General features: G+C 40.5%; 1 protein-coding gene across 2 annotated transcripts; it reads right to left on the bottom strand.

The window, feature by feature from the left end:
• Nucleotides 1–22,151: 22,151 nt before the first annotated feature.
• SP3 (Sp3 transcription factor) lies at nt 22,152–53,179 on the bottom strand. Of its 2 annotated transcripts, XM_042822175.1 has the most exons (7): nt 53,140–53,179; nt 52,690–52,814; nt 52,398–52,511; nt 39,799–41,161; nt 30,842–31,034; nt 24,452–24,648; nt 22,152–23,939 (listed from the first exon to the last, which is right to left on the bottom strand). In XM_042822175.1, exons 1-7 carry the CDS (start codon nt 53,144–53,146, stop codon nt 23,623–23,625), a joined length of 2,316 nt encoding a protein of 771 aa, XP_042678109.1. In that variant the 5' UTR covers nt 53,147–53,179; the 3' UTR covers nt 22,152–23,622. The 2 variants fall into 2 exon arrangements, with proteins under 2 accessions (XP_042678109.1, XP_042678108.1); XM_042822174.1 differs by lacking the exons at nt 52,690–52,814; nt 53,140–53,179 and having other exon boundaries at nt 39,799–40,965; nt 41,071–41,161; nt 52,398–52,495.
• Nucleotides 53,180–72,089: the final 18,910 nt, after the last annotated feature.

Below are 72,089 nucleotides of genomic sequence, written 5' to 3'. Positions count from 1 at the left end.
GGGCTCAACCTTATTAACGATTACTTAAGCAGGTATATTCTACTGCATGAGCAGTTCCTTTAGAGATGGAAACAAACATTTACAAGATCACACCTCAAATTCCCTCCTGTTTTTCTGCTTCTGTTTTACATCTTCACCCACAGTGACTCAGTCACAGCACAGATGACTTAACAAGAAAAGGCATATAACCAAGAGGCTAATATACTACTGTTCCTCTGACAAAGGGCTCAATAAAAATGCTACAGATAAAAACTAGCTAGACTCAGGCTACATTTATTCCCAGTGTAATTTCCAGTCACCCTCAGCCATAAAACATGCCTTGATCTGCCTCTGTGGCAGCTGGACGCCTTGGCAGTTCCCCTCACAGCCCAGTGCTGCAAAATACAGTCAGTTCTTCGCAAGGCAAAACGAAGGAAATTCACGAGGTTAAAGGAAAAGTTTTGACTCCCTAATCCATAACATCACTCTCCAAAGAGTACGCATTTTTATACAATTTGTTTAAAAAAATAAGCAAGCCGTAACTAGATTGATAATGTGCTTTCTGTATGAGAGTAATAACCACATTTCACCAAAAATTGAATAAGTCTATCGTGTAAATGAAAGACTCCCTAAGCACACATTAGCAAGAGAGACTGTAGTAATCTATCATTTCAATGATCCCTGAACAACAGGATCTGTAAGTAACTTTGATAGAATAGACTGTGACAGCTTCATAGGAATTATTACAAGTTGCATAGGCAAAAAGCTACAGGAATCAAAATAGGCTGCAAGCTGCTGTGTCAATTCATGTATGATCAAGCAGTGAAAGTAGCCTTGCTAAAATCAGTGAGAGGATTCACTGGAACAAAAAGATAAAGTGCCAGTACAGGGGTGAATGAATTGACCCTTATGAGATAATCATAGTGAGAAAAACAAAGATTTTGTTGTTACATGAAAATATAACTAAAACAACTAAAACAACAACTAAAAGTCTTCACCCTCCAGAAAAAAAAGCAAAGCTGAGCACTACACTCCTCATTGCACAGCTACATTGTCAAACACAGCACACACATACATTCATGAACTTGAATAGGCCCTGTCAGCCTACTGGTCCTATGAGCTAGAAAGAGTAGGGAAGTCTGGATTTGTTTTTACGAGAATAAAGGCCCAAGTTATCAATGCACGGCATAGTCAGATATAGAAGGAAATAGGTGTGCTAGCATTATCTGGGGCATAAACCTTCATTATTTGGGGCATAAATCTTTTACCCCTTATCTCTTGCATTTGTCCTTGTATATCATCTTATGCTGAGATAATCAGAAGAAATATGCCAGGCAAGACAATGTTAGAAAACTGCATAAGTCTTCTCCTTGAGGAGGGATTCTGGGTTTAAGGAAATAATTCCCAATTTTACAGAACTCTCAATAATTCACTTGCAGTGAAATACTTCAAAGATAGTGACAGCAGACAGTAAAAGTCATCGTTCTCCCCTAGACTTCTCAGCAGAAGAGCTAAAAAGTTACCATCTGTGAAAGTGAATTAGTAGAATTAATCTGCCAGCCCCTACTCATGAATAGTTAGAGAGGAAATAATTTAGAAGAGTTTAGATATTCTTGTCTACAATAAAAAAAATTGGCCTTTCCTGTCAATACTTAATTTACTGTTAGCATTGGTGTATGCTATAATTAGAAAGCTATTTACATATTTGCAATTTTGAATGAGTGAAAAACAAAACCAGAAAGTTTAAAAGGAAGAGTCGAAAGGAAGAACAGTATGTCACTGCAAAAGGCCAATTTTTTACTTGCAGTATGCTGTCTAAATGTTGGCATCTTCATGTTAAATAAACAGTTCACTTAGATTCCCTGTCCTCTGCTTATAGATCATTCCACATGTGGCAAACAACAGCAATTCAGAATCACACAGATCATTTAATCAGAACCTCACTGTGCTTGACAAGAGCTATCAAACAAGCCTTCCTCTTCCTCCTCCTCCTAAGTTCAACAAGAGCTTTTCTACAAAGTCCATGGGAATTAAAGATATCCCAGTTTCCAGCACTGCCATAAGGTACAAGTACGGTTTACAACTCCAAGGTATTACTGGAGATCCAGGCCACAAGCTGCTAATCTGAATGTAAACTGAAACCCAGAGCACCTTGATAATGATAGATTTAAGTAAGCCGTGACAACTCTTTTCTACCTTTGTTTGAAATTTTGATCTTCCTTAGTGCTATTAGTTAACAATGTCAGACAACTTTCACATGTAAAGCAAACTGAAAATGAAGAAAGGCACGTGCCTTTGCAAAATACAATGTACTGATGTAACAGATCCCTCTGCAGAAAGAGCACTATGAAAATGTTAAAACATTTGTATTTACCAACCTGTTCTAATCCAGTCTGCTGTGCTTTCCTGAGTTTCCCTTCCCATTCCCATAACACTCATCACTCACACATTTATCCTCTAAAATGAGCATCCCCCCATCTTACACCCAAACTATTTTCTTAAACCAAGGTCAGTATCTGGTATTAAAAGCTTTAAGCAGCAGCAGAGAGTTTAAGGCAATGCTACATTATCCTCCTTCACCAATACAACGTTCTATTTTGGTGACTTCAAACCCTTTCATTGGCTTTGACCCACACAAACGAAATGGTATTCCATTCATGTGCCACTAAATCCACAAAATGCATCCCTCCTCCTAAAGGAATAGGTATACTTGCTTTAAAAAAAAAAAAAAAAAATGCAGATTGAGACAAATGCTGACTTAATATGGGCTAGCTACAAAATTTAGCCTTTGGTGTTATTTGTAAAATAGTATTAAGTGTTGGCAAACCTGCTCCTTGTACCTTCTACCATATAGGAACTGGGGGACTCAGTCAGGAATTTATAGGCATTTGAAGTCACATGTTTACCCACACCTGCCCCTTCAGAGAATGCTCTCTCTGAGAATCTTTCCCATCCCCTATAGTGGGGATGTTGGGGACACAGCTGTCCTCCTGTAACTTTTCCTCCCATTCAGTTTTCAGACCTCTAAACCAGCACGTCAGGTCTCACCTTCATTTCCCTAGTTTATGTGGTCCCCAATACATTTATAAAACAAATTGCAATTTACAAAAAAATAATTAAAAAAAAAGAAGAAAAAAATTAGAAGCTGAATACTGTTGAATGCAAATCTGTAACGCGGTGACTTAATCTCTCCAGAGAGAGAATTGCTGGCATCAGGTCACAAGCTCAGTGCAGCCACTGAAGTGAGACCACAGCAGTAGGGTCAGACTCAACAACTTAAGTCTTCATTCAAACACTTCCTATGAAAATCCAACTGTTTTGATTTCCAGATACAAGTTCTTCTGCAGTCTGCTTCAGGGCAGTCACATACAAGGTAGCTTTGGTCCAAAAACCCCATATTGTCACAGTATATATTAGCTCAGGAGAAAAGAAGCACTTAAACAGTCAGAGAGCTTTTAGACTGAAGTTGCTTTCTATCCAGAGCTCAGAGCAGAGCACAGAAGTTGCGTCTGTTAAAATCACCTTGCTCAGGCAGAAACAGCCTCTGTCACAGGCTTATAGTTGAATATTCATCTCTCCTGATAAGTTTGAAATCAATTTCAGTGCACTAAATCTAATTTTGCAGCAACAAAATGATTATAGGCACCTCAGTTAACCAAATTCCAACTGTTGGAAACAAGCCCTTGTCAAAAGTAAAGTCCAACTCTCCAACTACTGCTTATTACAGCCAAAAGACCCTTGCTTTCCTTGTCTCACACTAGCTTTCTGACAATTCATGCATCATAGACTCCACTGTGATCCTAAAGCACTAGTTTTTTAATATAAGATGTAAAATTTTATTTAGTTTTGTATACAATTTATACATCAGAATGATGACACCACTTCATGCAGAGCAGCCTTTAAAAAAAATCATTAAACTGTGAGAAAATGCCAGGAAACATCACAAAACTGCCCTGAGATGTATGTGCGTTAGTGTGACAGCCAGGCACATACTTAGTACTGTCAAGGAGATCTGTAGTAAAACAGACACATATACACACACACACACAAATTTGAAGCAGGAAGGGAAGCAGAAGCAGCGGCATTTGGGGCTCCGAGGAGGGTCTCTTGAATTAAAAAAATATGGGTTAGCATCAACCCTAAAGTATTTTGTTTCATGCTGAAGATTCTTTATCCTTCTTTTTTTTCCCCCCAAAAAATGAAAAAAGTCATACCAAAAACCCCAAACCTCAGAAATCTATTTGTTTGCTGAAAGTCTCAAAGACCATTTTTTCTTTTCCAAAAAAGAAAAGTTGCTAAATACTCAGTATCAGATGTTCCACTTCGTTTTTCAACTTGCCTTCATTTTTTCTGAGAAAATCATTTGCCAGCTTTCAGTCAAAGTTCAAGATGGTGTCAGTTGTTCAAAGATCCTTTTCCTGACGAGTACACTCTGAACACTAAAAAGCATTGTCCAGGTCAATGTAGCAAGTATTTACATTCTCATACTTTACTCCCCTGCATAATTATATGCTGCCATACTTGCACTGTCTTCATCTAAAGCCTCATTAACTCATTAGTAATTCTAAAACACACTGAGAAGCTCACTTCCAAGCATATCAGAAACAGCTTTTGCAAAGAGCATCAGAAACATTTTTAGAATCAAATCAAACGTTTCCAGAAGGTACAATTCAATTCATCCTCATTCCTTCTTAAACATTAGAAATAACAATACTGAAAGTTCTTAAATCAACAATAATGCACTGTTATCTACACTTAAGTGCAGCAAAGAGCATTTAGTAATGATTCTGTTTTTAACATCTTGTATATGTAATCTGGAAGCCACGCATCAGGATTGAATGAACCCAATCCTTACGAGACATCAGACAACTGAGGGTTAATATCTGCATCCCTGCTTCACTCCTGCTCTCCTGTGCCAAGGTGCAACAAAGAGGCCTAGCTCCAGGTGATTCTCTGTGCCATATGTGCTGCATTTCCTGCACACGCTAGGAGCTGAGAACAGCATTTCCAGGTTTACAGCTAGTTTGATTGTCCCACTTTTTATCAGTTTAAGCCTGCCCCCTCCTGTTGTTCAGACACTATATTTAGTTTGCGTCTTCCGATGTCTCTACCCCAAGAGCCATTAACAGCATGCCCCCAGAAAAGCACAGGAGGAACGGAAGCATTCTGTGAGAGACTTACAGCCAAATTCAGCCCTTTGGAGAATCTGTTCACGGAAGCATGAAATTTTCACAGATGTCTGCATAGTGCAAGGGTAGCACGGCCGACTGTTCTACTGCCCTTGGTATTCATGATTTTTTTTTTGCATGGCTCTGGGTTGGAGGGCAGAGGAAAGCTTCTCATTCACAGCATTTCAAAACATGAACCAGCATGGGCATGTTACATGAGGAAAATACTTACCACGCTGACCCCCGTACGCTGAGCCTCAGCTTCTCCCAGTGGCCCAGCTGATCCTGAAGTTCCTTCTTCTTTCATATATGAAAGGTAAGCATTTGATATGGCCTCAATTTTATGGCTTGATTTTAAGAGGCACAGCTGAGTTTCTCTGAAGCCACTCAGACTGATGAACCCATACTGAGCTCAGCTGTGGAAAGGCAACAACGAGCACAGGAGGAAGAGGGGCTGTGGGCCATGCTGCAGCCATGTTCCACAGAGCTTCAGCAGTGCTGATGCTTGCATGGGAAACAAAAGAACAGGGCAGCAAGATCAAGCTAAATTTCCATCAGGGATTCATTCCTAGATGATAGTTATTATTATAGCTACTGTTTACTATATCTTCTAGTGCAAGAACAGCCTGCACACAAAGAGTAGTTCCTCACGGAGCAGTCAGACTCATGGAACAAACAGTATTTACCATGGTTTGCAGAGGCAAAGATATGGCTCGCTGGCAGCCAACAGTCCTCCAGCCACAACTTGGGATTTGGCAGGATGATGGTCTGAGCAGTGCCATAAAAAAAAGAACAGTAAGATAAATCCAGTGCTGCAGGCTGATCTGTTCTCAGAGTAATTTGGAAACTCATAAAGACTAAGAGTCTACAGAAGCAACCGGCATCAGTAAATATTTTGTATTTTATTAGTATTGTGAACCACATTGCTGCCTCTCCAAAGATCTTTACCCAAATCTCCCAAATACACTTTTAACTAAATCCCATGCATAAGCCTATTTTTAGGAATCAAGTTATGCGTCTTCAAAAATGTGGCTCAATGTCAACAGTGCTAACTAAAAAGTACAGCTTCTCACAAAACAATATAGTTAACATCACAGAGCTGTTCTATTTCATTTCCACATTCTGGTCGATAAGACTATTTTCTGACCCCTTTTACGTTATTAGATAACACTGAAACTCTTTTAAAGCCTAATTCTCATTTCATAGGAATTCACGGCAAAGTTGTCAGCTGAAGTTTGGAACCTATCACACTCTATTTATATCTAACATGCTATAACACACTAAGACTTTTTATTTTTTATTTTTTTTTAACCACTGGAAAAACATCTGGCAATGTACATCTGTTTCACAGCAAAAACAAGATATTAATACTACACAGTAATTCAGCTGCTTCCCAGCCTTTGGGCAAACTTTGGTGCAATGAGCAGACCCCATTTTCACACTTGTAAATTCCCCAAGAGGAAGCTGGTAGAATTAACGTGAGAATGTGTTCGTTTTCATATAAGTTAGGCTGTGTGGATTTTTTTTCAAATACATTTCCAGAGTAATAAATATAATCTTGTAAAACTATACCCCACACTATGACTTAAGTGTTGAGTGTGTGTTCATTAAAGATAATGTAGTAACTGAATATTATAATGGCACAAAATGGAATCCAGATACAATTCCAGCAGGTTACACAGAATGCTGATCACTAGGGAAAAAATTGTTTCAGAGAGCATATTAGTACCTCACAGCAACACTGGGAAAAGTAATAAACTATAAATGGTTTTTTGTACTGAACATATATTGATATCCAAAAGAAGAGGAAGAACTTCCTTGTTACAGAAATTTACTCTGCTACAGGAAATTTACCTTCTGTTGAAATTGTCTGTTTCTCCTGGGAAAGCTCTTTAAATTGTCATGGTAGAGACTCGGTAGAAAGCTATTTAGCATACAAGTTTTATTGATCATTTCTGCTTTTGGAGTGAAATTGTCCTCAAGTGCCTTGATTTCAGCCACTCGTGGCTCCCCTTTAACTACTCCCCGACTGTTACTCCAGATATCAGCGCCAGGTCAGATGAACACAGGCTACAGGCACTGTTTCTGCTATTCGGAATGGGCTAAACAAATGTAACGCCTCTGTACTCCCAGAACACTGGAAAAGGGCTTTGTGAAATGCAGGTCTTGAAATTATAGCCTAGGGAAGACTTAGCACAGACTCTTTTGGTGTACCCTCCACGGGCATCCTCAAACTACAGCTGAACTCCAAACACCACTGTGCACAGGACTGAGCTAACCCTGCCTGAGAAGACAGTTGTTTCAAGCTTCTGGTCAAGAATTTGGAAGCAACTGACACAGCAACAGATCCTGGGAGCCAAAAATTCATTTGTTCAGTTGAGTGGATGAAAACCACTTCTTGCACCTAGGACCATATGTAACATAACACATTAATTGTTCTCCAATTCCCCCTGGAAAAGAGTAGTGTTCTTCCTTAAACACATGAGCACATACAACCGCAAACAAAAGGCAAAAGATTGTGTGCAAGATGTTCTGGGACACAAAGAGTTAATTCTTCAATAATAAATTCTATCACCGTCCAGAGATGATCTACATAGTTCAGGCTGTAATGTAACACGCTACTCTTAAAGGAAGTTGTCAGTGTCTGATGGGGTTTTATTACAATTGCTCACTATAAAACGCACTATTTAATTACTGGCATGAAAGTGATTCTAGCATAAAGTAAGAAGGGGAAACGAGACCTGTCCACCTTTTTAACAGTTAATGCACTTGTGCAATACAATGCTTTTTCATATGTATTTTTAATGATGTGCTGCATTTTCTTAGATCTATGGGATATATTTTCTATGTTGATCTCCTTAGATACGATGCTGTATCTGAACCAATATATGATCACAACACATAATTTAAATAAATCTAAAATTGTTGAGATATAGGTCAAGAAGAGATTAGTGATTTTGTGAGCAACTTAACAGCCCATTAAATGGCGCACAGCTAAGTGCTCAGCTTCTGAAATACATTATCTTTCCTAAGACATTTCAAGTTGAACTTCTAAGATAAGGCATCTATTTCTTAACTTAAACTAGCACTTCTGCAATGTCATGTATAATCCGGAACTTTATATTTTTTAACCAGTAAACCAGATTACAAAGCATCCATTCTGCAAGAGATACCATAATATAGTCAAAATAAACTAATACAGAACATAATGACAGGAAATACAAATATTTTTAGGAGTCAGCTTTTCAACAGAGCAGAATGCAAGTCAGAGTTTAACAGAATTTTGTTGGTGTGCATTTAGAACCCACAAACTGTACACATACATGGCTGCACAGTATTTGTATTCACTGCTAAAGAAAGAACTGAACACGATGTGGATCGTCTCAATCCTACTGAAACTGAAAACTGTTGTTCTGGGACAACTACATCTATAAGGAAAGCAGTATTGTTTGGAAAGGGGCCAGATCAGACAAATAGCACAGAAAAAGAGATCAGGGAAATGTTCAGTGGTGGGAAGTTTCAGTGGCAGTGTAACACTTAAAGGACAAAATAAGTGGTCAGTACCTTGAGCTTCTGATATTGCCAAAAAAAAAAAAAAAAGAAAAAAAAAAGTATGGACAAACAAAACATTTTCTACATTACACCCAATAAATACAATCATTTCTGTTTCTGAGAAAGAAATCTGAATTGTTTACGGCCAGTATAAAAATGCATGGTTCGTTTTAATATACAATCAGAAATATTTTACTGTGTTTTCCAAATGAGTATATTACGTATATTAAAAAAAACTTCTTACCTTCTTTATTACTATTATTTTTTTTTAATGAGAGTAATGTTATTCCTATTATTTTCATGAGCTTCCATAACTTTCATCTTTTTAACTGTGATAAAAATATGAAACAGATTCAGTGCAGGAGCACCATCAACAGACTATGCACTTCATATCATTCCTCCTTATTTCATGTAATGCTGCTCACAAAAATCTGAGATAAACAGACACTGTCTGATTTTTCATGCACCGAATTTATGGATGTTCAGTGAAACCCTCATGTAAAGATTTAATCAGATGCAATCAAGCTATCAAAAAGTGAGTCAAGCAAACCTGGTTTTGTTGCCAACAACACAAAAAATGCTGATGAGGCTCCATCGTCCAGCCACTTTGATTCCCAATTTGAGAGACTCAAGGAGATGGATGAATCTGAGAAAGAAGTTCTGTGACTCATCCATACTGCTCTGGGAGATGGGGGGCAGTCAGTCACGCAACAAGCATCTGCTGAGACATTAATGGGGACACAGCTGAACTACAGTGAAAGCAATTATCTTCTGCAGACACTCTGAACACATTAGGGGAAATATTTCATAGAATCATAGAATCACTCAGGTTGGAAAAGACCTTAAAGATCATTAAGTCCAACCACAACCTAACCATATTCATTAATAAAAGTTTTTGTCAACGCATGATGTGATCTCAAGACAGTTATGTCGTAAAAGCAACATTTCTTTGTACTGGAGATTTCTACATTTACTTGATCATAAATCAGTGCACATCCATACATGTGTTCAAACTCTTTTGTGGGGGAACCATCCAGCAGTAGAGGCTACGCAGAAGGATTATCTGCACTGCCTAAAGGCTAACATCCAGGAACACTGGATACTGATGTTGAAAAATGTGTATTATCACAGGAAGATCTGTGACTGAGTGGCATGAGGTGATCAGTATCACAGAATCACAGAATGGCCAGGGTTGGAAGGGACCTCAAGGATCACAAATCTCCAACCACCCTGCCACAGGCAGGGCCACCATCCTCCCCATTTAATACTAGACCAGGCTGCCCAGGGCCCCATGCAACCTGGCCTTGAACACCTCCGGGGACGGGGCATCCACAACCTCTCCAGGCAGCCTGTTCCAGCACCTCACCACTGTCTCTGTAAAGAACTTCCCCCTGACATCCAACCTAAATCTTTCCTCCCTCAAGTTAAAACCATTTCCCCTTGTCCTTCTATTATCTATCCTTTCAAAGAGTTGATTCCAGAGGTCCTTGCTATCAGGACTCCTGCAAATATTTCCATATTAAACCTAAATAATATGTACGTACATAAGTTCTGCACTGGATCCTCCCCAACTCAAATGCGTAATACGGATCAACATGCGTAATATGGATCCCCCAGTTATCATGCTACACAATTACTTTCATTTGTGCTTCCACAAATAAAGAACTTAAAACATTACCTCCAGTATGAAATCCATTTTCGTTGTTAAGAATATTTCCTTGTCCGGTGACAGAAGAACAGTAGGTATATCATTAGGTAGAAAAAACAACTACAAAGTTTCTCAGAACTAACTGTCAACTCAAAGAACAAAACTACTGCTGCATGGAGCCACCAACACATTTGTTTGTTTTACAACCAAATGCACCATCCTCATCAAAATGATAATTGGACACATATTTCTTTTGTGCACATCATGACAATTTATCCGTGTCACTGTTTATTATCTTACTGTCATGAAAACCCTGGTGTAGACTGCCAGGTCATTATCAGTACGTGAGTTTAAAGCAGTATTTTGCTTCATCAGAAGTGACAATAAACTTATCATTTTCTTATTTGCCAATATTATTTTATAATAGGCCAGCATTGCTTGTTGTTTGTTTTTTTTTTTTTTTCTTAGAAACCACTCTGTGCTGAAACTTTTCTTAAAACATTAAGCATCCAGTGCATCAACTGGATTAATAAGGCTTCACTACTGTTACACAGATGAAATGGATTGCATCCTGGTGGAAAAAAAAATGGGCTAGTAGTAACAAAAATAAATACCAATTCTTAACTGTATTTTCTATTACACAGTTTTCTAAGTTCTCAGATGGTCCTTTTATCCATTTACAAAAACAGAAATCTGTTTTTGAAATGTGTTTTTAATCTTAACAAACCAACTCAAACACTGAGTCTCAGCTCATCTGAACATACTACATCCTACTCTGGGCAACCAACAAAGACACAGCAAAATGTAACAGTGGGGAAACAGCTTCGCAACTCAAAGCACAAGACAAAGTTTTCCCACCCATTCTCAATGAGAAGTCTTCTTCAGGCTCTCATCATCTCTCAACTTGGTTATTCCAGTATGTTTCTTCCAATTTTGCTAAATACTACCTTGTGAGACAGTCAAATAGTTTTACTCTACACTTCATGCTTGGGAGGAATACCTGTTCAGTATTATCTTCCTTTGAACTCTCTTTTACCACTGTGCCAGTGAAAGGCTGAAAAAACTGCTGTCCTCCCAGATCCATGTTGACTCATGTCCTTCTGCTCACCCATCTGTATCCATCTGTCACCTCTCATCTTACACTACGCAAATTCTTAGGACCAGGGATGGCCTCTTGCACACCAACCAAAGTAAAGCCCTCCGAAAGCCTAGGACTCCTGAGAACAGAGAAAAGCACTGCAGATCACAGCAAAGCATGGCTGTGGTAAGAGCAGCTGTCTTTGTCAATGAAACTTCCCTTACTGGAGAAGGGAGAAAAACCCCAGCAGGCCTTTCTTCCCACACGTGCCTGCTTACATCCTCTCTTTTACAAAACAGTGTCAGCTTACTGTGGAGGCAGACATTCTAAGGTACACATCAGTGTCTCGCACAAAGCCCATCTGACACTCAACCATTTCTGTCCTTCTCATTGGAAAAATAACAAGGTAAAGCTTTAAGAGATCTTGCAAAAACAAACAAACAAACAAACAAACAAGCCAAAGAAAAAGAGTCAAAACAACCACTGAGCCAATCCAGAGCCTATTATATTTAAAAGAAATGCTAAATTTACTTTAATGAACTTTGATAAAGATCTGATGTTACAAAGAAAAACAGGCTTTTGCTGAAATCAGTCAAGTCACCACAGTAAGAGACAGAGCACTCCTCCAGTCCCACCACTGAGTTATTCTGCCATTCCCAGCCACCTGCTGGCAGTTCACACTCCCTCTCCCAGCTGCCTTCCTGGAAACCTAACATATTCCAGCTGTTCAGCTGTCCCAGGCCTTAACCCTTGTATTCCCATACAGAGCTAAAGTATCTTTTGCTGCACCTTCACTTTTCCCAAGTGTAACACTATAATACGAAGGGAAATGCAGCAATAGCAGCAGAGTAGCAAAGTCCCAGGCTGCAGCAACTGAGGACTTGCTCAGGCGCAAAAACCATAAGCACAGAAATAAAGGAAAAAAGCTGCTTACCTTCAGAAGGCCTCAGGGATCTCCAACAAGATCAAAAGTCAAGGAAAAGTCCTACAGTGTCTTTATGAAAATGAAAAAAAAAAAAACCACTCTGGTTTTGATTTCAGTAATCCAAAGGAAAGCACATCGTGAGAATTTCATATGCATCTTCTTGTCCACCAGTCTGTTCCCAAAAACTGAGGCCAGACACAATGAGTACTTAACCTTCAGCTCCACTCACAGACCAGGCAATGAGAAAAAGGGTAAATATGTTACTGCTTCACATATTCAACTCTTCAGGCTTCTATTTGCCCCTGAGGACATGAATGAGATACAGGATTTGATTTGGAATTCCTTTTAGATTAAGTATAAGTTAGTCCTTGTTTCTTTTTATCTTTTGCAATTTGGGACTTTTAGATCTTGCCTCTGAAACGCTGTTAAATTGAGAGGCGCTCTGAAACTTTTTGCTATGATATGATCATGCTGTGTAAGAAGAGTCTGTGTTGTCTGCCAGCCAAAATGCAACTGGCTTTCAAGACAGTTAAGATGGCAGTCACATGGAGTTTTGGGATATGCCTCAATTGAAAAACCTAATATTATTTTTTCTTCCATGGGAGAACTTGAGAAGTACTGATTTAAACCCGGAATTACAAACCTTTCCAATTTTTTGCTATTTGAAAAAAATTTCTATTTGTTCTGGCTCTATAGGAACATTGGAAACACGAATTTCCTCAATTTTACTCAGATTTTGTCCTCTTATGGAACTTAATATGCTCATAAAGTAATCTTTAAGTGACAGATTCATAAAATGGGTGCAAGTCCAAGGCATAGGGATACAGAACAAGAGACGTGACTATATCTGTTTACCCTTTTGAACAACTGGTGACCCTACAGCTAGCCAGGATTATGGTGATGCTTACATCCTTCTGATATGCTGTTCAATAATGAAGTTTAACAGAGTTGCTTTACCACATTCCTGAAAATCACCATCTCAATTTCCAAGAGCAGAATCCAGTCTATAAAAGGTGCTAAGTAAGGCATGAAGAGGTACTCAAAAGATCTGCTCTCTGAGCTAGCTGGCATTTTTCTGAAGATATTTTTCTCTTTTTTTTTTTTTCTTACTCAGATGGCTTCAAATGGTGATTTGGGCAGCTGGAACCTGGGGGCATATTTGCTTCATTACATATACTATTTAGTCAGCTGGAGCTGATTTTTTGTTAATATACAGATGGACACAGAAAACCTTCAAAGACCTTACAAATGTATTTTGTTTTAAATGAAAATACCACACTGGTATCATTAATAGCCAAACTAGCCTATTTCTCTTAGTGTTCTATGCCTGATATGCCAATAATCTCCAGGCTTTATTTTGCCTGATATAAATTTTCATTAAGCCTGAGGAGGGCTCTTTCTGTCTTTCCTGACTGATTCGGGTTTAATTGGCCTCTAAGGATAGTAAGCTGCTTGAGGGTTCTTTTAGAATCTGTGTTTGTCTGCTGCTTTGCCAAATATTTTTTATTATTATTATTTTACCCAGCAGTTTGTTTCCATCAGCTTTTTCCCATTTTCCCTGCCAGAGACAAAGCTGCTACATTTTTCTCTCATCGTATTTCATAAACACTCACCCATCAGTGTTTTCTGAAGACACTATTTTTCAGGTAGCTCCACCTTTTCTTTCCAAGTCTTTTATGCTCTAGAAAACATTTGGTTAAAAGATCTTTGCACACTGTCTCCATTCTAATCTACCTGAACATCCATAAGAGGTGTGTGGGCTGACCACACTATTTAACCTTTTTTCAGCAAGGCCAAGCTGAGTATAATGAAGTCAGAACACAACTGAATTTGATACAGAGACACCATGGGGGAAAAACAAAAACAAAACAAAACAAAACAAAACAAAAAAAAAAGAAACTCAAAATAAAGAATTTTGTCATAATTGTGCAATTTCCTGATTTTTTATTCTCTTCAGCGTGGGTACAGAAGCCTCTATTTCAGCAACATATTTCCATAAGCACTACTAAATCTATTATTTGCCTGCTGTATTTCTAATTGTGCTTTCATCATTTCAGAAACAGTGCCATTCTTCCACAGCAACTAGCAGTTTTTTAAGCTGCTAGCTCCCACTTTGCTTCATCAGGCTCTATTTGCAGCAAGTAGTCCTCAACACATCTTTTTTCTTTTCTGAAGTACATTTCCAACCATAAAGTTTGCAGCCATCTACTCAGAGATGATCAAAACATCCAAATCAATGGCCATTCCAATGGCTGAGTAGTCTGAGAGCCAAGCTTTGCCTAAGAGAGGTTCTGACCTGTTTCATATGATATTCAGGTTTTCAGTAGTGCAAACTACAGACTTTGAACCATGACATTCTCTAACAGGCTGTGGGCCGCTGTGATCATGTCATTATTTTTATGTTCAAGAGCCTTTAAAAATGGAAGACACAGCTCTTGTAGGATTTGGTGAAGTTCTGGATAACACTGGTAGAAACTATATTGGGAGGACTGGTGCAAAAGTCAGTAAATTACTACACACCATTTTCTATGCCAGAGAACTTAGGTATGTGCGGGAAGGATAAAAATATATTTAATCTGTACCTTCTGTAACAGAGACTGAAGACAGAAGAATGGATTCCAGGGAGATAAAAAGAGAAGGGACAGAGAGATAAAGTGCTAAGATGGACTGAGAGATAGCTGACAGAAGCTGTCTGCTTTGACTCAAATGTAGTAGATGTTTCCCATTAAAACAGCTGTCTCAAATTAACACCCTGAATGAAATGCTGTATCCACTGAACATCAATGAAGACAAAATTCCTTGGGAAAAAAAAAAAAAAAACAAAACTGTAAACTTTAAATTAAAACAAAATAACTGGATCGGTATTTAAGACTGCCATTGGAAGACTTTCTGTAGGCTTTCTTGAAATGGAGAAACACATCGAAGTGAGTAGCTAAATGTAAGTTTAACTATTTAATGCAAACATTTATGCTTAGCTGGCTGAGTAGAAGTAGAAGAGCACGGTCTCCTAGTTGGCACACCTATAACCAAACTTGGACCTTTTCACTACTCTTGTCTTCCTCAGAACACACAGTGTTCATGCTCCAAGAGGTGGGAATCCGTCATAATAAGGAGAAGTATTTCATGGTCTTGGTAGATTTACATATAAAGATAAATCAAAAGATACAAGATCTCTTTTATAAACTCAGTGAGCATCAATTACTGTACCTGTGTGTCAGACTGTTTCTGAAGTCTTGGCTTGATAGGAGCACAATTAGCTCTGCTATGCAGAGTCTTCTGCACACACTCAACTGACAGATTGCAAGCTGTGCTGCCAAACACAGAGCAAGAAAAGAGCAGAAAACTTTTGGCCTCAGTCATCTTTTCCAGCTGTCGTTGCTTCAAGTGCTCCTTAGATTAAGCACGGGTTAAATTATACTCAGAAGGAAATGTCATTTCAAATTGCAGGGATCACTAATATGTACTAACAATGCTCTAGAAAAACAAATCACATTATGCACACGTTCACCACTCTTTAAGCATTCAGCCTGCAAACTGTTTACATTCAATATGTCAAATGTGTGTGGGGTTTTTTGTTTGTTTTGTTTTTAAATTAAGTAACTTTATAATTATTTTTAAAAAGCATTGTAATGTTTTACAATTATTTACATGCTCTGAATCCAAAACTTATGATCCCTTCTTAACATATCTGGTGCTGAACTTCAAAACCAGCCTGTTTCTACGCCATAGAAAAGGTTGTGACCATCAGGACATAATTTAGAGCCTTGCTCAAAATAATGAAGATGTTTCATTTAACTTGTTCTGTAGTGTAACACTGAAGGGAGCTTTATAAGTAAATCCCTTACTACTGTCATAAATGTGGATGTGAGCCTAACTCAATGAAAACATAAAACTTGTTCGCAATCAATAAGTTATGAGTGCACATATTTAATTACACTTTTTAATGAAAATTATGGTTTGGCTTACTTGTGTAGGCCTTACAGTATGAAGTCACATACATTGGGTAATCTAACTTTGTGCCATTTTTAAAGCCTATGCTGTGACCGAATACAGCTATCCACAAATAGCTCTTCTACCTTATTTAACCTCACAGAAGTAAAGGCTGCTCACAGTGACACCAGACCGCAGCTAATTCCTGGCTCCCTTTTCAGTTTATTTTGCACACCGTGCCCCTTACACACAGACCAGAACAAAGTTTTGACCACTTTTACCACAAAGCTTTCTGTCTGCTGCAGATAAACGAGGCTGACAGACAGGAGGCACCTGTTGCTCTTACTCAAGAGGGCAGGAGGAGCCCAGAGGCTTCTCAGAAATTGGGAGAGCTGTGGGAGAGGCAGAGCAATGCTGAAAACGCAGGCAGTGAGAGGGCTAAAGCTGGGAGGTGACAGTTCATCCCTGTACCTGCTCCTGAAGCCAGAGTGAAGCCTCTGCACTGATGTCTGGTATCATGCACGGCTGAAAGGAAAAGCTGTAAAATATGCCAGGTCCTGCTATTTTAATCCTTCATGTAAATACCGAATGAGGGAGATCGTGCTTTTCTATTCTTTCTTTTTTTGTTTTTCTTTTTCCTTAAGGAACTATAAGAGAAGTCCTGAAATGACTTAAGTATTGATATCTTTATAAAAGATGTGTTATTTAGAGAAGAGACTTGAATAGCTCCTTTGGAAGCATTTCAAGCTGTTAAATAATTATGTATTTAGGACACACTATATTTAGAAAAAAACCATCTATGAATGTACACAGCAAAATTACTACTAAATCCTGTTATCTCAGGCAGTAGCTCTGGCATAAATAACCACAGAATTATAGGCCTTTTTTTTTTTTTTTTTCTTTTTTTCTTCCCACCCCCTCCCCTGGAGTTCAGCTAAGAAAGGAAGATTTGGGCCTGTGTGTGACAGTGCTCACATCTGCAGTGTCCCTCATGTGCCTCCAAAACTAAGCCACACACCCACATACCTGCAACTCCAGCCCTCGCTGCCCTCAGCCCCTGCTGTGCCCCCATCAGCCCTACACAGGAAAGCATGGAAGGAAAAAGCTCTTACACTAGGCTGTGGGTTTCCCCCACAGGGCCCAGACCCTTACCAAAAAGCAGGACCTGGTGCTTAATTTTCAGTCCACTTCCTAAACCCTGCTGTTCTTGTATTTTAAATGAAGTGATGGGATTCAGCTAAGGCATCTCTCAAGTAACAGGCCACAGTTCAATCATTAATGCATATCTAGCCTCCTACGTTGTAAAAGCCTTCAATAATACATGTTCTGCTAGATAAAAACTTATCACAAAGCTAAAAATCCTCAACCTATAATGCATTTATATGGCAAACCTCAGTCTAGCACACACTGTCTCAGTTTGCGGTACCATCTGAAGGGGCAACTGACCTGGCAGGAGAATCATAAAGGGGAAAAAACAGTACACAATGCAGCAAAGAACCAAAAGGGAGTAAGGAGTGCTTTGAAAGCATCGTGAATGCTGGAAAGCTTTACGTGGCATACAAACGTAGTGCTGAGATACAGCCCTGCTCCAGCCACACTAAAACAATAAATGCTTATTCATGTTAAGTCCATAGCAGAGGTCCCTGCTGTGATCCAAGGCTTACGCAGTAAGAGATGCAGGCAGTGCCAAGTCAGCTTATGCTGAACACCTCTGAAACAGATGGAGAACATGACCATAAAGAGTAGAGGCTCGGAGAAGTGGAAGGACTGGAGAAAAGCCTCAGTCGGTATTAGCCAAGCTAGCAATACAAGAAATGGCTTCTTACATTTCTGGAGCCATGCTTTGCAATGATAAGTCTCCCATTCGCATCATTTGTAGCTCTAGAACTACACTCTAGTAGTACTGGGGAAAAATAATGGTTTTAAGAACATGCAAAGTATCTCAAAAACCTACAAGGAGTAAAAGCAATAGAATTCTTTTGTATTCAGTTACCTTCCCTATGTACTGTTAATGATTTACACACTGGCCTAGACAGAGAGAACAGAAATGAGGAATTAATTTAACAAGTAAACGTAGATGTGTCCTATCAGAAACACCTTCATGATGCCTCACCATGGGGTGAACATATGCAATAGAATCCAAGGAACAGTTGCTTGCAGCTAAATGGATAGGCTGTTACTTCCAAGTGTGTGTCTGCCAAATCAAAACACAACCTGATAAGAGGAAAACATCCAGTTAGGAACATCTTTAAATAAACAGCTTTTGTGTGTATGTGTGTATACATTATTAATAAAATTCTATGAACAACTTGTAAAGAAGAGTAAGTTTGATAGAAGCAGAAGGAAGGACTTTGGAGTGTGAGAGGCTGAGTGGCCCGATGTATGGTACTGCTTTGGTTAACAGATTTGAACATTTTGTCCATGGCCAGATCAACCATCTGAGTGCTCTTTTCTTCTCATGGGAAAACTTTTCTTGAGAAAGATGTTGGATTATACAGTGCTACCTATCAAACAAATTATTTATGGTAGAATGTTACTTGCTGTGATCTAGCAGCCCATAGTCACTGCAAAACTATTCTCATTCAAGTACTTTTGTGGGAGAAAAGTCTTATATCTTTAGACATGCCACTAGTACATCTAAGATTTAAGCTGCCAGTCCTTTCAGGAAGAGATGAGAAAGCTGTAACACTGAGTCTTGCTTTGGAACTTTTCTTGGTGGTGTCCATCTCATGTTAAGTTCAAAATCGATGCCAAGTGGGCCTTTTCAACTGAAAAGGAAGTATAGTAGGGAGTAAAGGCTATTTCCTTGCAGACAACTTCCACAGCATTCTTCCACCCATTTGGTAACGTTTGGATTTGAGAATACATACCTCAACTTACCCTGACAGGCTCAGTCAAGTGCAAGGAGGCAACAATTCTATAATTCTGTGATAAAAGTGAGCTCTGGAATTACACAGAAACTCTGAGCCAGAAGTGTCTTTTCTGACTTTCAAGATGAAAAGTAGTGAACATAGGCAGAATCTCTTACATAAAATATTTCCTTTTGATACCACCGCCCTTCAGGAACTGGATCACAGAATAACCTGATGCAAACCAGCAGTACCTATGGGCGTGCAAAATGGATACAGTTCCTAGCAGAAACACCGAAGGTGGCACAGGGTCTTTGTCTGACAGGTGTTCAGAGAACAATAGCTGTGTATAATCAGTTTGCAGACTCTGTTTTGTGTTTTCATTGATTTCAAAACATGTAAACAGTGAACTTCTCTTGTACGGGCAATTTTAGGTCCCAAAGACCAATAAACTGCAGGACCCAGCATACATAATTTGCAGCTGCTATCACCGTGACAGATCAAAAATTACCACCCCAGTGAACTGTCAGCTACATTTCTGGCTTCTGGCTGAAAACAAAAACTCTTCAAATAACATTACTTTTCCAAATATGCATATACAGAAAACTGTAGCACAGTATATTTTGTACTTGATACCTTAAAGATAAATACAAATACTTTTGTTCCAAACACAAAAGCTGAGACACTGTGCAAAATAAATAATTAACAGCACAGTTCTAAGTAACTTCACATTTTTGTAATTTAACTGCTGGTCCCTTTTGGAACAATTTTTGGGACTGCACAGAGCACTTACACATCTAACTGTGATTCTAGCAGATGTCCCACAAACGTGGATCTTAGGAAAAATGTACCAGAATGTACTGCAGTAGTGATGAACAGCAATTCTAGAGCATCAAATGGTGGTAGTCTTTTTATAGAAAAGATAATCTGCCAGAGAAGATCTGAGTCAGCCACATCAGCCTCTTCCACGCTACTCATGAATGCACACCGTGCACTTCTGGTGGTGATGGCAGTGGTAAAAAGCTGGAGGAAAGAGAGTCACATCCCATTCACCTTTAAAGAAACTAACAGCGATTTAACAGGTGACTGTTTTGTCCATGTCCTCACTCACTAATACCATAACTTATTAGAAAACATACCAGTTTTCCTGAAGTCCCACCATGGCAGGGCTCACCATAAATGATTCCAGAATCTCAAAATACCTCAAACCGAAGCCTGATATTTCTTGTTCAGAGGAGCTGAAAGAAGAGCTCTTCTGAGTCTCTTCCGAGAGAAAAAAATCTGTATCTTAAAACCAGAAAATGTGCTCTTCACAACTGTGAAGACAACAATCCTGTTGCTTCTTGGCGCAGTAATTAGCAATGATTAAAACCTTTTCTTTTCTGCAAGAATTGGTTGTACTTCATAAATAACAAGGATCAAACCATTTCATTCAGGAATAAGCCCAGAAATTCTTAGATTACAGCAAATCTATGTCCAGACTTTGTACTTACTGAAAATGAATACCCTGCTCTTGAAATTGAAATCATAGGCCTTTCAAGCTCATGCTGTTGCAGAACCAGTTCTAAGGTGTTTTTAATAAGCAATCAAGCCTCAAGAGATAAAACATCCAGTGATCTTAAGATTACCATACCAAAAATCTATAACAAAAGCCTCCTATGTAAATAACTACACAAAATGGTATAGATTTTTACCAACAAGCAAGAAAAATGGCAAGCAAGCATCTTCAAGAACACATGAAGAACTGTGATTCACAGGTAAGCTCAGAAAGTCTTCTACAGACGGCACAGTTTTGCTGTGGTATCATATGACTGGCATCCTTGGTGCTAAGGATGAGCAGAGACCTTTCAAAAGTCATTACCATGCAACATGTGGAAACACAGCAGCATTCTTGAATATAAGCACCATGGCTGCAAGCCATTAGCCAGATGGCCCTTATACTGCAGGCTTTCCATCAGATTTTACAACACATTTCCAATTTCTTTCTTCCAAAACTTCTATCTTTCAAAGCTACGTAGCAACAAAACATTCCTTTAAACTGTCGCCACCTAAAATGCTCTGTGAACCAAACAGCTATTAGAAACCAAACCCACTCCACCTACCCGAAAGGAGATGGATTCAGAGAACATTGAAATATTCACAGCATCAGTGGAACGGTGCAAGTTTAAGCAGAACTCTCTCATCTCCTATGCCTGCCAATTCCCAACCAATTTCATTCTCTCATTTTATTAAACAGAAGATTAAACTGATGGTGAATTAACTCTCTTTTCCCTGTACCTGTCAAATCCTGTTTCTCTGAGTCTCAAAAGACTTGCATTTATTCTTTCTTCCATTTAACTGCAAATGCAGAAAATCTTCCTTTCATGATTTTTTCCAATTCTCCTCAGCTGAGCTCTACATGGCTTATCTTAAATTATCCTAGTCTGTTCTCTGGCAGTTTGATACTTCAAGACTTTAGACTTCTTCTGTCGCAAATACAAGCGTTACACCTTCATCCTAGCACCAAATGCAACAATTAGTATCTTTGTCTCAGTTCTCACTGGTCTTACTTTCTCCAACAAAAACTTTCACCTCAATCTTCCAGCCTCGTTTTTTAAGCTCGCAGGTTTTCCCCATGTACTTACTATTTCTTCCCATGCTTTAAGCAAAAGGCCACTGTAATTCTTATACAGTTCACCATGTAATTCTTATACAGTTCACCATGAAGTCTGTATGTATTGTATTTAAGCATCATGGGATCTAAAAACAACTTTCTATAGGATAGGGCCTGTATTTTCTTCATGCTCTACTCATCTCAATGACAAAGCACAGATCCTTCAGTACTGTACCTGAATGCCTGGGCACTCGTGTACTAGAAAGAGGTGGTATCTTACCATCTCTGCACCCGTGAGGAGAGGAAACACCATTTTTATTTCCCACCACCCATTTCCTACCATCTGAAAAAAGGAAATATCCCAGGCAATTAAGATACATTATGAAATTACATCTTATCCATTAAAGAAAGAAGTACAGTACACTCAAGTCAAAAGAAAAAAAAAATAGTGTTTTATTAACTACCACACTGTTATAATACACTTTAAACGTACAATAAGGTAGCCTTTAAATTTGAGGTGGTTTTTAGAATAACAAATGAACAGATTTCCAAATGTTTGTAAATAGGTGAACTGCAGTAATTATTGTTGTACATTTTTGGAAAATGGTATAGCACTTATAGACTGGCTATATAACTTCATTTTGTACATTTTCTATAATTGAAAATATAAACAGTAATTAAAAAAAGAAAATTCAGCATAATAAAAAACATATATGTTTATCAGTTAAATGTACTGGATACATACAATTTTTAAGGGAAGAAGCAAAAAAGGAAAGATGGCTGATATTTAAATGCAGATTGACTAACCAAAAACTAAACAACAAACAAATAAAAACCTCATAAAACCCCTAGTTCACTATGACTATATCCATATGTTTAGGAGTACTGTCAATATGGAAGTGATCTTTCCGTTGTACTTGCATATGTTATATTTTACTGGTAATTTACATGATGGCTTTTAAGGCCCTGGCAGACAGATGATTTTGGAAAAAGATTTGATAAAAATCACTGCTGAGACGCAATACACCTTATTTTTGGTCCTCCAATGTTCAAGAGAAGGGATATACTTCACTATAACATTTGCCTTACCACCCAAATGCCTCAACCTATACATACTTTTTTTTTTTTTTTTTAAACATTTTAAGTTTTTTTTTAACATTGGTTATATTGCCCACCTTGGTTATTGAAAGAATATTAACAAGACATCATTTTGGCAAATTAAATCTTAAACATGGCTTTTCAATAGGATTTAAAAGGTGACTATCCCTATAGTTCCATGTTAAAATGTAGTTTTCAAAATCTTACAAGAGTAATGCTTAAAATATTGTACATAGTTAACCTAATTAAAATAATTAGCTTCAAAATGACAAGTTGATGAGCTAAGTAAAGCCTACACTATGTAACATTTGCTTGGAAACTTGATTTGTCAGTTATGCATAATAAAAATTCCAGTCATCAAGAAAATTACAAAATTTCTTTTATCATAACATGATTTCTTTTCACTCATCAACTTCTTTTATCTTACAATAGATAAATACCAACATGTTCTCATTTTTTTTTAATTTTTTTTACACTAAACCACACAGGATTGATGCATTTGGTTAGACTACCATTTTACCATTTCCATCGTTAAATTCTTTTTTTTTTTTTTTAATATAACTTGGTAAAATTTCATCTCTTCTAGATTCCAAAAGTACCTACAAAACCCATGCAATTTTACCATTTTAATATACTATGGAATATCATACAAAGTAAGGCATTTCAGTGTCATGTATAACCAAGTTACTGTCAATCCAAAAATTTCTGCACATCAATAAAAAGATATCTAAGAACTTAGGAACAATATTCTTCTCACTACTGTATAAAAATAACCACAATTAATAGGTATCTTGTGTAATATTTACTCCATTGTCTCGTTTCCCGAAACTGTGACAAGCTGTAAAGGTATTTCAGTGTTGGTAAGAATATCTTGATTGCTGGTGCCAGATGTATTAACAGTTCCTATTCCTGAAACAGAACCTTGTTGAATATTTGCAAGGATAAGTGTTGTTCCTCCTGCAGTAATCAAAGTATCATCAGATGTTGCTTCTACTGATGCCAGCACTGTACTGCTGGAGTGAATACCTTTCTTATTCTGGTGTGTTTTAATGTGTTTGGCAAGGTGGTCACTTCTCATGAAGCGTTTTGAACATTCTGGACAGACAAATTTCTTCTCACCTGTTATACAAGACAAAAAAAGACAAAAGGAGAAACATGAACTCTGCGTTCCAGTGCTCTAACAAGGAGCTAGAAGATATGGAATGATGCACCATCAATGTGCTCTTCCTTCATTTCCTAAATTACACATAAATCCCCTGGACATCTAGCCTTCCATTTTCTTTTCTTTCTGCTTTAAAAAAGAAAAGAAAAAAACAAAACAAAACAAAACCACAACAGTTCTCATCCAGTTCAAACAAATGAAACTCATTGTTGAACCTGAATCAATGTATTTTGATTAAGGTAATTTAAATATCGTCAGTTCTGACTCAGTAATGTTGCTGTTTTTCCTCCTCAGAGCTACCGAAATGTACACCTAACCAAACCAAAAACATCCAATATTAGCTGATTTTAGAAGTACTGTACTATATAACAATCAATCCAAAGATCTGTTTTCCTCTTAAAACCTATTTATCCAAGCCCTCTCCATGACATTTCTGTAGTGAAAGGCTCCAGAATCAAAGATTGGAAACCTGTGTGTGTTCTTCGGTGTCGCTGAAGCTCATCGCTGCGGGTGAACCTTTTGCCACAGAACATCCAATTACAAACAAATGGACGCTCTCCAGAATGCCAGCGGAGATGAGCTCTCAAATGTGAAGTCTTCCCATACACTTTGCCACACCCTGGTATGTGACAAATGTGTTGCTTCTTTTTTCCCAAGTTGGAGCCTCTGTTAAAAAAAAATAATAATAAAAGTGAATTTATTCATTCTGATCTCCTAAACAGTGGCCATAAATGTAAGTGAGGTTAGATATACCAATGTCTGCAAACAAATCTGAGCAGATTCTTATTTTTGTTTCAAATAAAAAGTATGCTCCACAAGGTGGAACTAAATTCTATAGTGACATCCCACAAACTATAAATTCAACAGCACGTAAAGTTTGGGTAATAGAAATGTAATCTTGAATGAACATACATGTTTATAAAACCGGAAATGAAATCATTACAGCAGTTTGTACTACTTTCATGCTGAAGCGCTCATATTTTAAATTTATCCCAATTCCAGTTTTGACAAAAAAAAAAAAAACAAAAAAACCCCACACAACAAAAACAAATAACTGCAATTGCCAAAAGGGAAACTAGAGATTTTGCCAACTGGGAGCAGAACAGATGGGACTTTTGGCATCTTGGGGAAACTCAAGAAGCAGTTGAGGGTCACAGAATAAGCATCCTAACCTGTGTATTTCCACTACGAGGAGTGGCAGTGAAATTATTGATCTTGCTGATATTTACATTAATTCCTTGGTATTTCAGAAATAAAATTCTTAACAATGAACACATCATTAACAGGCAGTATAATCCAAACTCCTGAGCTTGATACCTATTTTAAGATGCTTTCTAACTGAAATACTAGGTGACTGATTAAGGATAAGCACCTAATACAAAAGATTTAAGATTTTACTTCAAATAAAGCCATCGCAGAGATAAGAGCTTACGAAGACCTAGAGAAAGAGAGCAGTCTAGCCAGTGATCTAGAACAGATCTGGCTGACAATGCAGATATATAAATGGTAAATGCTGGTACAAAGGAGGACTCTGAAAAATGCAGCCAAGCATCATGCCACCTTATTAATCACCAATGTTAACCTCTAACAGCCTAAGTGGATTCTAAAAATCACATTGGCACTCCTTCCTCCATTACTGCAGAAAGGATTTATAAAATTATAAAAATTATAGAATTTTTAGTGGCCTCTCCAGGACATTTGTTTTCCTCACATTATGATGCTCCACTTCCACTCAATTGTCTGGTACCTGATGGAACTGCCAAGCAACCATGAAATCCAGATTCTCATCAATGAATTCAGAGCATCTCTGTTTTACATCTAACGTTATCTAATGATGACATAAAAGATTCTAATCTCTTTTTTTGTTATCGCCCTTCATCCAAGGCCTTACAGAAAGTTCATGTGTCTTTTCCAGCTTGTTTATAAATTTCTTGCAAACAATGCTCTGACATCTGACCTAATATCTTAAGTTCTTCCATCATAATTACACTGATATTTGCTTGACAATGTATTTTTCTTTTTCTCTTCAAAAGCCCCAAGAGACTTTTCAAGAGTCCAAGAGACTTATTGGATGAAACATTGCCTTTTTTACATCTTCTACTCCAACTAAAATGTCCATTTTTGGTAACGTATGCTACTTCTAAACTGTCATGTTCATACTCCTTCCTGGGCTCCCCTCAACTCAAGACTGAAAGATAAAATCAGCTCTAATGTCAGACATTTAGCTTTGCATAGTGCCACCTACACAAAATCTCAATATTCATAAGCTGAGGATCAGCCAATCTCAAAGATATTTAATACAATGTCTTTAGATTGCCCCCTTTTCTAATTTCTCAGCTTCTGCATCACACAAAATTCAGCAGTTCCAGAAGAGTATATCCTGCAGCACAAATCCAGGAATCCCCCTGGACTCTCCAGACTCCAGGGGGAAAAAAAAAAATATGTAATTCTCCTTTTATCCCACTGCAACCAGATGGTCTGCTCTTGGGCTCATTTCTCATTCACCTCATGTTTAAGTTCTTGACAGTCCTTCTTCAGGTGTTCTTGTTTGGTAGCTCAAAACATCCAGTAACTGACCATCCAGTGTAACTGACTTCCGTGGCAACATAAGATAAGCACCCCTACATCTCTTCTCCATTCTAAGATCTTGGTAACTTGAAGATTTCCCCACAGAATCCCACTATCTTCTGCATACAGATTTTTTTTTTTTTTAAATATTTGGATATTCTATCCTTGCATGTTCTCTAAGTATGTTCTATTCTTCCCTTCCACAATTACAGAATCATTTGAGTTGGAAAGGACCCCTGAAGGCCATTTAGTCCAACCCTCCTGCAATGAAAGGGATGCTACAGCAACATAAGGTTGCTAGAGCCCTGTCCAGCCTGAGTTGAAGGTCTCCAAGGATGGGGCTTCCACCACATATCTGGGCAATCTGTTCCAGTGCCAGTTACTTGCACATTAACTTGTGCAAGTATTTTTTAAGCTTTATATAACATGGTATATAAATGTGGCACAACTCATATAGAATAACAACCAAAGTTTGTTAAAATAATTAAGAGTCCAAAGTCAATCGTTCAAAGTTGTTTAACTGAACCTTTAGTCTGGACTGAAGGAAATCAAGGTTTAGCTCACAGTCAGCTCAGGTGGTAGAGCATATGTAATTCTGAGCACGCCACCTAATGTCAGGGAATTCTAGAGCACACTCTGAAGTCCAAAGCAAAGTAAAGGTTCAGAACTCACAGAATGAAATGCACAAGACTACTATGAATGAGTCACTGAGTGTACTTGCACAGTTTCTGATAGGCATCTGCACGTTTGCTTCATGCGTGCTCTAACTAAAGCGACTGGGTATGAGCCAAATTATGTCTGGACGCTCTGCAGCTGTGACAGCGTGGCACCGTGCCCTAACATGGTCATACTAAGATGCCTTTCCTGCTGCACTGGCCAACAACCATCATCACCAAGTAAAAAGATATGACTCAGACCTACCCTTCAACCTGAATCTTCAAATCAGTTAACATCTAAGTATTTTCATGGCACATTTTAGCTTTATAAAGATCAGAAACCACAACTCCCGTAGCCGTACTTGAATGCAATGGTTTCAACAGGAGACACCTTCATCTACTTAAGAAACCAGACTTTTGTCCAGGAGTATTTCTAGGAGTAAAATTAAGTATTTCAAGTAAAACAAAGGCTTTTTAGTTCTTTTAAGAACATGTATTCTAGAGTTACATGCCTGAAATGGAACTCAGAAGCACTGTTCCTCTATAGATCCAGACAGTAGTAGTTACATCTCAATGTAATTCCAGATGGAATTAAGAGTGAAATTTTCACCTGACTTCCAAACTAACTGTAAGCTTGAAACAGTCCATTTGGGATCAGTCGTCCTCTGAGGCTTACCCCTCTCCCTGACCATCCCCTAGCTACTATATATAATCGAGGCTATAAGGTTTTAATTTACACATCCACTACACCACCTTCTTTATTTCCTATCTTCTCCTCTGCTAAATACACTAACAGCGGCTCTCTACTTCACCAAACTGGTACAAACAAAAATCCTCTGAAGACTGTAATGTGTTCTAATTCTTTACTGAGAGTAAAACAAACAAACAAAAACAAAAAACAAGAAAAACCCACAAAGAAAAACAACCCTCAATTCTCCTTTGCTCCCCCAAGAAGGCAAGAAATGCTAAAACTAGCTAAAACTGCAACTACACAAAAGATGAAATTATGATGAGGTCTGTACGTGTGAAGCCATGTAGTCTTTTCCTACTTCCTTCAGTGCACTGATGGACTTGAGGGACAGTACTCATCAAGCGAACCACCATTCAGCTCTTTCATGCTGATTTAATCCATTTTCCTCACCTTACCATTTACATATTATTTAAATATCACTTTAGAATTGTTTCCCATGTGCTTCTGTTGCAAATCATAATGCATATGCACAAGCAATTAATGTTTCAGAGTATCTTTGGCATTTGCCAACTTCCAACTTCTCGGTTTTGTAACTTTAACATCATTTTAACACCACTAAATGCTATCTCAAAAAATTATGAAAGCAAATGTTCTATTGCTTAGAACTCTAGAAATCATCATCAGAGAGACAAAACAGAACTTTACATTCCAGCACTAGAGATAACGAACAAACATAGGAGCTACAGAACACTACTGATGTATACCAAAGAGGGAAAAACACATTCCTCTGATGGGTTTTATTCCTTTTTGCTAGACTCTGAAGGAGTTCTGATGGGAAGTACATTCTGATGAGAAAGTTACTCCAGCAGCTGTAGGCATTTTCGCTCTTTTTCTGCTTCCCAACCACTGTCTCCTTCACTATCCATTTTCTATTACAGTCCTAATTCTTCTCAGATCCTGACTTCTTGTCCTACTTTTCTGCTTACTTTGGATGTTTAATGTGTCCCAGACCTTCCTTAAACAGTGATTATAGATTCTTATCTATCTCGCCTCTGCCCTAAATCTGGCTTCAACTCCTTCCCCAGTTCCAAAGTGAGTTTCAGTCAGACCTCTCCAGACTTTATCAGAAACATCTCTCAGTAAGATTTTTTCTCTGGAGCTTCAACTTTAAAATCTGGTGTCAAAGTAACTCCATTTAGGAGTAAGAGAATTTTGAAGTACAGATGCATCTAAATTAAAGCCACTCCAACCTGGAATAGAGCGTGAGAAAGCTGGGTGATGCAAAACCCCTACAGTTTATAGGAGTGTGGTCTTTGTATGTAACATTGTCAGTTTTCTCCTAGACTGAAGCAAATCTCAATCCAAGCTGTCCCTTGAGCAGATCTTCAGAGCAGAGCCAATCATCACCAAGAACTTAGGAATGTCTGTGCCAGGTTTCAATGGACTACATATAGGAATTCAACAAAAAAAGATGATGTACAAAGATTCTATGACTGTAACCACAGACACCACCAACAAATTCATTGGTGATGAAAACACGTGAAAGTGATTTTGTCATACCATAGAATCACAGAATCACCAACGCTGAAAAGACCTCCAAGATTATCTAGTCCAGTCATCCACCAACCACTAATATTTCCCCACTAAACCACATCCATCAGTACAACATCTAAACTACATTTCTTGAACACCTCCAGGGACGGTGACTCAACCATCTCACTGGGCAGCCCATTCTAGTCCTGACCACTCTCTTTCAGAAAAGAAATTCTTCCCAATATCCAACCTGAACCATGAAGTGTCTTAAAACAATTTTTACTCAACACGGCTGCCTAACATATTATCTTCCTATACTTGAAAAGTATCTACAACATATAGAAAAAAAATATAGAAAAAAAAACGACTAGACAATAGAAATATTTAGTGAGTACTTATTTTAAACTTTTAAAGCCATGGGCACACACAGGTTCTTGAAATAAAACTCAGTAATTTACAGTATAATTTCATTTGTAAACAACCTCTGAAGGCCAAACTCCCAGACTCAAAGCAGGGCCAATGAAATCACAACAAACATAGCCACATTTGCTCCAGCTCTTTCACAGTACTCACAAATCCAATTTCCATTTTATATAACAATGTATTATAAAAATGAACATATTTTAGTCTACTGCAAAGAAGTCTTTGCACAATTACATCAAACACAAAGTTAGGCTAAATATTTTCACTTGTAAATGCCACCTACTAGCCCCACGTCTCATATCCGTAATCAATATGTTTGAAATGAAGTTTTAAAATAAAATCTTGCTAAGAAAGAGGAGCTGAAAAATACTTTAATGATACACAGAATCATAAAACAGGCTCCTCGAGAGCCCTGTGGTCTTACGCTACTAAAAACTTAGTATTTGTATTTGCCCTACCTACAATAAATTTTACTGAAAACAATCAGTCAATTAAAAAAAGTTATTTAGATCTAATATACAATCCTGTTTTTTCCCTTAGGAAACTAAGAAGAAAACCTGGATAGCTGTTTTTACAGCACTCCAAAGCAATCAAACTGAAAAAAACGCTCAATCAGTGGGGAAATGCAGGAACATGTTGTTTAATCAAGCCCTTGACATATGATAGGAATCCAATCACAGATGTACATATTCCAAAATACTTCACTTTCGTATTATTTAGAGCTACATTCTACTTTCCTCACTTGTACTAGATGACATCTAAGTCCATATTTTTCCAGTTGATCTTAATAGAGCAACTCAGAGAGAATGGAATAATCTCTCCTTCCATCTACTAGCCCAGAAACAAACGTAGCAGTCCTTCAGTGCATAAACTCTTTTGCATAAACCCATAGTTTTCTCTTATTGTAGCCAACTGTTGGTAACTAACCCCTTTTTTTCCTATTTGTTCTCATCATTACATGCATTGTATCACACTGCAAGTTACATACCTTCCACCACCTTCTTTGCAGTTGGGACACGTGCAAGCTACTCGTCGCAGTCTTTTTCCCTCTTGATGTGGTTGGTCCCCTTCCTCATCTACCACCTGTACTCTCAAATGTGTTAGATCATTGGTATTCAATGTAGAATCACCACTGAGCTGCCACTCTTCTGGATCAGGCTCCTCTTCTTTAATCCTAATATCTGAAGAAAAGATGAAACACAGACTCGTAAGCAGCCCATTAACTAGAGAAAGAAACCATAATGATCAAATCTTTTTACTGTTAAGAATGTTATGTCAGTCAAATGTCAACATACTTTACTGCATACTGACACACTGCTTCTGTGCCCCTGTAACCTGCAAAATATTTTAAAAGTTTATCTTGCTATACATTTCAAAGTTGAAGACATGCTGTAACAAAGTATTAAACTTCAAATATGAACAATCCCTGGTACATAATGCTGTCACCTGGAGGATTCTGGTTGCCTGAAAGATAGGAAGACCTGAGGAACAAGAGGCTGAACCAAGGTTAAAAAAGTAAACGCATTAAAAAAGTAAATACATTTTTCAGTTGATCTTGAGTAGCTAGTTACATTTCTACAGGACTTCTCAGTTAACGTGACACACAGACACCCTTTATAGCTGATCTTTAAAATTTTTCAGTATGCACTGCAACAAGTAAAATAAAATCATAAATTAAATAAAAAGTTTTGATCTAAAAAAAGACTAAGATATCTAAGGAAAACAAACAAAGACAAATCACTCCTTTGTCCCTTTTTCCCCTTCTCATCTCAAATTTCAAGTAAAAGAATAAACTATTCACAGAGAAGAAAACATTCAGGGAAGAATGTTGTTCAGCATTAGAAAGAAGTAAACAAAGTACAAACTACTTTAAGGTTATTTTGAGCTAGTAGGTCAACAAAAGTCTTTGCACTTTCATGAATACAAAGGTCTCTCAAGTCTCAATTCAGAGGATGCATATTCACAAGCACATGAACTCTGCCTCTCCATCCCAAACAAGCATCTACATATTCCTAAAATAGTGCTTGCCTTAGGAAAAAAGAGAGTATTTTACAAGTTTTTCATTTCATCTCACCTAAAACATGAGTGGAAAAATCAAGTCCAAACCTAAACCCCATCAGGCAAAACTTACAAGTCCCATCTGAACGTTCAAAGCTCAGCGTATTTAATCCATCTAAAAAGTAGAAGACTACACTCACATCATTAAAACACAAAACTCCATGCTCTGTTTTCTACCATGACTACGACTGCACAGCTGAACATCACACAGCTTTTTAATTTGTAAGATAAAATAAACACAACAATCTCAAAGAGTAAGTGTTAAATATTGTATTTAATACCATCAACAGGTAACAAGCAGCCATCAGCTGTTGCTTGGAGCATTCTTTCTAAACAGCTACACACAGCTACAGAACATTTATTCCATCTAATTCAAGAACCAATTACAATACCACAGTATCCCCTGAGACGACTATTTCAACAAATTTACATTTTAATAGGAACATCTTTTCCCCTTCAGAAACTCCTCTGGGTTCCCAATGAGTACAAAGCCTAAATCTGTATTTATAAAAACAAATGAAAACAGTTTCTAAATGTCATTCTACGTAAAAAGTTGAACCCAGCCCTTTTTCAGCTCAGCACTGTAGTTTGGTTTAGTTTCGTTTTGTTTTTTGTTTTTTTTTTTTTTCTTTCTTTTTTTTCCCCCCAGTGAAAATGATCAGCCGTTGCCAAAGATTAGTACTAATGCAAGCCATGAAATGTTTGGGTCTGCTCTCTTTTTTTTTTTCCTCTTTTCCTTGAAGCTTCCATACATCTTTCAGGATGCATTTAGAGACTGATTACTCCGCAGAAGTGACTCTAGTAACAAACATGTAGGTTTTCATCCTTAACTCTAATTCCTCTCAAACTCTGAAGCCTTAACCGAGCACTGAGGCAATCCTAAACTCTTTCTGGAATCAGTGCCTCAGCTATCATCTCTATAATGAAGCCAAAGCTGAACAAATTGTATTATGAAACAACAAAAACTATGCTGGATCAGATCGTAACAGACATCCTGTCCCTGTAAAGATGAGAAAATAAATTTATGATGAAATGTAAAAAATAATAATTACCCAGCCTACCTTCCTAGTCACCTCCAGCACTTCTTTAGAAACAAAGGATGCAGCTACACAAAAAATGTGTTTGGTGCCAATAAGGCTTCAATCCACTCCTTCCTAACATCAGAGACTGTCTTGCTTTTAATTGCATGTATATAATAATTTGGAAAGAAATGCAAGGCTTTGAGCTTCGGGAATCCAAAAGCTAGCACTTACTTTTGCTGACTTTTTATGTGCGTAGTAACACCAGCAGAACTACTGCAGAAAGCATTTTCATTGTCCAAAGTCACCTGCACACTAACTGAGCTTCACCACTATACTAAGAAGCTCACCATTTCAGACTGCATCACAACTATCTTTTGTGTGAAAGGTACAAATCTAGCTCTTGAATCAACAGAGAAAAAGATGCTTATAAGTAACTCAGAAGTGGTATATTCTTAACAGGCACCAAGAATCAAAAAAAACAAAAACAAAAAACCAACATTATTAAACATACCAATAGATGGACTTAAGGCATCTTCAGGAAAAGGCAAAAGCCTCACTGATTCTTATACAACTGGACACATAACAGGAATTCAAATACACTGAGGTGGTAAGGCCGTCAGCAAATGGCCACTTCCAGCCTGCATGTGTGTGCCACCAAAACATTACCGGTCATTTCCACATAGTTTTTGGGGTCTAGATAATTGATCCCTAACATTATAACAAACTCATGCAAGCACTGGTAACATCAAGGCAACCTTTGAATTTTAACAGTTAAACCCAGGCAAAAATGAAGGTTACACCTGCGTTATTACAACTTATTTCTGTGCTTCCAAATTTCCACATGTCCGTGCTTTTTCATTAAGTTCCACACCTAGTCCTAAATAAGTATAAAGGGGAAATGAAGCCAAAATACTGTTTCAACTGAGTTCTTGGTATCTGAAGAAGCTAGACTTGTTTCAGCTTTTACTTTCCTCTGATGGATTGGGATTCTGGTATACGCTCTCACTATGAAGGGACTATTCCATAATCACAGAACAGGGAGCTGACTACAATATGGAACAAGTTTAAGTGCATCTGGTGAATAAAAATAACTACAAGATTCATTTTCAGCACTTCAGAGAAGATTAACTAAACCGATAGAGTGAAACTATGCAGGTGTAAATGCAGCTGTACTATTCTTGACTACATTTCAGCTTCTGTCATGCGGAAAAATTACCGCTGCCCACTGATACAGCCAGGTTGACAAAACTCAGTACAGAAACCAGGAACTGCAGAAATAGGTAAGGAAAGCAGGAGGACACAGAATTCTGGAACAATTATTCCTACATAAGAGTATTAGAAAACCATTAGGAACAAATGACAGAATTGTCAGCAACAATTCAGAAAGTCAGAACTATTTGGTAAATATTCTGTTCTGTTTATGTGAAAGACAAATAACTGTCCTACCACTATCTAAGAATTAGATGCTGATTTTTTGTCAGTGGGACACAAGATGCTTAAAAAAACAAAAAACCTACTACAGTAAATACTTAGTAATAGATCACCAGATTAGGATAATTTTCATTCAGTGATTTTAAAAGAAGGCTGAAGAGCTTTTTGCAGTTTTAATGCTGTAAGTCGGGAACCACGTGAGTGCTTCAGTAGCTTAGAAAAAAGGCTAGCACTGTGGTAACACTGTAAAAGGATAAACAAAGACTTAAGAAGCAGGGAAAGAATTAATGCCACTCCATATGGCATTATGGGAACTAAGAGGTGAGAAGTTATCGTTGTTGTTTTTAAATCAGTGATAACGCCTTTCTTGAAAAAACACACTTGAGACTTCTGCACAGCCAAGTGACTTATTAGGATAAAGTAAAAGATTTTGATTAAGCAAATTTAACTAAAAATTGTACATGGAATAGATGGATGACAAAGCAGCATGATGTTTAAATGCAAATTGAGAACTATCACTTCCGTATGACAAAGAATGAAGAGGACATATCACTGACAGTGCACATTTCTTCCTCCTTTCATCCTTAAAAATTACTACCTTTTGAGACAAAATGCCTTTTACAAACAGTATTCCCAGGCTGACAGCCCATCTACAACTCATCATCCAAACACTGATGCATCAAGAACCTCATCTTCATGAGGGCAATTGGAACTACAATCCTGGTAAGCACTCCTGGCATTATGAAAAGACTGACAGCGTCCTTGCTATAAACTTCATACACTTGTTTATGAGCCAAGGTAACTAACAAGTTACCTTGAGAGATGAGAACCAAAGTATGTAAATCCTGTGAGCAGGGTTGAAAGACAGGAAAACTGTACAGAACCTGAAGCGATGGACCTAAAGTCATGAGACTGCACTAAGACAAAAAAGAAGTCTGGGAACCCATTTTCTAAGTTAAAGCAGTAATAGAAATAAAGCCTCCGGCCTCTGGCTTCACAGTTACTTCCTATACATTCCCACAAGTTGAAGGGAGTTTTTCTCCTGTTTCATGATTAACTTGTCAAAAGGATATTTGAAAAATGAGCAAGGAATGAATATGTGAAGTTGAATAAGATTTTGTATGAACATCCTCAAATACAAATAGGATAACCCAAAACAGATGTTGTTAGATGAAAATATTTACTTAACATCACTGCTTCAATTTACCTGATGGACTTCGTAAGACTGTTTTAATAATCAGATTCAACCTCATGCTATCACCATGCCCTTCTCAGTAAAGCTTAGCAGAAAGTATGCTTTAGAAGTAAAAAAAAAACATAAAGTAAAATTTAAATAAAGTCATGAACCAAAGGACTGAAAAACAGCCAGAAGTTCTAGAGGCCCATACAAAGCTGTGCCTCAAGCAGCATTCTGCAGTATTTCACCAGAAGTATTAAAACAATGAAACAATAATCCCAGCCAGTAAAATTGTAAATACTCCATTTTTAACTACATTTGAGGATTTAGTGTTTAATCTAAGCAGCTGTTAGACCTCAGCCTCACAAGACACCAGCAGGTGAGAGAATGGTCATCTGTCACTTTAGCAACTATTCACATAGGCAACTATTTACCTAGAAAACTGCCTTTTTTTTTTTTCTCCTTTTTTTTTTTTTTCTTCCCAATTTATAATAGCTAAATTATTTTGCCATGGCTTCAGGTTCTGATAGGACTAGAATGAAGTCCCCACCACAAATAGCCAACTACTCCCACTCTCTATCAGTTGGTGTATGCTGATGAACAGGCATGGCTGTAAGCTTCACTGGCAGCAGGCAGATGAGTCCTTAAGCAACTACATATAAGCCTGCAATGTAAGAGCCAGGAAGAAAGACTTCTCACAAAAAAAAAAGTGAACTAACCTGTATCAGACCTGGTATAATTTAATTTTTTCAGGAAATATCCAATCAAAAAGTCATGAGTCAGTACATTAGTAACTTAGACAATCACAAATAGATTTTTATTAACACTGTTAATTCTCCTCGTTCTTGACCAAATTATTTCAAATTGCTAAAACTTACAGGATCAGAAACATGCAAACTAAGAGAGTACATCTTAGAACCCTGTATTTTTCTGAAAGGAATGTTATTTCACATAAAATGTTATAAATATAGCATAAAAACAAATACTTTCCTTGGACAGGTATGTTGCTAAAGAGTAACACAAACTGTGCTCCTAATGTCTCCTTTAGTTGCAGACAATGCAGTATTTTGTTATAAAATGCCAATAAAAGGAGTTGGCTACTAAATAACTCTTTTCAGGCTTCACTTCCTCCCAAAACTGGGAGACCAAAGCCAAAGTTTCAGTGAAGATATCTCCTTGCCACAGTTCAACATAGATACTGCAGAAAAGCTAAGCTAAAGAAAGCCCCAGTTATAACTAATCAATAGCCTTCCCTTCTCCACCTTATGAAAGCGCTAAGCACAAAAAGATGGAATATGAGCTCTAGAAAACGGCTTAAGATAAAACAAGCTCATGCAAGGCTTTTCCACACAAATTCAGTGCAATGAAAGTCTCTCTGTACAGTCACCTGGTAAAACAGACATTTTGGTAAAAGGATAATTACTGGACATTTTTTCAAAGAAAACTGTACATTTACAGGAGAAAATGATGAGCTTTGTATTAGGGCCGTGATGACTTTCCACTACATAAGCAAAAGGCAGGCTCATGGGAACAGGGAGGATGTCCTCTACTGATGATCTGCAAAACAAAGGCTTGGGAGAACACCTCTTACACAAAACTACAGCTACCAGCATCCAAACCTTCAGTTTTCACAGTTAACAGAGCAATCTATATTATTTCACTTTCAAATAATTACCAACCATCTCTAAGAGTAGGAATATACTTGTTTCATTTCATCTTCAAGTAGAACATTTCTGCTAAATAAAAATAGAAGCTACAGCCTAACTGCATCTGTTATGGAATTATTACTTTCATTGGTATTTTTACACGCACTTCTCTGAGATGGAATGAGAATAGACAGGGAAATCCTCCCCACCTTACTTCAAAACTTGTCGGTAGTTTGCAGAAAAAGAGGAATCAAACTCTCACCCTTTAGCTTTAACTTCCATCATTCTGCTGTCCCTTCCACTCACCTTCCTCTTTTGATTTAAATTTAAAATTTGTTCTCATCATCTGTAGGTGAGAAGGGCAATGTATTTTCCACAGGGGGAAAAAAAATAAAGACCACTATTTCCTTCTATTTGGCTATTTATTCTTAAATCTGCAGAGGGGAGCCAGATCATGTTGTAAAAAAGGAGATGAACATCACTGAACAAAATTATTTTCTAAAACCTTCATGTAGACAAAATACTGCATTCATATGGAAAAGATGCTGAAGGTCAGCCACTGTTCCTTCAGAAATTTGAGTTTCCAGTAATATAAAGCAGGGACCAATGAAATTCTCCCAAAGTTTATGGGATGGAAGTTCTAATACCTTCCAATCTGTGTATTTTTCCTACATGTCTAGGAATAGTGTCACTAGAAATCTCAGCCCTATCTCTAATATAACCAGGTGTCTTTTGGGGCAATAATTTCTGCTACTCCTCTGTTGCTTCTGCACATTTAATCGCATTTCATATATTGCATTTACTCACTTCCCTTCACACCTGGAATTCTTTACAACACAATACAGTTCAGGAACATTTGATGGAATGCCCTTGCATTTGATAAGGAACCAGCATTAAAACATTCTCAAGGAATGTGAGTAGACAAACTAATGTACACAGCCAGCTCAACTTTTTTTCATCTTTTATTTCCTCTCCACTGTTCCTTTTTATCCTTACTTTCAAACGGATGCTGTTAACCCATAAACAATAACATTATACATATGATCCTATACCAAAACATAGACCTTAGAAACAAAGTTCTCCTCCTCCTTGCATTTCATATTAGCCATAATGCCCTTTTTCCAAGAGACAGAAAAACATTCAGAGTACCACGTACAATATGTGCTTTTTGTTACCTCATGGGTCTACACCTAACATCCCTGTGGGTAGCAACAAGGTGCAACAGAGACAAACCAAGAATTTCTGTGGCTGCAAATAGAAAACTCATGAACCAAGATTACCCAGCAAAGTAAATTGGAAGCACCTCTGTTCCTCTGTTTGGTGCTGTTGTCTAGAAGCCAATGAAGAGCAGACTTACGTAGGTCTGGGTAACTTCTCTTTGCTAAATACATAATATAGAAGTCATTTCCACCAACAAAAAGTACTAGAAAAACATCCCAATTATCATTTTACATTGCAAAAGGAAAAGCAAGCTTCTGATATTGAACAGCAATAACTACGTAAGTATTATAATAACTACATCTTAATTCATCAGCTCCTCTAGACATTTTTACTTAATAATGCATTCTGCTCACGTGCTTAAGTAGGCATACAAAACAAAACATTCATACCTTATAGTAATATGCATGCTTCTGAACCTTAATGCACCAGAGCTTTAGAACACATAATTATAATCAAATAGTGATTCCCAGACTACTTTGTGCAGTATTTCCTACCAAAATTCTGCTACCCACTCAGTCCTTCATAACTAGCCTGATCACAACTCCACAATGATGGAATTAAATGGCTCCTGATACAACAAGTCTTGAACCTCTATTATCTCCTATTATTTCTTTTAGGTAGCTATGCTCAGAAGTTCAAAATACACTACAACACATTTATGAAAAATAAACATGCATGTTTATTCTTTCTGCATTACCAAGCTTCTACTTTATGAAAATCACATTTCTTAACTGCTTAAAGAGAAAAAACATGCTGTGAGGCTCAGCATTAACAGCTGTACATTCTGAAACATAATGCAAGTAAGTAGTACTGGAAATTCATGTATGTTCTTAAGACAAGTTCTTTGATATTCACATGCTTGTTTCACTTCTGCTTACATGAGTTTTGTACATCCTGGTTACGCTGACAGTAAATCAACAGGAAATGAATTTAACAAAACAGTAGATTATTAAGAGCCCCTCAGAGGGGCCACAAATTTTCAGGAAAAAGAACGGCAAACAAATATTTGCATTTTTCCATGGAACTTCACCTTTTTGGTAGGGGTACGCTAATGACACTGCTGCCCTGGAAGTGTGGTTGATAGTCAAGTTTCCAACACTTAAATTCAGCACCCACATTTTCTGCATTGTGAGACTCAGAAGTACAGCCTATTAGAAGTGCACTTAACTAATAAGAACAGTTGAGAGTTACAGGAGCTAAAGGAAGTGCAGAGGAATCATCATTATAACTGTTTCTTACGGAACAGCATTTTCAAAGAAAATCTATCATTACTTTAACCCACCATACTTCGTAGTCTTCTGCAGCAAAACAACGTTACAATTATCATCATTCAAACCAACTACATACAATAATAAAAAACAACTTTCTGCAAAAAGAGAAAAATAAATACCTGCAGGACTGCCAGCATTTTCTCCTTGATGCAGCTGAATACCAGCAGAATCTATAGAGTTTACTGTAACTGTCTGTAGATTTGGCAACTGAGCAGTGCTTAGACTAACTGGAGTTGATGTCAGTGCCCCACCTGCTGCAACTTGACCAAGAGTGAGAGTCTGCACAGGGGTTAGAGTTATTTGTTGACCAGGTGCATTCTGAATTTGCAGGTTCTGCAAATTCTGAACTCCTTGCACTTGAAATGTCTGCCAGGTTATCTGCCCAGAAGGGGTCACTGTTTGTGCCTGAATTAAAAAAGTTCCGGGATTCAGCTGCAGTTGAAGATTCTGAAGAGCCTGTGGAGATATACTCTGACTTGCTTGCACACCGTGGATTGTCTGTTGCGCAATACCTTGTACAATCTGGGCTTGACTGGTTGGCTGCTGAGACTCTTGAAGCTGTATGTGTTGTACAATTGGCTGCGCTGTGGAGACCTGAATATTCTGAGCCTGCGTATCATCAGAGACTGATGTCTGAATGTAATTTCCCTGAAGATCAGAACTGTGAACTTGACCACTAGTTGTGGTCAGGTTGTTTGCATTTTGTTCCAATATACTTGAACTGTCTATGGTAACGGGCAACTGTGATGAAGATGATGTTGGCACAAATAAGTCATTATCAGTGGCGGTTTCTGTAATTTCGGGAGAAACTTGCTCACCAGTCCTTTCAGAAGTATCTGAACTATCCATGGCCTGTCCAGTATTTATCAAGTGCCCATCTGCATTAATGCCTGCTGTCATGGTTTGAGAACCACTGCCAAGTCCCAGAGAATCTAGATCAACACTATTGATGGGTACAAAAGTAATATTTCCTGGCAGTCCAAGAGGGACATTAGCAACTACCTGTGCTTGGCCAGGAAAAGACGAACCACCAATTGCAACTCCCTGAACCTGGACTTGACCAGACTGCGATAAGATATTCTGAATATTAGTTGAAGGTGATCCAGAGGCAATGATGGTTTGATTAGAGCCAGGAATGATCTGAATTTGACCGGTTTCTTGATTTATACTGCTATTATCAGAAGAGGCTGCGAAGCCAAGTTGAACTTGCTGACCATCCGCTGTCTGGATCTGGGGTATTACTTGGTATTGAACGTTAGACACTGTACCATTCGACGAATCTGATCCTGGTGCAACAGAAAAGATTTGTTGATTTTGCAAACTCTGAATAGGAAGGACATACTGCCCACTTGAAGTTACTGTGGCAGCACCTGGAATCTGTACTATATTACCAGCTTCATCCTTTATAGTGGCAGGAGCTGCAGACAAGACCTCCCATCTATTTGGAGTTCCTGCTAATTGCACAGAAGCCAAATCCCCTGTCTGAACAAAAAGAAAAAAAGAAAAAATTAAAACGAGACATACAGATTACATGGTAGAACAATCATGCAATTTAATATTAGAGATCAATATACTACCAAAAGACATGCAGTGAAACCCATGTAAACAACAACAACAGGATTAGAACTACAAAATACAGATTCTGTAAGTGAGCTAATGCCTAAGTTGGGGTAACCAACCTGTGATTCACGAGCTGCATGTAGCTCACAAGCAGACGAAATGCAGCGCCTGTGCCGTGGCTACATCGGGTGACCAGCAGCTGGGTTACTCTGTATGGGGCTGCTGGGAAATCCAAACCGCTGGCTGTGGGAAGAAGGGAGCTGGCAGGGGCTGCTGAAGATGCCATCATCGTGTTGCCCCGGGACTCAGCTGCTCTTCTTACCTAGCCTGACACCCACTGCACAGCAGAGGAGGAATTTTTGCAAAGCCAGCCATTGCCTCTATTGCCCAGAGCTCCGTTGCCTTTTGACTCTGAGTTATATATAATGTATTTGTGCACGCTGCAACTCAGCAACAGTGTTAGGAGGTAACTTAAGTCATATGGTTGGAAAGCTTGTTATGCATAACACTAAGTATTTGTAAGCTTACATGAATTACTGTTCTCACTATGCAAAAAGGCCTCTAAAATTACAGATTTTTATACCGAAATCACAGTTGGATTAGACATATAGATCTGTTTGAAAAAATAGAAAAGAAAAATCTATCTTTGTTAAGTCAGAACAATAGAACAGGTCAACGTTTCAGAACAGATCCCCAGATGGCGAAAGTTTAAAGAACGTACAGACTGATGTAGCATGTTTTTGCTTCTTATTCAGTAAAAGAAAGATAAATTGCCAACTTAGCTAAGCACTCTTTTTCAGAATAAAGTATTTAGATTGAACTTCCTGCAGTGCTTAGCACAGATTTGTGTAGTCAATCAACATTGTATTGTAAACAACCACAAATTTTAAAAAGATGTGTTTAAGTTTTTCCTCGCCTGTACTACTGCACCATAGTAAACCAACGGAATAATTTAACACTTAGAAAGAAGAACTTGTCTTAAAACTCATAACGCTTTAACTGCAAAACAGGTTTTGTCTCCTTGGCAGAGCCCACAGTACACAGAAAGAAAAGCTCTATCTTGTGCTCCTGCACCGATCCCATGATCGCTGCTGTTCAGCAAGTTACCAGAGCGTATCGCAGCTTCTTCTAAAGCTGCCTGCCAACTTCCTTTAGAATAAAACCTGGGTGTGCAAAAATTTAGCGTACAGCTTATCCTTCTCTAATATGGCACTGAGATTTAATTTAGCCAGCCAGAATGAATCCCGTGGCATGCATCAGATTGAATTTACCCCACAAGGCACGTAGGGACTTTGCAAGTCTCACTTTCTTATCCTGCTCTGAGCTGCAATGCCAAAATGTTTACATATACACAAAATACTTCTTAGGCTAAAGTATTTATTAAAAAACAGCTTGACTGTACTTGGCAAATTTCTTTTCCAATAAGGAAATCCACCATCTTGGTTCTAAATTCCTCAAGAGCTATACAAATAAAAATTTTCCATAAAGAACACAAGCCTTTGCTTTGCCCTGAAAGATGCATACAGTCTTTCAAGTAATTTCTTAGTAAACAGACACAGCATCACCAAAAACAAAACCGATTTTATAGCCTTAATATCTCAAGGAGAAGGAAGGGGGGTAAAGAGGTGGGATAGGGGGTGCCTTGGTAATCTCATTTTACTATTTTCTTTTCCTCTTACACTGATCAGCCTTTCCTTTGAAGAACACATTTTCTACGTCCTTTAGCATTTTAATCTCACGATCTAGAAGATTACAAAAAGAGTTCTGCAATATTCCATACCACACCATCCCATCTAGACAAATACAAAAAAAAAAAACCATTTTCTTCTACTATCACATTAGCTTTATTGTCTTGTGTTTATTACTTCCACACAGGTACTGGTTGCTGAAAGACTGCCAAGAAAGTTTGTAACTTGTCAATCCACTAGCATATAAACATTAACTTTACTATAAAGATTTTTATATAGTATTGAAAGACCCATAAAAGTCATAGATAAACAGCATTCAGAAAACATGGAAAGCAAAAATATAACTATATGTTTAATGTGTGTCATTATAAAATAAATCAGAAACATAACGTGCTGATATTAATTGTCAGAATAAGTGAGAAATAATTAGTAATGGGAATGTACAGTGATGTACAAGGGCTGCTAAGAAAGTAATGTCTTCTATTTCATTATGTTAGCCCACAGCATCAGAACTGCACGTGGGTGGTGTGGCAGTAGAGACTGAACCTTCCCACCAATATTCCATTACAGCTGTTGCCACGTGACAGATGGCAGCAGAGGGACAGTCTGACAAAATGGCATCTGACATGGAAGTTTGTATGAAATGGATGTGTGCCACTGGATTCTTCTGTGAAGAAAACATTGCACCCACTGACATTCATCATTGTTATGAAGACCAGTGGATATGAGCACAGCAAGGTGCTGGGTTGGTGTGCACTTCAGCAGTGGAGACAGCAGGTCCACTCTGCTGGTGCAGATTTTGATGAGTACAACATGCAGGTTCTTGTTCCTGGCTAGTGAAAATGCATAGCTGATGGAGATGACTATATTGAAAAACAGTGTTTTGTAGCTGAGAATATGCTCTACCAAACAGTGTTATTGTGTTCTTTGTATCTGTTTTAGTTTCCATGGAAATAAACTGGAGGCATTACTTTTGGAGTTACGTATGTAACTCCTTGCTGATTTATGAGTAGGTACTACCAGATGCTGAATGTTTAGGTGGACTAACTTAATAAGCAATAGCATGTTTGTACACATTTAAAGGGAACCTGTATCCTTCACAGTACAGAAATTACCTGCTTCATTCTTCCCCTCCTCCCCAAACACGTGTTGATTTCCATACCCCCGCTCAATGGTCTCTATCCTTTTCACATTGGTGATACATCTTCTCTCACCTTTTTGAGATACTGTGAAATCTTTCCCCAAATGGAGAAGTTAAGGCTGGTCACGCACCTGGATACGAAGCTACTGGCATTTCATGCATTATGTGTAGCGAAATACAGTTGCTCACACGCTGCCCTTAGAGCTGTCTGTATCAGAGCCCACCAGAAGAATCACGAGGGTGGGGCAAAAAAAGGGTGAGGTTTTCAAGAAACGATCTGCCAGCTATCAAAATTGCTAGTATTACAGCTGTATGATGGAAAACAACATCTGAGGATGATCTCTAACCTCAACTGGTCATCAACATGCAGCAACAAGTAGGGTTTTTATACCTTTTCTCAAAGATTACTGGGCTAGTAGGACACTTCTTGGGTTCGTCCTTGGGGCCATCCTTCATTGCATCCTCAAGCAATTACAGATTATTGTAGTAACTCAAAGTTCTACTACTGAAGTATAAGCAGCAACATTTGCAGCCCACTCACTCATCCTTACAGCACTCCTAAAAAGAAAAACTTGTTTCCTTACTGTCTCTCAGCCACCCGTGAAAAATACTTTAAGAGAACAGATAAAGCAACAGCTCTTTTCCTTATCAGCTGATACTCAGGCAGCAGTTACTGCAGCTGTTCCTTTAAAAGAAAGCTGGGTGGTGGCAATCCATGCCCTGTATGCCAAGAGACAGGGATGGGGACCCATGGAAAGATCAGAACCAGCACTGCTCAGACAAGTGGGAGAGAACTGGGAGCAACTGGGAGCTCACTAGGAGCAACATCTGGAAGCAACAAACAGCAACAGAGCAAAAAGAGAAGCCGCAGCAAGGCACAGGAAGAATTAAAATCAAGTGATATGTCCACCTGAAGAAAGGTCAAGAACCACTGAAGAACAGAAAGCACAACTGCTGTTCAGCCTGTTTCTGGCTCTTTAACAAGCCTTGTATCACCTCTAGGTGGTAGAACAAAGAGATCTCTCTGAGCCAGAATTGTCATGCCAGAAGAATTGTCTTGTTCTTTTTTTTTATTTAAGAGAAAATTAAAGCAGCATTAAGTCAAGTGTTCAAGGAGATCAGAAAAAGAAATACAGAAGATAGGATACCTTTAAAAAGCGCCTTAAAGCATGCTGATGGAACTTGAGGTAAAAATATAAACCTGTAAAAACTGTAAAAATATGAAACATCCTTCACCAAAGTAAAGTTACACACCAGTCCTCACAGGGATATATTGTAGGCAGCTGCATTTCAGCAGGCCAAACGTGCCACATTTTAATTGCAGACAATGTGTCTTGCAGCTAAAGAGCTCCCCAGGATTATCTCTACAGATCTGCGACGGACAGCCCTTTGCTGCAGTTTTCACAAAGTCACCATAGCCCTGTTCAGACCTAAAATAAAAATATGGGCAAAACAAGCACGCAGAGGTAGACAGATGAGTCAGGAGCTCCTGAACATTTAAAAACCATGTGCCTAATGACCAAGATTGGCCAGTGCCTCATCCAAATTATAGTTTTGTGAAGGAGTAAGGGCTCTAGTGCATGAGTTTAATACCATGTGTTTACCAAGCTACAGTAAACTATCTGTGCATTCTTGGGTTATTACAAATATAAGATAAAATACATTTGCTTCAACTCTGCCATTAAGCTATGAGCTAATACGTTCTATCTTGCCTTAGGTTAAAAACATGCTCAACATCAGTTACTGTGGTTCAAATGACACAAAGCTGCTAGTTAAAGCAAATTAACTCTGTTGTATGTTTCAGAAGCACTCAATTCAGAGAAAAACATTTTTACAAATCAAAACTTCTTAGAGAATCAAAGGGAAAAAAATATTACTAGGGGCTGATTAAAAAGTTCCTTCGTGTTTTTTGTTTTTTCCTAAATTACAATCCTTATCCCCTGAAACACATTTAAAATTGTAACTCACTTAAGGAAGGTTCACATTATTTTGCTTCAGATGGACAACTGGGCTCAAAACATTTAGCAGTTTTCTTTTTATCACCAACAGTCCAGAATCTGTTTAAATTAAGACAATCCCTGATATTAGCAGAAACTAGAACGTTTCAGTATAAAGGAATGAGACATGGCAACAAGGCACCAGTTCTGAGAAGACTGCATGTAAATTCATTTATTAATTATTAATATCTATGTATGTATTAACATCCATGTAACTGCATACCAAATAGAACTTTGAGTAGAAGCTTGCATGAAATGTTCCTCATGCTTTCAAACTCAGCCAAATTAGCAAGGTGATTAAGAGGACTTGGGGTCAATCAGCCTCAGCTTAACTATTAGGAGGCAAAGGAACAAAAAACCTTGAAATCCACTTCCAAACACAAGAACAAGGTGATCAGAACAAGCGGGCTGGGACTTACCAAAGGGGAAACAATGCTTAATGAACTAATCTGACAGTCTTCTATGATGAGATCTGGCATGGGTATTAAGACCCTTGCCCCATTATATCCTCATAGACAGCCTGATGAAGTACAGGTTAAACATAGTGAACTGAAAATTTCCATTGCTGGGTTCAAAGAGCTGCTGCCAGCAGCACAAACATAAGCTTGGGGTCTGGTCACTGAAACCCCAATGGGGTCACGACTGGCACCAGTACTGTTTGAGTTTTTCATCAAATTAACTATCTGATGAAACAGGGTGAACCTTCAGCAAGCTTGCAGTTACAAAATGAGTAGGGCGGGTTGATACATGAGATGGTTCAGAGGGACCTCAACAGGAGAGAAAATTGGGCTGGCAGAAACTCTGGGAAGTTTAACAAAAGACAAAAGGAAATGTGAAATCCTGCACCTGGGAAGGAATAACTCCATGCACCAGAATAGGCTGTGGGCCAACTGGCTGGAAAGCAGCTTTGCAGGAAAAGACATGGAGACCCTGGTGGATGCATACATCATAAGGCAGCAACATTTCTCTGCAGCAAAGGCGGCCAATATCACCCTGCACTTCATCGGAAGGCACAGAGCCAGCAAGTTGTAGAAGGTAATCTGTCAACACTGGTAAAATCCAGTTCTTGACTCCCCGGGGGAAGAAAGGGATAGTCATAATGGTGCAAGTCCAGCAAAGGGCCACAGGGATGATTTAGGGTGGAGTATTTGACGCACAAAAACCAGATGAGAAAGCTGAAGCTGTTTAGTATTTGAGAGAAAGAGAGAGAGAGAATGCACACTTGCACGTGACCTTAGCAACATTCATAAATATCTGATGGGAGGGTATAGATACAACAGAGCCAGGTTCTTCTTAGTGAAGACCAGTGAAAAGACAAGAGGCAATAGGTAGAAATTAAAATATAAGGGAATCTCTCTGAAGAACCATTTGGTTTTTTTCCACTGTAATGATGATCAAACAGTGCCAAAGGTTGCCCTGAGAGGTTGTGAAATCTCCATCCTTGGAGATACTCAAAAGCCAATGGACACAGTCCTGAGCAATCTGCTGACACTGACACTGCTTTCAGCAAGGAGGTTGGACCAGACAACATTCAGAGGTCCTTCCCAACCTCAACTGCGCTAGGAAATGCTTCTGTGAAATCTCTTCCCATGTCAGCTTAACAATCAGTGAGAACTTTTTGTTTATGCTGTTTTTAAATATGGAAATGTTTTAAAACATACTTTTATACTTCTTTCAAAAGTGCAAAAAGAATAAAAATCAATTTTTAAGAGCATTCTTAAAGCTTTGGCAGAAGAACTTCTAAACTTGGTTCTGACCTCACATTTGTAAGACATAATTGGAAGAGACAGATAAAAGGTGAGTTTCTGGACAGCAGCAAAGGAACAAAATAATTAGGAACACTTTCTACCTGAAATTCCTCTGTTTTGCAAAAGTATAAAACAGAGAGGCAAGACAATCCCAGACACACTTTTCTGTAGTGGATAAATATGTGCATCTGTTCACTTACAGAAACCTAGCATCAGGAAGCCGTTATTATCATCCATACAGGAGAAAATGGATATTGAAAATAGGGGGGTTTCCTCAAAATATAAAATATGCTACAGGCCAGAGAGTTGAGAAGTATGGAGAACTAATGCACAGTATTCATTCATATTTTTGCCCAGTGCAAACACCCTCATATTTCTCTATCACATCAGCAGTACCACTATATCCACCTAGAACGAGATTAAGCCAGTTGCTTCTCAAATGGTTAAAGTAATGTTATAAGGCAAAAATAAACTGGAATTCCAGATTTTTGTTAATTTCTGTGTAACGCTAATAATTCTAAAGCTGAAGATATGCCAAAGCAGTCTTATAACACTCCTTTATTTGCAAAGCATACAAAGAAATTCATTGTCTACAGCACAGTAATGATACTTATCTTCCCCATATTGCTAATTATTAACCTCTCCAAATTTTTTCTACGTCTCGTTGGCACATGACAGTACATATGAATCATTCTCTACCTTTTTTTGAAAAACAAATATAATAAATCAGTGCAGCCCACAGTGCACTGTTAGCAACCACCTACCACAACTGGGGCAGTCAACTCTGACAGCTCCCATTCTTTGGAAGCTGTCAGGGCCAACAGCTTTCTCTGCCAGCCTGCCACTTCCAGACCTCACAACATACATTCCCATTAATCTTGCACTCTTCTCCTCACCTATCCCAGCCATGCCCAGCACAGCTGTAAGAATGACCCTTGAGAGTTCAAGAGCATCTCTTTTGCCTTGCACTGCAATAGAAAAGCACAACACCATCCCAACTTTGCAGCTTTTAAAACAATCATCTGGTCACCCCAATACCATTCAAGTGATCATCAAGGCTTTGTTAGACTGAAATTTTAGAAAAAAATTTCTTTTTTGTTTTCTCCTCTCTGCACGGCTCTACCATTTTCTGCATTGCTTTGTCTTCTCACCTAATTTTAAAATCTCCATAAATGTTTCAACTGCAACTAAGCTAAAATATTTATAAGTAAGTGAAAACAAATCTAAATGTTAATATTTAAGTAGAATTATTAGTCAACAATAAACAGTGAAAAAACAAGACCCAAACCAAAGCCTTCAAAGTCCCAACAGAGAGAAAAGCATCCATAGAGTCAAAATACATGAGCTGTCGTTTCTAGGTCAGCCAGCAGGGCACCCCATCCCAGCAAGACTTCTCCGTGCACCAGCAGGCAGCAGTATTCGAGGGGAAGTTTCCATAGCAAGCATTTGACAAACCCTGGATACAGCAATACACAACTGAGGAAAAGATTCCCAGGTCACAGCAGGCCACAAACTTAAGGCCATCCACATTAAAATCAAAACTAAGCAGGCAGAACACAAAACACTGGTGACAGATGACCAAATACAGGGCAAATCGCAGTCGCAAAGCCAAAGCTGATAGACTGTGATCTCCATCAACAAAGACCATCAACAGTAACGCCTGCTAATTTTCTGTCATCTAAAAGTAAACATAGCTCTAACCAGGACCCTGGGCAAAGCTGAGACCCTCATTAGCTAGAAAAGACCCCTCCAGTTCATAGAACAGGTTTAATTCTCTCAACTGTCTTCTTCACTTGCTTTCCATACCAAGCAGTTGCCACTTGCATTAGCCTTTTTCTTCCACACTAATCCTTCCAGTGCCGTGACAGTGGTGTCCAACAGGCCTGGGCTCAGGTACAGAGAATCACAGAATCATTTCATTTGGAAGGGACACAATAATTTCATTCTGAAGGTCACACGGTCCAGCCCCCAGGCCCAAAGCAGGGCCAACGAGCTCACAGCAAACACAGCCACGTTAGCTCCAGCTCTTTCTGAAATCCCAGACACATGATATTCCCTGCATTCCTATGGGAGTTTTGTTGTTGCTTTTAAATCACCCTCCCGGTCTCTTGGGGAACAGCTGCAGCATACCATTTTAGCCAGGAAGGCAGTGTGCAGTAAATGGCTAGTCCAGCATACTGGCTCCAGCCCTGCTGTTTCCTACTAAGTGAATGTCAGCAAAGCATTAAGAAAATAACCCTACAACACAGCACTGCTATCCTTATATATAAAAGCTCTTCAGTTGCTTCTAGAAGCAAACCCTACTCATTTATCTTCTCCAGTTTACAGCTTAAGAATTCTAGCAGACATTCAGTAGTTGGGACCACAACCCAGGTCTGAAGATTCTGGAAAAGAACTGCCACCCAGTTGCCAAGTTCGGCACCATCACCCATACCAAACTCATCCACCTACAGTACTGGGGAAGGGATGGCCACCACAAACCCCATGAAGATAATGCATCTGTGCCCAGGCTTGTAAATTTCATTTTCCCTACAAATTATGAGGCTGTCTCAATTTAAGCCTGTTAAGCTCCTCCTTCTATGTCCTAACCCCCCGTAAGTTAGATTCTGGAGATGAGAAATATCTGTATGCCAGTAAATCCCTTCTGTTATTCTGTTTTTTCATGAGGAAGATGTTTGAGAGATTCATTCACTCGCTCCCCTCCCTTAATTAAGGTCATTTTCATTAACTCCAGTGTCCAGTTCAGCTACTGTTGGCACCTCCTTCAATTTATATTTAGAGTCCATTAAAATATTTTGAGTCATTCATGAGAAATGTTGTAGGAGAGAGAAATTACTAGAATGGTGTAACCTAAGTCACAGCAGGTTTGCTGGAGAGGCCTATCTGCACGTACGGAGAGCAGTAACTCTGTATTAGCACCATTTTTAACCAGTGTTTCAATCTCTCCTAAATTGTTCCTGCCTGGCCCTGTAAAGTCCCTTATACGTAAGCATAATGACAGGAATATAGAAGCGCCACTTCAAAACCTGATCACCTACTTTGAACCATCAGGAACTATTTGTCATATCCTCCCCTGGTAGCTTCAGACCATTGTACCATGCCAAACAATAAACCCACCCTCAGGACAAACAATTCTAGCTTTAAAATGAGAACAACCTTAAGATAGACACAGGAAAGCAAGCTACCGCTTCAGCATCACTCATTTTCTAACGTGTATGTTTCTGCAAGGGACAGAGCCAACATCCACCCTTGTGCATCTGTTATTATGAAGCAAAATTCAAAGCCAGTAAAAGGCAACTGCTTAAGCACATAAACAAGCTCAGAAAAAGTATATCTGAAAGGAGGTAAAAAATCCAATACATTTTCAAGTTCCACTAATAGATTACAACATGCTGCATGCCCTCAGACAACCACCTTCAGTTTCCCTTCATGTACAACAGACTGTAACACAGAAATGAAAACAGAGTATTGTAACAGTTAGCACTCGAGCAAGCTGAACTCCATATTGACATTTTGATGTTATAAATAAATAAATAAATAAATAAAGTGCTGCCAAAGCCACGTGGTCCATCAGTAGACTGCTTTGCAGGCTTTTTTTCTCCCATTTGCACAACCCTGAAAACTAAGACCACAAACCCCTGAAAGGCTGTTGTACAGCAAGCTAAAAAAAGAACTGGAAATTTGCTTTAAGAGAAGAAAAGAAAGGGGAAAATAAGCAAACAAACAAGCAAAAAGCCCCGCAGAGGTAATATGTGCAACCTCCCAGATACAAGGCCAAATGAGGCTCTATCACAACGTTTTTACAGACGTTTAGCACACTCCCTTTTACATACCCACATCTTTAGATACCGTTTATTTTAAGACGCCCCACCTCTGCTAACCTTACGAGCCTAAGCCAAGAAGAGAGAATAGGTCGACCGACTGAGGAAGGAGTGAGCTTCCATCAGGCTTTTGTTAGCGAAACGCTAACCTAACCCACACACGGACACATCCCTAGGTGCAAGCTCCATCTCATCGCGCACGGTCCCAAGGTCATCGCGGCTCCTTCAGAGCAGACGGCACAGAAAGATAAGGACGGAAATTCGGTTGGCGATAGGAGGGACCGCATGGTAACCGCGTCTCGAAAACACAGCGTCGACACAGGAAGCAGCTCTCCGCCGCCGCGCTGGTTCCTAACAGCCATTTTACTGCTAACGACATCCTTCCCGCCAGCCGCCTTCATTTTGTGCCGCCGCCCGGCGCGGCTCCGGCTCCGGCTCGCGGCCGCGGGCTGCGCCCAGGTGGAGGTGGGGCGGCCCCAGGCTCCGGGCTCCGCCGTGTCCGGCGGCTTTCCCGCCTGCCCCCCGGTTCGAAAGTCAATGGCGGCGGGGGAGGGGGGAGCCAGCCGCCCGCCTCCTCCCGGGAGCCCGGCTCCTCCTGGAGAGGCAGGGGAGCCCGGGGACCCCTCTCCTGGCAGGTCGGCCCTGCGATCGTCCCTCCCCCCGGGCGGGCAGTGCCGCGCGTCCCGTCCCTCCCCCCGGGCGGGCTGGCTGTGCCGTCTCTCCCCCCGGCAGGCCGTGCGAGAGCGGCGGGGCGGGCACTCACCGCTCCGGCAGAGTGAGAGGCGGCGGCGGCGGCGGCCTCATCCTCCTCCGGCGACGGCGGGCCGATCTTGCTGCAGGTGGCCGCCAGCAGAGCGAGCGGTGACGGCTGCGCGTCCTACCCACAGTGGGCGGGTTCAGGGAGAGAAAGTGGGTGGCGGTTAGCGCGGGACGGCGGCCGGGCTCCTCGCAGACGCGCGCACAGGAAGCGGCGGCGGCGGCACCGGCGCCCGCGCCCGCTCGCAACGTGTCACCCGGGGGAGGGGGGGGGGGGGCCCGGCCGGGCCCGCGCTTACCTGGGGGGCGGCCGCCGCGGCGGAGGCCGAGGCGTTGCCGTTGCCGTGCTGCAGGTACTCGCCGTGGCCGCTGCTGTCCACGTCCAAGGCAGCCATTTCCTCTTGTTTCACGGGCTGCTCGGGAGCTGCGGGCACGGCGGGGAGGGGGAGGGGAGCGTCACTGACGGGAGCGATCACCCCCTCCTCCCCTCCTCCCTCCCTCCTCCCCCCCCCTAACCCCGGCGCTCCCCCCGCCCTCCCGCACGGAGCCCTCCTCCTCCTCCTCCTCCTCCTCCCCGTGCTGCTGCCCCTGCCCCTCTTCTCCCTCCTCCCCCTGCTCCTCCTGCTGCCGCTCTCAGTGCCGCTCTCGCCTCGCTGCCGCGCGGACGCTCGGGGGCCGGAGCGGGGGACGCGCAGGGCCGGAGCAGGAGCGGGGAGCCCCGTGGGGCGGCTCGGTCGGTGCGTACGTACCGGTCATGGTGCGGGTGCGAGCGGCCGGCTGGCGGGGCGGACGGCGGGCGGGCCGGCTGGCTGGCGCGCAGGCCCTGCGGGCCAGGCTAGGCGGCCGCCGCCGGGGACATGCTTATTGTGCTCACGGGCTGAAGCGGCGGCGGCGGCCCGAGCCTACTCCGGGGTTTTTTTTCCTATTTTGATTGACGGTGCGGGAAAGCCGAAAGGTGGGGCTTGCAGCGGGAGAGGGGGCCCGGCCGACACCGCCGCCCGCCCGCCCGCCTGCCAGCCCGGAACTCCCGCCTACGCCCGCGCGCGCGCGCTGGTTGGCTGCGCCTCGGCGGCAGCGCCGCTCGCACTGGCCGCCCGGCCTGCCAGTCACCCGCCGGGGGCGGGGGGGCGCCTCGCGCCGAGGCGGCTTCCTGTTTGCCGGGGCTGGTGCGAGGAACAATGAGCGGCGGCCGCGGCCTGCTGCGTCCCGCGCCTCCCGGACACCGCGCGGCGGTCCGGCGCCGCCGGGACGGCGGCGGGCGGGAGGTGACGGCGCCCGGCCGCGGGTTTCGCTTGGAGGCGTCGTCCCCCGCGGTGCCCGGGGGACACCGGCCCGGCTCGGCTCTCTTCTAAGTCTTCTCGGCGGGGTGCCGGCGGCGGAGCCTGCGCTCCGCCAGCGCTAAGATGTCGGCGCGCCGTCCCCGGGGAGCCGAGCCGCCCGGGCGGACCCCGCTCGGCGGGATACTGCGCCGGCCCCTGGCGGCCGGTGGCGGGGTGGGCGCAGAGAGTCGCGCCACGGCGGAGCGCGGCCGTTGCGTAAGGAGCTGGCCGCCGCGGCTCGCACCTGGTGGCCGGCTGAGCGGCTCCCGCGTCGGGCAGAGCCCTCCAGAGACGCGAGAGTTCGGCGGCGTCCTGCTTGCGGGAGCGTAACGCTTTGCCCTCGGAGAAGGGGCCGAGCAGTTGTCGATGCACACGCGCTTCTTTCAGTCAGAGTGAGGGACGCTGACAAGATTTCCCTCGTCATCAGTTGGCTGCTCTGTCCCTCGCGTTTTGCAGCACGAGGAAAAGTAGGAAACTGAACTCTGACAGGAAATACGTGTAAAGCACTGTACGCGTACGTGGTGGTGCAGAGACGACCATTGGCAGGGCCTGCTTCTGTCGCACCCCAGATCTCATAAGGGGCTCCCATAAGGGTGCACCGTGCCAGCATCGCCTCGGCTGCCCTGCATCTGAAGCGTGATGCAGCAGCACGTAGGCCATGGCAGCCAGAGACCCTCAGCTTCTAGGCTCCCCTAGTGCCTGCTTTTTCTTAGTTACCTCTCATAGAGAATTCTGGAGGTCTGAGAATTCCCTGGGAGATGACGTTGAGCATATTCTTATCCATGTTTGTACTAGGTAGGTGAAGCTGTCGGCTACATAGGAAAGTCTGCTGGCAGTAACAAGGAAACCCAGGGCCAAGATTGTCAGCATACTGTCCAAACAGAATAAACAGTGCTTCTGAATCAGCCCATCACTATGACCTTGCAGAAAGTGCCCTGTCTTAGCCCAAAACTATCACAGACCAGGAAAAACACACCACGATAATGTGAGTGTAATATCAGGAAGTCACAATGGAGGAAGACAGCAGTATCTTCCCATCAACTGAAGATTGTTGTTACTGCATGTTGTGTACTCTTACTTAATGAACATATATTGTGCTAGTAAATGGAGAGTACCTTCAGATGACTTTTCATAGAAAGTTGTAAATTAATCCTAAAGCTATATGTCACAGCTCTTCTTTTTTTCCAGAGTACTAAAAAATCTCAATTCTAAAACATCCATATGTATGTTTACGTAGTCTCTTGCGAGTTCACTCCATAACAGCAAGGAAGTTGCAATTTGTAATTCTTATTTTAGTTTCGGAACTCCCTAAGAAGTGCAAGTAGTGGCTAGGAACAGAAGTCACACTGATTTGCCGTAATAATACCATAATGTCAGTAATAATTTTTAGCCAGTAGAAGCTACATTGCACAACCTCAAAAAAGAAGTCCGTATATAGATTCGTGAGCAAGTTTCAGGGGCAAGATTAAAATGCAAGATTACATGCTGTGTAAGGCTACTGCAGTATCTAAAAAAAGTCTTCTACAGCAGGTGTAAATCTGAAATTTCTTTTACAGCGTTAGACATTTTTAGGGAATTGGATGATACGCTGGACCCAGAATTATTACAGGTAACTTTGAACTTCTGAAGCAGTTCATTTAAAGATTGAACTGTACAAGAAATGATTCCTGTTTGTATTCTGTGAAGATGGAAATAATATTAAGAAAATGGGCCTTACTTATTAACAGGATATTACTAAATAGCATCAGGGTTTTTGTGGCTTTAGGAAAAGTGTGTTGTCCAGGATCTAAATTACAATTGCTTCTACAATTGGTTGTATTTTGAGAGCTTTTGTGACTTCAGCAAACCATTTCTGATCTAGGAGTTTACCTGTATGGATCAGTTTGCAGGCTAGTGGCATAACCGCAGTGCTTTAGGACAGAATTTGAAATGCAACTATTGGGATTGCTTTTATACATTGAGAGGTTTTTAGCACATTAAAACTCGCATGTTAATAGGCTTCACACCAGCTGAGAACCAAGTTTTTTAGTCCAATTCCTTAAATTAGAGGGACAGTGTGATGTTAATAACAAATTCAGATTAAAAAGAGAGGAATAATAGAACGGATGTGAATATCAAAAGAGAAAGTTAAGTTATAAGAAATTTGTCAAAGAAACAGGTGTATTAGGTGTATTTCTGTATTAGAAAAACAGAGGCATAAAGATTCAGAAACATTAAATAAAAACCTGGTAAGAAAGTTTTCGTTTACAACTTTGCAGTGGGGATTAAAAACACATGAGAAGCAAAAAAAAAATTAAATTCAAGAATAAAAGGGAACAAAAGATAGTAGTTGTAGCTTTTTGTTTATCAACATACTAGAATGAAATCAATCTAGAAGAACTCTGAAATAACTGGAATAGTATCTGTACTCCATGGGAGCTCTGTTAGGTGATGGTCTTCTTGCTGAATTAGCACTGACTTGAGATCCCCAAAGAGACTGAGTTCCTTGTCTAATTGGAGGAAGTATTGTTTCCTCTTTCTTGAGATTAATCACCACATCTGACATCTCAGTATGTGACCTGAATAAACTAACCTTGACCAGTATATTATTAAAAAGTCTTCCCTCTTAAAGCCCTCTTTTTAGGCTACTTGTGGTAAACTGTAGGTCCAGTGATTAATTCCCAGTCTCTGTGCTGAAAAGGATGTGTTGTATGTAAGTTGAGCTATGTAGATAAAGCACCACTGGTCTATACATGACAAGAATAACTTTACCATACTCCAAAACGAGGCCATTTCACAGTTGAGATACAGCCTTTTCTGTAAATGGCAGAGGAGTTTAGGAGAGATTCTGATGAAACTTCAGGGAAGGCTTTGAAAGATCATGCAAATTGAAAAGAAAGCTACAACTAACACATCTTCCGTTTTAAGCTCATTGCTTTATTTGAGCACTGTAACTGCATCTTGTTGCTTTAAATCTTGTTGTCGCACAAATTCTGAAGGAAGTGCACCATCTAACTCAACTTCCATCAGGTGCAGTGCCAGTGACTCTGTCTTTAAAGGAATGTATTGTTGAAGGATTGCCGGTATGTGGTCCAGACCAGTATTCGCGTGTTACACATTTCATCTATTTTTTTGTTGTTGTTGTTATACAGAAGTCTAGAATGCAACTGGACAAGATAGGCAGGAATGCACGCTGGTGCAGTGTATTTTATACCGCTGTAAAAGCTGGAACTCAGTTGTTTTAAAAGGTTGGGGTTTCAGTGGATGTTGAATGATCAGTAGGAAATGAATTCAACAAGTTACCTTAAAACTGAAAGGACAACAAGCAGAATATCTGTAAATCACAGGCCTGAAAAAGTAACTAGGACATGAAAAACAATTAAGTCAGAAGGATCGTGAGGCCCCGCTTTCACAGTCTGTATTCATATGAGTTTGGGGTAATGCAGTCACCAGTGTAAAAATTTCAGTAAGCTCTGGAGAGCCATATGGTTCTCGTTTTTAAACAAAATATATATGTGGTACCAATTAGAAGCAAAATGTCAAGATTTTGAATCAGACAACTTGCATTTACTAGAATCCAACCTCATCCTGAATGTTGGCCTTTGTCTTCAATTTGAAGACACCTGAAAAAAGATTCAGCTGCTATTCATAGGGATTGCATTCAATTTCTGCATCAGATGTAGACCCGTTTGCTTAAGAATAAAATCTTTTGACAGGACTGCAGGAAAAACTTGCACGTTGACTGGAGAGGTGTCTTGAGTCAGCACAGGGTCGTTGGAGATAGTTGTGTGACTTGAGTTCATCCTGTTGAACATCAACAAAGAAATTATTCCTTGCCTAGTGTAAAATTGTCAAGGAAGCAGCAATGGTTAGAGTAAGGTGTTGGCTGGGATTGTATCACCATCCCCCAGAAAGCACCTCCCTATCCTGTGGTGAGTGGCTACCAGAGTGCAAATTTTGCAAGGTGGGAGCAGGCTTGAGCAGTAGGTGTGGTCTGACCAGAAGCTGACCTAACCTGACATCTCAATGACCTTGACTTACAGATATGCTAGAAAACCAACTCTGCAAAAATACTGCTCTGCATTGCAAGCTAAATTGTGTCAAATGGTGCAGGACTGGACAGGGCTTCATGGGTGGAAGCAAATAAGGAGAGGTAGAACTATCTTCAGTAGCAAAACGTAGATTAGGTCGGGGTGTCAAGGTTGCCAGACCACACGGGAATTAGCTGTGTTGATGTGAAGTGTCTGTCAAGAGCCCAGGATTTCTAGCATCCAGAGAAACACAAATAGCAATTAGGAGCATCTGAAAAGCCTATTCTATAAAGCTGCCATGGATATCAAAGACTGTGTAGCCTGCTGTACAAATACAGTAATATCCAACTGTAACATTGTAAAAGGCAAATAATGTTTATTAAAGGTGAAATAGGATTTTAGCAGTTTTTTCTATTTTAAATGGTAAAGACAATTCTAAAAGTATTGGTTTCTGCCTGGATGTCTCAATTAAACAATTAAGAGAGGTCAAAGAGAAATCTGCAGTACCCGGATCCAGCTGTTCACAGGGGAGACATTTGATTCCATTGATGCACTCGCATCCACTGGAAGTTGTTCGTAGGATAAGGAAAGGCCTCTCAAACTAATGGATGGTACAGCTGACAGCAGTAACATTCCAGATCCGGCCCCTTTCCACAGCTGACCAAAGATCTGAGGCATGCAGCCCAGCCGCAGAAGGGGAAGAACCTATGAATAAGTAGTCTAATCACCCAGTCCATGCACATGTGTAAAGGCCACGACTCTTTGCAAACACTGGTGACAGATCTGCAAAGAATGGGGCCAACAGAAAATCTGTCCAAGCTCTGCACATGCCTGTGTTTGAGGACAGTCATCATAAACGTTGTTTGTTGCCTAGTCACTTCATTTACATTTTTTAAAAGCAATTAGGATGAAAAGAGTCATGTTGCATTTTAGTCAGAAATTCTTCCTCATCCATTACAGCTGTAACGTCCTTAGTGACATCATTTTTGTATGTTGTGCCAATTGCCAAATTCCGTGAGGATATCCTTTATTATTTGACTAAGTGAACAGGAACTATCCTTAAATGTTAGTGAAAACTAATTCTGCTGGTTGTAATTTCTATAGTGTTAAACTGTGCAACTAAAGAGAAGAATTTCAATGTGCTATGCATATTTTTCCCCCATTAATTGTATTGTCTTGTTTTTATTTGTGCGTACTTGTAAATAAAGCGTATGGTAGTTTTATCTACTCTATAAAATGTGGGTGTGGTTTTTTTATTCACTTGGCAACTTATTCCACTTAAGTACGTTTTTAATTAACAAGGTCTGTTTCTTTCAAAGAGGAAACATTTATCTAATCTCTTTGCTACCTGAAGAAAGACAGTGAGAAAAATCAGATAGGCACACAGAGCTGAGAAGTTGTCACTTAGCAAGTAATGTCACTGTAGAGAGAGAACTCTTTCATTTCACCTCACTTAAATCAGAAACACCTATTTTTCAAGTTTCCTAAAACATAATACAGTTGGACCCCATCAGTATCCTGTTTAGGCATAACTCCTATCCTTCAGGGTCATCAAAGCAGATATAATTAAATTATAGAAATAATTGGGAAAAAGCAAAACATAGAATCCTTTAGATAACTGTTCAGGGGAAAAAAAAAAAAAAAAGTCTATAACCATGACTTGCAGAATCAGTAATATGGTCTCTAAGGATCCTTTTCCCTAGCCTGTCACAAGGTTGGATTGGAAATAAATATAGATTCACCTGAAAAAGAAAGTGTTTTGTTATGTACTTCTTGTCTGGCATAATTCTGTCTCTCTTCCAATTTGGCATTTTATTTTTACTAATGCCAATAGCAGAAAATTAAGCCATTGTGGAAAAGAAAGAGAGTGGCAAATTATATATATGCTCACATATGTTTACTGAAAATTTAATAGCAGGAATTATATACTCTGAAAGGAAATATTTTTAGAGGGATGAGAGATTCCTAAAAATAACATAACTTCAATCTGAATTCAAGTTGCCAGAGCAAGATCAAACAGGACTCTGTGGCTCCCTCTAGGAGAAAGAGGCGTGGGGCTACCAATCCATCTGCATCCCCTGCTCACTCTGGCAGCTCTCAGAGCCATGGGTGTCAGGCCCCCGATCTGCTCTTCTTCTCCTGCAAGGAGCCCATGTTGCTCAGCATACTTTCTGGCACGTCCACAGTGGCACATAAAACCTTTGTGGTTTTTGCTGCAAGCATAATGTCATTAAGAGTAGACATGAGCATGAAGAGCAATAGAACAAATTAGGTTTGTGCCTTTAACTTATTAACTTTTAAAGAGGAAGTGGAAAGTTTCATGGTTCATTGCAGATTTTTCTGTCTTCACAGTGCAGAGAAGTAAAATTTTAAAATCTGGACTGTGGTAACATGTAGGTTCAATTTTCTTTTCCTGCAGTAAATACCACAGAGGAGGGGAATTGCATCAGAAATACCAAGGAAGAGAAGCCTGGGTGAGATTTGAAATTCCAGTTACGGTTTTAGAAAACTTTAAGGGAAAAAGCTGATACTTATCTAAGAAACACCTCAGTAAAAGTATCATCAGTACTTCAGCTCAAGTCTAGTAGATATGCATTTGAGCCTTGATAATGACAACAATTAATGCATTGATGGTGCTGTCATAAAATAGCAGTAGATACCTTTAACTGCTGATTAACCTCTGGCTCCTATAGTCATCTTTGGAAAAGCCTACACATCACTGTCGCCTTTTTTGCATCTCACTGACAATCCCATAATTCATGTTACTTCTAAGACCCTGCTGCACATCACTCATGGTCTTTCTGACCCATTTTTTGTTTCAGAACTGCACTAGACAGCCTTCCCAATCTAAAGACACTTGCCAGCATCTGTACTTTGCCTCAGGTGTCCTTCCTGTTTCTAAAAATTAATTAACATAAGCTTAATTATTTTTGATGTATTGTTTCTCACGCCTCAATTAATATCTGAATTATTGAAGTGGATCACTGCGATTAGTTTGTTCTCAGAAAGTTGGAAAGTTCAGAAACTCCACTATCATCTTAATTACTTACAAATGAAGGATAAAATGCCTTCTAATCCATGGCAGAACTCCAGAAGATTTAATGGAGACAGGATCTCACTGCAAGATGAAGTTCCCCGTGCATTCCCCCAGTCTCAGCAGGACCACTCGAGCACTAAATGCTCAGTCTGCGTGCCTTGCATAAGCATCAGAGTGCAATTCCAAGACAAGAATTCCACTACATCTTTTACTTCAATTGGACCAAATTTTCAGCAACACAATATATAAACAGAGGTGATTGAATATTCTATCTGCCACCAAAATAAAACCCAGCAAAACAAACAACCTTCCTGCTTTTTGTATCCCAGAGGAAAAAGATATATGACAGCGCTTCTTTTTCCTAGCCTGGATTCCTACAGAAATTAAAACTTTTTTTGAGATCATTATCTCTTTGTAGATTTAATGAACACTGTGTGTGTGCATGCGTGCACACATACCTGCATGTGCATACTTGCATGTTATGCAAGAGAAAGGGGGAGCGAGAACAAACAGCCAATTTTAACCACATCTGACAGAGCAATAAAAGGCTCTAAAAAATTAAATTCTTATAAACATTTTGTGAACAGACTAAGCGAGGGAGACGAGACCTACTGCAGCTTGAGTTAAAACCTTATTAAACACCAGGAAAGCTACAATGATGAAAGATGTAACGAATACCCACCCACAGGAAAAACTGTAGTCAGAGCCTCCAGCCTGCTAGACATGAGAGAATCCAACCATGGGATCACCCAAGGGAAGCCAAGCCCCACGAGCTCCGCAGCTCACAGAAGTGCTTGTTTGTGTTGGTTATTTTTGCACTGACTTTGGGGAAAGTCTACTGACCTACCAATGTTAAGTGAAACACAGGGGCTTGCTTTGGCATTCAGTGATGAGTCAGGTGGCAGCTCTGCTGAGGACTGGTATCAACTGTCTGACATCTCTCCTCTCTTGGATGCCAAAGGAGAACTGAAAGAAAGAGAGGAGGTCTAAACAGTACTGTACCAACAAACACACTGCATTCAAAATGATGGGTACTACCTGCAGTGTTTGGGTCTTGGTTGCCTTTCCTCACACACAGCTAGAATGTGTTTGACAAAGCTTGTTTACTTCAACGTTGTATCTGTCATACAACCATGGACAAACTATTTTACTGCAGCATTCACAATCCCTCCTAGATGACTGCCTTCCTTTTTATGTTCTAGTCTCAGTACCTCATCTTTCATCTCTAACTCGTTTTTGCACCACACACTTTAGTTCCTCCTTTGCTAAGCAAATTCACATCTCTAAAAATACCATCCAGAAACTTTTTATTCTTCGTAATGTTGGGTAGCAAGGCAACTTGGCTCTCACGATCAGCAATCTCGCTCACAGGTGTTCAGGAATCAATGTGCATAGGCTCCCTGTGCCTGTAGCCATACCAAGCAGTGCTCTGATTCATGGCCCTGCACAAAGCAAGGAGAGATAATGAAAGAATTCAGCAGCCAAATCCTGCTATTTCCTTCTTCCCAAAAAGGTTAACTTCAGGAAAAACGGAAGTTCCCGTTCTCATCACAGAGTGACAAAGGGATTTGTGTGGCATTATTATTGCCATCATTGCTGCTGCACCTACCTGAGGTTAGCCTGAGATATTTTAAATGAACTTCTTCATTTTTACTCTTTTGTTACCAGGAGAATAATAATGAGCTGGCACAGCAGTAAGAATCTCCAAGGCTTGGAGCAATAAAATGAAGTTACAGTCTTCTAAACTGGTTACATTTTGCATGCTTATGGAAAAATAAATATTTATTCTCTTCAGTACACTGTAGCTGTCAGTCCGTGATTTTCCTCCACTAAGATGACTTAGACAAGCAGCCACTTGTCACTTTTCTACTGTCATTCATTACGTAAAGAAATACAGAGGAAGTTGGAACTGCACATTCACCGAAGCAGTAAATATTTAACAAACTGGCTTTCATTTTTTTGTTTTCGTGCGACACTGAAGTCTGCCATAGGAGCCATTCTATTCCCGGAGGAATGATAATTCCTATAGTAGGACAATTCAACATAAACACATGCAATAAAGCAGGTCAGTTAAATCTGCAAGTTAATTCTATGCGAGAGCAAGAAGGCTGCTCAGTTCCCTGAGTGGTTAAGGCTCCAGGGCAGTACAGCTCTGTGGACTACAGATTGCATACGTGCTTGATTTCTGAGCTGGGACTTACATCTCTAACTCACTACAGTCTCGTAGCTGGGAGGTGATGTTGACAAGAAACAAAACGTCTTCACCTCCCAGCTACAAGAATTATGCATGTGATTTTCAGGCAATGAGTGGGCAAGCTGGGAAGCAGTGGCCAGCGGGAAAAAAATTAAGCCATTTCCAAAGCATCTGTGAACATTTGTAATCTGCCTCTGGGCTTTACAGGGAGAAAAGTAAGTTACTTGACACTGTCTGTACAAAGATGCCCAGTTTGGTTTCTATAAAAGCTGTTGAATACCACATTTGCCAAATAGAAATCAGTAAGAATTAAAATACATTAACGATTCCTCTCCAGGTCATAGAGCCAGCCACTCAGGCATCAGAATCAAGTGCAGAAGTGAGCTAATAATTATCTCATCTGCCATTTGTCCACATTTGATACAGAGATCATCAACATCGTGACAGAAGAGACAGAGAACACTTCTTGCCATACCCTGAGTGAAAAGGCCTCTGCCTGCCCAGTATCTAGTGTTTAATTCAACTCCTACTTTGCAGTTTCTATCAAACCATTTCAGATCTATCAACAGAGTCTGAGAACTCCCAACTGGTGACCATAGGAAATATTTTCATTGCTGCAACTAATCTAGAAAGACAAATATTTTCATGTTTATATTGTGAGAAACAAAATATCCTTATCTCCCAGTATAAAACATTTGCTCTTTGTTGGATACCAACACAGTTCAACTCCAGAACTGTTTGAAATCCTGGCTTGTGGCTTATCTAATTCAGTGATACTCATTATAGGAATGGGAGCTAGAGCTCTGCGAGTACTTCAGACAGCCAAGGAGGTTCTCCTCCTAAAGTCTCTGTTAATCATGGGAGAAATTACCCCCATTTCATAGACATGAATCTGATGGGCAGGAGTACCCAGTGCTTCTCCAGAGGTTATACTCTAAGGCACACGGCAGAAATAGGTCACCACCTTCCCACCTCAGAGAAAATGAGAACATTTTTCTGTGTTCTCTGGTTTGAATAACTGCCTAGGTATTTGCCCACTGCTCCATTTTGTTCTTTGGAAAAACCCTTTTTCCATACTGTTGTAGATTTTCTGCATACATACATCTTCACAATTAGCAAGTTGGTGCCACCAGCCCAAGTTTTGCCTCTGCCACCTACCTGTAACTGCAGAAGCCACCCAACTGAAGGCATTGCTGTGGGTCCTCCAGCTCGCAGGCAATGGGAGCAGCTCCAAATCCCACAGCAGCTCAGTGTCCCCTTGGGCGCCTCAGCATCTGAGGGGGACCTGCAAAGCTCGCCGCAGAGCTGCCGCCTAGCCCAGGCTCCCCACATTGGGCCTTTTCACACATTTGTGCATGGGAAAGGTATCATTACAGCCCTGGACATTATATCCAACCAGGTGCATTCAGTCTGAATGTTAACAGAAGCCATTCTCAACATTTTGTCAATTAGTGCTGTTGCCGAGATACTGGCTGGAGGTTAGAGCCTGTTCAGAACTTGTTTTTCCACTTTTTATTTCCTTTTTTTTTTTTTTTTTTTTTTTTTTTTTAATTTAAGGTTGTGTTGTGCTTCAAAACAAAGCCAATTTTTTTTAAGTCTATCTGTGCAATATTAGTAGCTGCTTCCTTGTGGGACAGTGCCCCTCTCAATTGTCTCCGTACATTTTTCAGTCCTTGCCACCCACCCATCCCAGTTGTTAGTTCTCTCTGACATTTCCCTGCATCTTTCTTCCAGAGAAGAAAGAGGCCATTGAAGAATATCGTGCAGAGTGTCAAACAGTTTCCGAATTGATCCCTCAAGGCTCAGGCCAGGGAGAGGGCAGCTCGGCTCAGAGGCAGAACCTGGCAGAGTTGGCTGAGGAACCTTTGAGCCAGCAGCACTCCACTTGAAAAGCCTTTTTCCTTCAGACACATTCGTGCCTCAAATCATTACCAAATATAGAATGCATTCTTTAAAAGATACTGCTTTCCCCACATGAGGTACCTAAAACTGTTAAAAGAAGCTAAGCTGAAAAATACAATGATACCCATTGCCATATATGGCACACAATTAAATCAAAATTCCCCCACAGCCTGACTTGGTGGCCATGCAAACCTTCACTTTACTCCCCAGATTGCTTTATGAGATACAACCAGCTTCTTACACACGCACATGGCTGCCGACGTGGCTCCTTGCACACCCATTTGCCAATAGGAAGGGGCCTTGGACAGAATCATTATTAAGAACAGGAAGAAATTAACAGTGACCAAAACAAAGATGTAAAATTCCCGTACCCAGACGCACTGTGAGTCTTCCAGTCTCTGTTCCTACTGTTGTCACATCTGGCTGTTACAGAAATTACTTGTTACACTGTTTTGCCACTCTGGTGTAGGAAAAAGCATTACCAGCTCTTCTCCTGTCTAACTTCCCGCCAGGGCTCCAGTCACAGCCATGGAGAGTCACCAGGCCCCTCACCATTCTGCCTTCTCTCATGCTGGCTCCCTGCAGGACCAGCAGCAAGGCTGTGCCACAGGCATCACACACTCTCCCCTCACGCAGGAAGCACAGCAGAAGAACAGTTGTCAAGTTTATGTGACTTTCCATCAGGAAAGGGCTAAGGATGAATAGGAGAGCGATAAAGTCCTCCCTTCCACTACTACTTTTTTACCACTGCCACTCCCCAATATGTGAACTTCCCTTTCCATTCTAGGAGGAGTGCCACCATTTTGTAACGGATCTGGACCTCAAAGTCACTTCAGTTTACTTCACACGAATATAGTTTCTGATCCATTGCTCACAATGTATAGCAGCTTTATTCCCTGAACTGTCAAAGCAGGAGGGTAACTTTCCCTACTTTGCCTCTCTCGTTTCTCTTCCATTTTTACCCAGTCCTTGGCCTCCTTCTCTCAAGCTGATCTCATCTTTGTGTTTTCCTTGCACATGTTGTGAATTACTAGCCCCACACATCAACTCTGCCCTTAGAACACATTTACTTACTTTTGCTCCAATATAAGATCTATTACACAGCCCAAACACCCTGTATCCTGTGTGTCTAAAGCCTGGCACTGGTAATGCCAGCTCTGCTTAGATTCCACCCTTTTCATGTATTTTCTCAATGCCCTTTCCTACACTCCAGGTAGGGATGTATCTTCCACTTCTTCCACCTCTTCACACAGTCTCCCCCAGGAGAGAAGCCGTGTGCTTCAGGCTGGTGCAGTGCCTTTGCTGAGGAAGCTCAAACATTTCAGAACTGACAATCCCAGCTGGGCTTCTCTGCTCCTTCCCACCAGAGTGACCATGAACCACAGTAAGGTACAACAAGCATCAGGAAAGCACAGCCCTGCAGCAAACACCCTCTGCTGTTGCAAGACAGCACATGAAAAACAAAATACCACAGCACTACGGCATTCTGTACTTTGATGCAGATTTGCTCAGACAAATTTGCTCCAGATACCTCAGCTCATCTGAAGCTGTCTGACTTGCAGAAAACAATTGTCTTGGTGTTTTTCTCTCACATGTAAAGGCAAATCCCAGATGAGCTACTACTCAGGCTGAAACTGAAGGCTGTGCCAGCAAAAGGACAATTTTGCTGTGTAATGTCCGATGGCAGTGTGAGTTGAGCCCTAAGAACCAGCAAATGTTCTCTGGGAGTAGCATACTTAGACAAATACAGTCATAATGGCAAGATGGTTTTTGTGTATACCAAAAAAGCCTGTACCCTAGGTTGCACATGGTTGTTGCAAGGCAGCACTTACATTCTGCAGCAATAAGCACTTATGCTGCTTGGTTGAAATGAAGAAAAAAATGGAGAGGAGGAGGGAGAGTGAACTGACACTGCTCCTTGGCCAGAGCCCTGGCACTGCCCATGTCATTGCTCTGCCTGAGCGCCTGAACGTTACCATTATGACTGCACTGCTGAGACACGAATACAAATCCATCCCTTTGATGCTGGCCAGCTGATCACTCCCATCTTGCAAGTTTTGTATACTCGTTTTAGTATTCCTTCACTATAAGGCTGACACATGTGATCTGAAAATTGAGAAAGTGAGAAGAGCTGCATTCTTCTTTACTGACATGGTTCCTAGAAGGCAAATCTAGACAAGACAAGTCTTGCTCTCCTGCAGGAACTGAAGAATAACCTTAGTTCACACTTCTGATACCCCAGCTCTGCACATGGAGCACAACACATCTCTAATGGACTTCCACACTTAGGCTCCAAGTAAGACCACAGGAGGTGCAGCGTGTGCTTGTTACAGTTGGAAGTCAACAGCTGTGGGTCCAGAAAGTCAGAGCCAACAGGGGCACAAAAACTATTTTATGATTCATCAGAAAGATCAACAGAAAAAGAAAATCCATCATAAAATCTTCTCAAGATATTTTAGTGATAAACATTAATGGTTTTACAGATGTGATGCAGGTCATTCCCAAATAAACAACAACTTTGCAAGTAGCTATTAGGATAGTATGCAGTTTGAAGTAACACTGTTAAAACCCCTGAAATACTTACGAACTTCCTTTTACCCCCAGGGCGTGCCACAACACAAAAGTCAATTTTCTCAACAAGAAGATTTACAGAGAAAATGATCTTATTGTGAATTTCCCAAGCTGAAAATACTGGAAATGCATTGAGATCCTGCTTGTTCATGTACACCACTCGAGCAGAAAATATCAGATCTAAACCAAGGTGGTTCACACCACGGGAGAGATGCTCCACAGCTCCTGCTGGCCACCCAGCAGCAGGCATCTCTCAGTTTGCTCTCAGCCAGAGCTGGTGCTAGTCTCACTAACTACCGAGGGGGAGGGAGGGGTGGCAAAGAAAGCCAGTTTTTGACTAAAATCAACAAGGATTTAATGCTAAACACAGAGCTAACAGTTGGCTAGATGGTAAATTTTACTTCACTGCTACAATCTAACCATGTTTGCAATTCTGGAGGAAGCCTAGCTAGAACTTGCTCTTTCGACCCAAGCAACTCCAAAGTGAACTAGGTCTTCTGATGCTGCTTTCTTACCCACTACACTGGTTTAGCCATGAGGGACTGCAGAAGAGACCTCCCAGTTCTGTCAAAAGACTGGAGAGCAGGCAATTGCTGGGCTACTAGAGTCACATGCAATAAGCCATGCAGGAAAGGGCAGCCCAGAGACTCAGGTTTTGTCTCATATTGTTTTGTATCCCACCCCAAAATTCTTGCTTCACTTCTGTCAACATCTTCTTCCTATTCTCTTCATCCCTAGCTATGCTTGATATTTATAGAAGTTGTACTTCTGCTTATTTTAACTTTGTATGCCCAGTTTTCTTGTTCTTGATATTTCCACCAGAAACTACAAGTTTTTTTTCTCTCCTTTTAACACACACTTTCGGAACAATAAAGTGAGCACATGTTCCCTGTACAAAGGAGAAGAAGGATATAGAGGAGAAATAAGGAAAAGCAATGAGGAGGGAAGCTGGCTTCAGCTACTGTGCTGAAGTTACCTTTGTTCGCAGTTCTTCTGTTTCTGTAGTCCAGTGAGTCCTGGTGGCTCAGCACCGCACCCAGCCCAAATGGCAATTCCAGCTGTTGCTCTTCTACAATGCTGTTGTGCTGGGAACTGAAGGAAAAGCTCCCATAAGTCCCCCATGCCTTGCCTGTCAATGCGAAAGCAGGCTGCAGCCTTTAGTTGGAGGCCTCCAGGTGCACCTCAAAAACCCTACGGAGATGGGCCTCGTGAGCTCCTGCATACACCTGCCTTCCTACCTTCTACCTCTTCATACAAAATCATCATCAAAATTCTTTTTAATAACAGTAATTTTAAAGAGTCTGGTGTCTTTCAAATTCTGAGTGATATCATGAATGCAGAGAGTTGCAGCAAGGTTTTTGTCTTTTCAAAAAGCTTCATTTTCTGAAGAGCATTATATCAAAATCCCACCCTACGAATCCCTCCTATGCAACACGGCACTCCTCATTAAAATTCTGCATGAGCCTGTTTCCTCCTCTCTCCCTTAGGTACCACTCTCTCTATGCATGTTCCAATAACAACTGTGCCTTTACTAAGGTTGAACACAATAAACAGGTCTTTGTAAAGGATAATTAACAGCCAGCAGTGAATCTTAGTGTTTATTCAATTGAGTATGAATGAGTTATGAAAATTGTTTTCTACAGGGGAAGTAATGGGATATCATTACCTTTGCACATGCTTTGCCTCTTGCATTACAGCACATTTATGATTTTCATAGTTTAAAGTCAGAATAGGTACACAGATACAATATTTTTGCATTCAGACAGTTGTAGCTCAGTGCTTTCCTTCCCTTCTGTTAATGACAAAATCCCCACTCCATCTGCATCTAATCCAAATTCCTCGTGTCCACTCTGAGCTGGACAAGTGGACCTGAGCCTCTCCAACTGTTCCAGGAGAGGCAAAGGTTCATTTCTGGGACTGAATTTCCAAAACTGATGTAACCTGCCTAGGTTAGCACCTTCACATAGGTGCTTCACAGGGTGCTCGAGGAGAAATACCGCAGTATTACACAGCTCAGAAATACATGGAGCCCCTACATTTGTGCGTGAACTTTCCATTTAGTGATAGAAAACTGTCATGTTGTTTTCTACTGTTGGAGATACGTCCTTGGAGACACCCAAAATCAGGCTGGATCATGCTCTGAGCAACCTGATCAAACAGTAGGTGTCCCTGTTCATAGCAGGGGAGTTGGATTAGATGGTCCTAAGTGTCCCTTCCAACTTGAATGATTCTATTCAATAAGCACGTCAAAAGCAGCAACCGCCAGTTACAGCATGTATATAACATTATATATGCATATATATGTTTCCTCAAAGTGTATTCATATATATAAAATACAGAAATATCTCTCAAGTCTGAGACTGAAAACCAACTGTAGCATAATTTAAGTGAGAACAGTTACATTTCAGTTGTCACCCAAGCCCTCAGGACAGTTCTTCACTCTGCTGAGAGAAGAGGTGTGCTCCTGCATCAGCAGAGCATATTGAGGCACAAGAAGTGCAAGGGCAGGGCCATGATGTGGTGGGTTTTGTCACTGCTGTTACCTGGCTTTGCATTGCTAGGACACGCAGAAAACATGGGAACACAGCCAGAAACCAAGCCTTTTGATCTGACCTCAGCCATGTGTGAGGCTGGCAGTGCCATGGTACTACTGCTGGAATGCCAGGATGCACTCCAGGCGGTCCTGTCTCCAAGCAGGGCACCACCATTATCAGCCAGGCTTTGCTGAATCTGGAAACAGGGCTGTGTGCGGGCACTCAGGACTAGAACTCCTGACAGTGAACCTCACGCCATTTCTGTAATTGTTACTGAATAGGGCTTTTTTCTTCTCTGCTGCAACCTAAAAACCCCCTTTCAGTTCAGCGACTCGTTCTGACTTAAGGGCCGCTTCCAAAGCGGCGATCAAACAAGAGGGTGGGGAATAAAAAACATCGCAGCCCTCAGCTGAAGCGCAGCAGTCCTCAGAGGTGACCCACAAAGGGAGCCCCTGAGCCTCTGACCTCCACAGCCCCTTTACCATATTTTAAAGCAGTCTTGATTTGTTTTCTTTGAAAACTAGTGGGGATAGCGGGGTAGGTTCTGCACAGTGGTTTGTTTGTTTGTTATACCTCAAAATGCATGTCCTGGCTCTCCTGGAAGGGATTCTGGCTAACTGGGCAACTAATGAAACGATAATATTGCCCTAGTCAAGGAAGTGAAAGCAGAAAGAGGAAAATCCTTTTCTTCTTTTTTTGATGCTTGGATTTGTTTTTTTCTAATCTGGCTGCTTAGCGTTCCTCCTTCCTTGTTTACATCTACTGGGTTCAGTTACAAACTTACACGTTGGAGAGTTGAAAAGCTCTGCTCCTCCAACACACCTCCACCTGCCTACTGAGTGTGCCCAGAGGTACTCAGGCAGCAGTGTTTAGCATCATCAACATACTAGAGGTTAAACAAAGAAAAAAAAAATAGTCTATACATCACCTGTGGACAGTAAACATCATGAATTGGAGACATTTAGTTCTGTTCATTTGCAGGGATTTCATCCAAGCATCATAAAGTACGTGCTTTGCAGTCCTAGCACAGCCTGCCCTGTGCTGGTGTCAGTGGCTGTGTAACATTTCTGCACTGCTTTTGAAGTTATTCCTTGCACAGATGAGTGAAAAATGAGTCTAATTCCACACAGGTGGGGAAAAGAAAGCATCTCTTGGTAAGGGAATGCTTCTTGGAGTTAAACTAGGTTCAGTAGCTGATGATGGAGGTGCAGATAGTGAATTTGTAACAATAAGGAAGGAAAGCACAGCTTCTGATCCATATAAAATCAGAAGCATTGTGCTGCTGTCCCACGCTGGCTGATAGGACAAGGGCTGCAAACAGAGCCCTGCTCAGAGCCAACACACCAACACCTGCCCCAGCGCCAGCAGCCTCTGAGTGAGAAGCATGAGCACGGATTACTACACCGAACACGTCAGACTAAGTCAATAGTTTAATAACCACTATTAAGGCTTTTCCAAATCCATTTAACAACTGTAAATTAGTCCAAAATAAAATAGGCACAGCCAATCAGCTGTGTAGTCACTGACACACAGCTATCTGCTCATTTCTCAATTAAGCCAATCTCGGCACCGCGATTGCCTTGGTTGGCTTTGCCTGTCTATGTGGCACGAGATGCAATGTATATATTCCCATCCTTCTCTGAAAGCCCCAGGGGGCCATCCCTAGAAACCCACATGAGCAAGGAGCGGCATCACTCACTCATGGCTGCCATCCCCTTCCTATCCCAGGGGCTGAGAACAAAGCCCAAAGCCATCACACAGGGGCTGCCTTGAGGTCAGAGGGGCCACTTGCGCCCTGTCAGCTGTGTGCAAGCTTCTGTTGGCACCAGGGCTCGCTGGGTGACAGCAAGCAGCACAGGTGACAGCAGGGAGGAGATGAGGCCAGGCAGCTGCCACCAAGTAGCCAGCAGCAGCGCTCCCCTGGAGATGAGGTGCTGGCAGGAGCCAATCAGCCTATTGAGGGGAGAGCCTGTCAGGCGCAGCAGGAATAATTGAGGGAGCTCCTAATTAATTTGATAATAACCCTATCCTGTACTAACACACTCCACGTGCGGAAAAAAAAAAAAAAAAAAAAAAAGAAAAAAAAACGCAAAAAGTGCCAGTTAGCAGTAGAAGGGGAAGGAAGCATGTGG

The sequence above is a fragment of the Centrocercus urophasianus genome, unplaced genomic scaffold (assembly GCF_019232065.1).
Source record: "Centrocercus urophasianus isolate 14NV4802_14NV808 unplaced genomic scaffold, USGS_Curo_1.0 seq_20, whole genome shotgun sequence".
Lineage (NCBI taxonomy): Eukaryota > Metazoa > Chordata > Aves > Galliformes > Phasianidae > Centrocercus > Centrocercus urophasianus.
Note: the sequence above shows the minus strand (reverse complement) of the source record. Positions and strands in the feature narration are given on the sequence as shown.

What these genes read in the sequence shown, in the direction of transcription:
- SP3 (XM_042822175.1), bottom strand. An exon ending in AAATGCTGGCAGTCCTGCAG is followed by an intron (nt 31,035 to 39,798) that starts GTATTTATTTTT and finishes TCTTTTCTTCAG; the next exon opens with ATATTAGGATTAAAGAAGAG. An exon ending in ACACCGAAGAACACACACAG is followed by an intron (nt 23,940 to 24,451) that starts GTTTCCAATCTT and finishes CTTGTATAACAG; the next exon opens with GTGAGAAGAAATTTGTCTGT.